General features: G+C 39.0%; 3 pseudogenes; 1 reads left to right on the top strand and 2 right to left on the bottom strand.

Annotated features, from left to right (window-relative positions):
- Window positions 1-19,365: 19,365 nt before the first annotated feature.
- On the bottom strand, window positions 19,366-20,299 carry LOC102401411 (annotated as a pseudogene).
- A 19,329-nt stretch (window positions 20,300-39,628) lies between these two features.
- LOC112587104 lies at window positions 39,629-40,284 on the bottom strand (annotated as a pseudogene).
- A 15,277-nt stretch (window positions 40,285-55,561) lies between these two features.
- LOC112587103 lies at window positions 55,562-57,396 on the top strand (annotated as a pseudogene).
- The last annotated feature ends 3,552 nt before the right edge of the window (window positions 57,397-60,948 follow it).

Genomic DNA, 60,948 nt, shown 5'->3' with positions numbered 1-60,948 from the left:
ACTGCGGGCAGGAATCCCTTAGAAAAAATGTAATAGCCATCATGGTGAACAAAAGAGTCCGAAATGCAGTACTTGGATGCAATCTCAAAAACGACAAAATGATCTCTGTTCGTTTCCAAGGCAAACCATTCAATATCACAGTAATCAAAGTCTATGCCCCAATCAGTAATGCTGAAGAAGCTGAAGTTGAACACTTCTGTGAAGACCTACAAGATCTTTTGAAACTAACAGCCAAAAAAGATGTCCTTTTCATTATAAGAGACTGGAATGCAAAAGTAGGAAGTCAAGAAACACCTGGAGTAACAGGCAAATTTAGCCTTGGAATACGGAATGAAGCAGGGCAAAGGCTAATAGAGTTTTGCCAAGAAAACGCACTGGTCATAGCAAACACCCTCTTCCAAAAACATAAGAGAAGACTCTACACATGGAAATCACCAGATGGTCAACACCAAAACCAGACTGATTATATTCTTTGCAGCCAAAGATGGAGAAGCTGTATACAGTCAGCAAAAACAAGACCAGGAGCTGACTGTGGCTCAGATCATGAACTCCTTATTGCCAAATTCAGACTTAAATTGAAGAAAGTAGAGAAAACCAGTAGACTATTCATGTATGACCTAAATCAAATCACTTACGATTATACAGTGGAAGTGAGAAATAGATTTAAGGGACTAGATCTGATAGATAGAGTGCCTGATGAACTGAGGTTTGTGACATTGTACAGGAGACAGGGATCAAGACCGTCCCCATGGAAAAGAAACACAAAAAAGAAAATGGCTGTCTGGGGAGGCCTTACAAATAGCTGTGAAAAGAAGAGAAACAAAAAGCAAAGGAGAAAAGGAAAGATATAAGCATCTGAATGCAGAGTTCCAAAGAATAGCAAGAGATAAGAAAGCCTTCCTCAGAGGTCAATGCAAAGACATAGAGGAAAACAACAGAATGGGAAAGACTAGAGATCTCTTCAAGAAAATTAGAGATACCAAGGGAACATTTCATGCAGAGATGGGCTTGATAAAGGAGAGAAATGGTATGGACCTAACAGAAGCAGAAGATATTAAGAAGAGGTGGCAAGAATACACAGAAGAACTTTACAAAGATCCTCACGACCAAGATAATCACGATGGTGTGATCACTGACCTAGAGCCAGACATCCTGGAATGTGAAGACAAGTAGGCCTTAGAAAGTATCACTATGAACAAAGCTAGAGCAGGTGATAGAATTCCAGTGGAGCTATTTCAAATCCTGAAAGATGATTCTGTGAATGTGCTGCACTCAATATGCCAACAAATTTGGAAAACTGAGCAGGGGCCACAGGACTGGAAAAGGTCAGTTTTCATTCCAATCCCAAAGAAAGGCAATGCCAAAGAATGCTCAAACCACCGCACAACTGCACTCATCTCACACGCTAGTAAAGTAATGCTCAAAATTCTCCAAGCCAGGCTTCAGCAGTACGTGAACCATGAACTTCCAGATGTTCAAGCTGGTTTTAGAAAAGACAGAGGAACCAGAGATCAAATTGCCAACATCCGCTGGATCATGGAAAAAGCAAGAGAGTTCCAGAAAAACATCTATTTCTGCTTTATTGACTATGCCAAAGCCTTTGACTGTGTGGATCACAATGAACTGTGGAAAATTCTGAAAGAGATGGGAATACCAGACCACCTGACCTGCCTCTTGAGAAACCTATATGCAGGTCAGGAAGCAACAATTAGAACTGGACATGGAACAACAGACTGGTTCCAAATAGGAAAAGGAGTTCATCAAGACTGTATATTGTCACCTTGCTTATTTAACTTATATGCAGAATACTTCATGAGAAACGCTGGGCTGGAAGAAACACAAGCTGGAATCAAGATTGCCGGGAGAAATATCAATAACCTGACATATGCAGATGACACCACCCTTATGGCAGAAAGTGAAGAACTAAAAATCCTCTTGATGAAAGTGAAAGTGGAGGGTGAAAATTTTGGCTTAAAGCTCCACATTCAGAAAACGAAGATCATGGCATCTGGTCCCATCACTTCATGGGAATAGATGAGCAAATGGTGGAAACCGTGTCAGACTTTATTTTTCTGGGCTCCAAAAATACTGCAGATGGTGATTGCAGCCATGAAGTTAAAAGACGCTTTCTTCTTGGAAGGGAAGCTATGACCAACCTAGATAGCATATTAAAAAGCAGAGACATTACTTTGCCAACAAAGGTTCATCTAGTCAAGGCTATGGTTTTTCCTGTGGTCATGCATGGATGTGAGAGTTGGACTGTGAAGAAGGCTGAGCGCCGAAGAATTGATGCTTTTGAACTGTGGTGTTGGAGAAGACTCTTGAGAGTCCCTTGGACTGCAAGGAGATCTAACCAGTCCATTCTGAAGGAGATCAGCCCTGGGATTTCTTTGGAAAGAATGATGCTGAAGCTGAAACTCCAGTACTTTGGCCACCTCATGCCAAGAGTTGACTCATTGGAAAGACTCTGTTGCTGGGAGGGATTGGGGACAGGAGGACAAGGGGACAACAGAGGATGAAATGGCTGGATGGCATCACTGACTCGAAGGACGTGAGTCTCAGTGAACTCCAGGTGTTCGTGATGGACAGGGAGGCCTGGCATGCTACAATTTATGGCCTCGTGAAGAGTGGGACATGACTGAGTGACTGAACTGCACTGAGCATGGCTCCACTCATCAGAGCAAGATCCAGATTTCCCTACAGCCAGTACCTCCAAGCAAGAAGCTTCCACAGATAGATATATACAAGATGACGTAGGAATAGGATGGGGAGACCTCTTTCTCCCCTACAAATTCATCAAAAGAACATTTGAATGCTGAGTACATTCCGCAAAACAACTTCTGAATGCCAGCAAAATACTCAGGCACACAGAAAAGCAACCCATTGTCTTTGAAAGGAGGGAGGAAAAAATATAAAAGACAAAAAGAGAATCAAAAGAGGTAGGGATTGAGCTCCATCCCGGGAAAGGAGTCTTAAGAAAGATCAGATCAGTCGCTAAGTCCTGTCCGACTCTTTGCGACTCCATGACTGCAGCACGCCAGGCCTCCCTGTCCATCAACAACTCCCGGAGTTCACTCAGACTCACGTCCAGCGAGTCAGTGATGCCATCCAGCCATCTCATCCTCTGTCGTCCCCTTCTCCTCTTGCCCCCAATCCCTCCCAGCATCAGAGTCTTTTGCAATGAGTCAACTCTTCGCATGAGGTGGCCAAAGTACTGCAGTTTCAGCTCCAGCATGATTCCTTCCAAAGAAATCCTAGGGCTGATCTCCTTCAGAATGGACTGGTTGGATCTCCTTGCAGTCCAAGGGACTCTCAAGGGTATTCTCCAACACCACAGTTCAAAAGCATCATTTCTTCCGTGCTGAGTCCTCTTCACAGTCCAACTCTCACATCCATACATGACCACAGGAAAAACCATAGCCTTGACTAGACGGACCTACGTTGGCAAAGTAATGACTCTGCTTTTGAATATGCTATCTAGGTTGTTTATAACTTTCCTTCCAAGGAGTAAGCGTCTTTTAATTTCAAGGCTGCAGTCACCATCTGTAGTGATTTTGGAGCCCAGAAAAATAAAGTGTGACACTCTTTCCCTATCTATTTACCATGAAGTGATGGGACCGGATGCCATGATCTTCGTTTTCTGAATGTTGAGCTTTAAGCCAACTTTTTCACTATCCACTTTCACTTTCATCAAGAGGCTCTTTAGTTCCTCTTCACTTTCTGCCATAAGGGTGGTGTCATTTGCATATCTGAGATTATTGATATTTCTCCCGGCAATCTTAATTCCAGCTTGTGTTTCTTCCAGTCCAGCATTTCTCATGATGTACTCTTCATATAAGTTAAATAAACAGGGTGACAATATACAGCCTTGACGAACTCCTTTTCCTATTTGGAACCAGTCTGTTGTTCCATGTCTAGTTCTAACTGTTGCTTCCTGACCTGCATATAGGTTTCTCAAGAGGCAGGTCAGTGGTCTGGTATTCCCATCTCTTGAAGAATTTTCCACAGTTTATTGTGGTCCACACAGTCAAAGGCTTTGGCATAGTCAATGAAGCAGAAATAGATGCTTTTCTGGAACTCTCTTGCTTTTTCCATGATCCAGAGGATGTTGGCAATTTGATCTCTGGTTCCTCTGCCTTTTCTAAAACCATCTTGAACATCAGGAAGTTCACGGTTCACATATTGCTGAAGCCTGGCTTGGAGAATTTTTAGCGTTACTTTACTAGCGTGTGAGATGAGTGCAATTGTGCAGTAGTTTGAGCATTCTTTGGCATTGCCTTTCTTTGGGGGCCAGAACATGAGCTGCCACAATTCAGGGAATTGATGCAAGGAAATGGGAACAAGTGCACCCAGGAACTGAAGATTCAGATCAGATCAGATCAGATCAGTCGCTCAGTCGTGTCCGACTCTTTTCGACCCCATAAATCGCAGCACACCAGGACTCCCTGTCCATCACCAACTCCCAGAGTTCATTCAGACTCACGTCCATCGAGTCAGTGATGCCATCCAGCCATCTCATCCTCTGTCGTCCCCTTCTCCTCCTGCCCCCAATCCCTCCCAGCATCAGAGTCTTTTCCAATGAGTCAACTCTTCTCATTAGCTGGCCAAAGTACTGGAGTTTCAGCTTTAGCATCATTCCTTCCAAAGAACACCCAGGGCTGATCTCCTTCAGAATAGACTGGTTGGATCTCCTTGCAGTCCAAGGGACTCTCAAGGGTATTCTCCAACACCACAGTTCAAAAGCATCAATTCTTCGGTGCTCAGCCTTCTTTCCAGTCCACTCTCACATCTATACATGACCACAGGAAAAACCATAGCCTTGACTACACAAACCTTTGCTGGCAAAGTAATGTCTCTGCTTTTGAATATGCTATCTAGGTTGGTCATAACTTTCCTTCCAAGGAGTAAGCTTCTTTTAATTTCATGGCTGCAGTCACCATCTGTAGTGATTTTGGAGCCTAGAAAAATAAAGTCTGACACTGTTTCCACTGTTTCCCCATCTATTTCCCATGAAGTGGTGGGACCAGATGCCATGATCTTCGTTTTCTGAATGTTGAGCTTTAAGCCAAATTTTTCACTCTCCACTTTCACTTTCATCATCTAAAACCAGCTTGAATATCAGGAAATTCACGGTTCACATATTGCTGAAGCCTGGCTTGGAGAATTTTTAGTGTTACTTTACTAGCGTGTGAGATGAGTGCAATTGTGCGGTAGTTTGAGCATTCTCTGGCATTGCCTTTCTTTGGGATTGGAATAAAAACTGACCTTTTCCAGTCCTGTGGCCACTGCTGAGTTTCCCAAATTTGCTGGCCTATTGAGTGCAGCGCTTTCACAGCATCATCTTTTGGATTTGGAATAGCTCAACTGGAATTCCATCACCTCCACTAGCTTTGTTCGTAGTGATGCTTTCTAAGGCCCACTTGACTTCACATTCCAGGATGTCTGGCTCTAGGTCAGTGATCACACCATCATGGTCATCTGGGTTGTGAAGATCTTTTTTGACAGTTCTCTGTGTATTCTTGCCATCTTTTCTTAATATCTTCTGCTTCTGTTAGGTCCATACCATTTCTGTCCTTTATTGAGCTCATCTTTGCATGAAAGAGAGGTTTCCAGACACCAGGAAACACTCTCACTGCTGAGTCTGTGGCAAGCCTTGGAACCACAGAGGGCAGCAAAACCAGAAGGAAAAATAAATAAGTAATTAAAACCCACAGATTACATGCCCAGTAGTAACTCCCCCAGCAGAGAAGCAGCACAGATGCCTGCATCTGCCACTAGTAAGAAGGGGCTGGGCAGGGAGGGGCAGGTTACATTGCTTAGAGTAAGGACCAGGCCTGAATGCCCCAAGGGCAATCTGAGGGAACTAATTTGGGCTGACAAACCAGACTGTGGGATAGCTACCACGTGAAAAGCCCTAACCTAAGACACTGCCAGGCCTGCTCACAGAACAAAGGACTGAGCAGAGCTAGCCAACTGCAGACCATCCTCCTCTGGTGACAGGCAGCCAGAGCCGGAAGGGGGCAATCACGGCCCCAGAGAGGCATTATCTACCAAACTGCAAGCAGGCTTCGTTGCTACTAAGACTTCTTGGAGTTCTGGATGGTCAACATCCGCCTGAGAAGGTGCGCTGGTTGTACACCCAGAAAACCAATCAGTAGGGACAGGGGAGGTGATAAGTCGCAGCGACCACACTCGCCAAACACCTGGTCACTTGGGCTGCTCGGACCTGGGAAGGGTCTAGTCTACGCCTCTGACGACTACCCAAATACCTGAACCTGAGCAGCTTAGACCTGAGAAGTGCATACAACCCAGAGCTGGCCTCAGACAGTTCCCCGCAGAACAACCTAGAGCCTAAGCAGTGTAGACAGGGAAAGCTCACCGCCGTGAGCAGGGGCAAATCCAGTGTGGCCAAAACACTATGAACACACGCCAGTGTTATTTGTTTGCAGTGTCCCTCCCTCCCCACAGCACGACTGAACAAGTGAGCCTAAAAAATTGTCCACCACCGCCCCCTTGTGTCAGAGCAGAAATTAGACACTGAAGAGACCAGCAAACAGAAGAAGCTAAAATGGAACCTACTTGGAAGTGACAGGTGTAATAGATTAAAACCCTATAGTTAGTACCGACTACATAGGAAGGGGCATATAGATCTTGAGAAATATAAGCTGTATCAAGGAACTATCTGAAAAAGAACTGACCCCACACTGCCCACAACAAAACCAGAGAAAGTCCTAGATATATTTTTAATATTTTTACTATCATTCTTTATTTTTTTAATTTTTCAGTCCTCTATTACTCCTTTCATTTTTATTTTTATAACCTACTATTACTTTGCAAAAAAAAAAGAGAGACCCTATTTTTTAAAACAAACTTCATATATATATATATATATATATATATATATATAATAATTTTTGTGACTTTCTTTTTTTTTTCTTAAATATTATATTTTTGAAAATCCAACCGCTACTCTAGATTTTTAATCTTTGCTTTTTGGTATTTGTTATCAATTTTGCACCTTTAAGAGCCCAATCGTCAGTACCCATTTTCACTTGGGAGAGAGATTACTGGCTTGACAGCTCTCTCCCCCTTTGGACTCCCCCTTTTCTCCACCAGGTCGCCTCTATCTCCTACCTCACCCTTCTCTTCTCTACCCAACTCTGTGAATCTCTTTGTGTGTTCCAGATGGTGGAGAACACTTAGGAAACTGATTACTGGATCTGTCTCTCTGCTTTTGATTCCCCCCTTTATCCTCCTGGTCACCTCTGTCTCCTTCCTCCCTCTTCTCTTCTGTTCTCTGTATAACTCCATGAATATCTCTGAGTGGTCCAGACTGTGGAGTGCACATAATGAAGTGATTACTGGCTAGCTTGCTCACTCCTCTTTTGATTCCTCCTCATCTCATTCAGATCACCTCTATCTCCCTCCTCCCTCTTCTCTTCTCCATGTAACTCTGTGAACCTCTCTGGGTGTCCCTCACTGTGGAGAAACTTTTCATCTTTAATCTAGATGTTTTATCAACAGTGCTGTATAGATGGAGAAGTCTTGAGGCTACTGTAAAAATAAGACTGAAAACCAGGAGCAGGAGGTGTAAGTTCAAATCCTGAGAACACAAGAGAACTCCTGATTCCAGGGAACATTAGCCGACAGGAGCTCATCAAATGCCTCCATACCTACACTGAAACCAAGCACCACCCAAGGGCCAACAAGTTCCAGAGCAAGACATACCACACAAATTCTCCAGCAACACAGGAACACAGCCCTGAGCTTCAATATACAGGCTGCCCAAAGTCACTCCAAACCCATTGGCATTTCATAACTCATTACTGGACGTGCCATTGCACTCCAGAGAGAAGAAATCCAGCCCCACCCACCAGAACACCTACACAAGCTTCCCTAACCAGGAAAACTTGACAAGCCACCCACACAACCCCACCCACAGCAAGGAAACACCACAATAAAGAGAACTCCACGAACTGCCAGAATAGAGAAAGGCCACCCCAAACACGGCAATATAAACAAGATGAAGAGACAGAGGAATACCCAGCAGGTAAAGGAACACGACAAATGCCCACCAAACCAAACAAAAGAGGAAGACAAAGGGAATCTACCTGATAAAGAATTCTGAATAATGATAGTGAAAATGATCCAAAATCTTGAAAACAAAATGGAATCACAGATAAATAGCCTGGAGACAAGGATTGAGAAGATGCAAGAAAGGTTTAACAAGGACCTAGAAGAAACAAACAAGGGTCAATATATAATGAATAATGCAATAAATGAGATCAAAACACTCTGGAGGGAACAAATAGTAGAATAACAGAGGCAGAAGATAGGATTAGTGAGGTGGAAGATAAAATGGTAGAAATAAATGAATCAGAGAGGGAAAAAGAAAAATGAATTAAAAGAAATGAGGACAATCTAAGAGACCTCTGGGACAATGTTAAATGCCCCAACATTGGAATCATAGGAGTACCAGAAGAAGAAGACAAAAAGAAAGAACATGAGAAAACGCTTGAGGAGATAATAGTTGAAAACTTCCCTAAAATGGGGAAGGAAATAATCACCCAAGTCCAAGAAACCCAGGAGAGTCCCAAAAAGGATAAACCCAAGGCAAAACACCCCAAGACACATATTAATCAAATTAACAAAAATCAAACACAAAGAACAAATATTAAGAGCAGCAAGGGAAAAACAACAAATAACACACAAGGGGATTCCCATAAGGATAACAGCTGATCTTTCAATAGAAACTCTTCAGGCCAGAAGGGAATGGCAGGACATACTTAAAGTGATTAAAGAAAATAACCTACAGCCCGGATTACCATACCCAGCAAGGATCTCATTCAAATATGAAGGAGAAATCAAAAGCTTTACAGACAAGCAAAAGCTGAGAGAATTCAGCACCACCAAACCAGCTCTCCAACAAATGCTAAAGGATATTCTCTAGACAGGAAACACAAAAAGGATGTATAAACTCGAACCCAAAACAATAAAGTAAATGACAACAGTATCATACTTATCAGTAATTACCTTAAACGTAAATGGGTTGAATGTCCCAACCAAAATACTAAGACTGGCTGAATGGATACAAAAACAAGACCCCTATATATGTTTCTACAAAAGACCACCTCAAAACAAGGGACACATATAGACTGAACATGAAGGGCTGGAAAAAGATATTCCACGCAAATAGAGACCAAAAGAAAGCAGGAGTAGCAATACTCATATCAGATGAAACAGACTTTAAAACAAAGGCTGTGAAAAGAGACAAAGAAGGACACTACATAATGATCAAAGGATCAATCCAAGAAGATATAACAATTATAAATATGCATGCCCAACATAGGAGCACCACAATATGTAAGACAAATGCTAACAAGTATGAAAGGGGAAATTAACAATAACACAATAATAGTGGGAGACTTTCATACCCCACTCACACCTATGGATAGAACAACTAAACAGAAAATTAACAAGGAAACACAAACTTTAAATGATACAATAGACCATTTAGACCTAATTGAGATCTATAGGACATTTCATCCCAAAACAGTGAATTTGACCTTTTTCTCAAGTGCACACAGAACCTTGTCCAGGATAGATCACATCCTGGGCCATATATCTAGCCTTGGTAAATTCAAAAAAAAAAAAAAAAATGAAATCATGCCAAGCATCTTCTCTGACTAGAATGCAGTAAGATTAGACCTCAATTAAAGGAGAAAAACTATTAAAAATTCCAACATATGGAGGCTGAACAGCACTCTGCTGAATAACCAAAAAATCACAGAAGAAATCAAAAAAGAAATCAAAATATGCATAGAAATGAATGAAAATGGAAACACAAGAACCCAAAACCTGCGGGACACTGTAAAAGCAATGCTAAGGGGAAGGTTCATATACAGGCATACCTCAAGAAACAAGAAAAAAGTCAAATAAATAACCTAACTCTACACCTAAAGCAATGCTAAGGGGAAGGTTCATATACAGGCATACCTCAAGAAACAAGAAAAAAGTCAAATAAATAACCTAACTCTACACCTAAAGCAACCAGAAAAGTAAAAAATGAAGAACCCCAGGGTTAGTAGAAGGAAATAAATCTTAAAAATTAGGGCAGAAATAAATGCATAAGAAACAAAAGAGACCATAGCAAAAATCAACAAAGCCAAAAGCTGGTTCTTTGAAAGGATAAATAAAATTGACAAACCATTAGCCAGACTCATCAAGAAACAAAGGGAGAAAAATCAAATCAATAAAATTAGAACTGAAAATGGAGAGATCACAACAGACAACACAGAAATGCAAAGGATCATAAGAGAATACTATCAGCAATTATATGCCAATAAAATGGACAACGTGGAAGAAATGGACAAATTCTTAGAAAAGTACAACTTTCCAAAACTGAACCAGGAAGAAATAGAAAATCTTAACAGACCCATCACAAGCATGGAAATTGAAACTGTAATCAGAAATCTTCCAGCAAACAAAAGCCCAGGTCCAGACGGCTTCACAGCTGAATTCTACCAAAAGTTTAGAGAAGAGCTAACACCTATCCTACTCAAACTCTTCCAGAAAATTGCAGAGGAAGGTAAACTTTCAAACTCATTATATGAGGCCACCATCACCCTAGTACAAAGATGACACATCACCCTGACAAAGATGGCACAAAAAAGAAAACTACAGGCCAATATCACTGATGAACATAGATGCAAAGTCCTTAACAAAATTCTAGCAATCAGAATCCAACAACACATTAAAAAGATCATACACCATGACCAAGTGGGCTTTATCCCAGGGATACAAGGATTCTTCAATACACCACATTAACAAATTGAAAAATAAAAACCATATGATTCTCTCAATAGATTCAGAGAAAGCCTTTGACAAAATTCAACATCTATTTATGATAAAAACTCTCCAGAAAGCAAGAATAGAAAGAACATACCTCAACATAATAAAAGCTATATATGACAAACCCAAAGCAAACATTATCCTCAATGCTGAAAAATGAAAGCATTTCCCCTAAAGTCAGGAACAAGACAAGGGTGCCCACTTTCACCACTACTATTCAACATAGTTTTGGAAGTTTTGGCCACAGCAATCAGAGCAGAAAAAGAAATAAAAGGAATCCAAATTGGAAAAGAAGAAGTAAAACTCGCACTATTTGCAGATGACATGATCCTCTACATAGAAAGCCCTAAAGACTCTACGAGGAAATTACTAGAGCTAATCAATGAATATAGTAAAGTTGCAGGATATAAAATCAACACAGAGAAATCCCCTGCATTCCTACACACTAATCATGAGAAAACAGAAAGAGAAATTAAGGAAACAATTCCATTCACCATTGCAATGAAAAGAATAAAATACTTAGGAATATATCTACCTAAAGAAACTAAAGACCTATATATAGAAAACTATAAAACACTGAGGACACTAGTGTCAAAGAGGACACTAATAGATGAAGAAATATACCGTGTTCATGGATCAGAAGAATCAATATGGTGAAAATGAGTATACTACCCAAAGCAATCAGTAGATTCAATGCAGTCCCTATCAAGCTACCAACGATATTTTTCAGAGAACTAGAACAAATAATTTCACAATTTGTATGGAAATACAAAAAACTCAAATAGCCGAAGCAATCTTGAGAAAGAAGAATGGAACTGGAGTAGTCAACCTGCCTGACTTCAGGCTCTACTACAAAGCCACAGTCATCAAGACAGTATGGTACTGGCACAAAGACAGAAATATAGATCAATGGAACAAAATAGAAAGCCCAAAGATAAATCCACGCACCTATGGACACCTTATCTTTGACAAAGGAGGCAAGAATATACAATGGAGAAAAGACAATCTCTTTAACAAGTGATGTTGGGAAAATTGGTCAACTACTTGTAAAAGAATGAAATTAGAACACTTTCTAACACCATACACAAGATTAAACTCAAAATGAATTAAAGATCTAAACGTAAGACCAGAAACTATAAAACTCCTAGAAGAGAACATAGGCAAAACACTCTCCTACATAAATTACATCAGGATCCTCTATAACCCACCTCCCAGAATATTGGAAATAAAAGCAAAAATAAACAAACAGGACTTAATTAAAATTAAAAGCTTCTGTACAACAAAAGAAGCTGTAAGCAAGGTGAAGAGACAGCCTTCAGAATGGGAGAAAATAATAGCAAATGAAGCAACTGACAAACAACTAATCTCAAAAATATACAAGCAACTCCTTCAGCTCAATTCCAGAAAAAATAAACTACCCAATCAAAAAATGGGCCAAAGAACTAAACAGATATTTCTCCAAAGAAGACATACAGATGGCTAACAAACACATGAAAAGATGCTTAACATCACTCATTATCAGAGAAATACAAATCAAAACCACAATGAGGTACCATTTCACATCAGTCAAAATGGCTGCTACCCAAAAGTCTATAAGCAATAAATGCTGGAGAGGGTGTGGAGAAAAGAGAACCCTCTTACATTGTTGGTGGGAATGCAAACTAGTACAGTCACTATGGAGAACAGTGTGGAGATTCCTTTAAAAACTGGAAATAGAACTGTCTTATGATCCAGCAATCCCACTGCTGGGCATACACACTGAGGAAACCAGAATTGAAAGAGACACGTGTACCCCAGTGTTCATCGCAGCACTGTTTATAATAGCCTGGACATGGAAGCAACCTAGATGTCCATCAGCAGATGAATGGATAAGAAAGCTGTGGTACATATACTCAATGGAGTATTACTCAGCCATTAAAAAGAATACATTTGAATCAGTTCTAATGAGGTGGATGAAACTGGAGCCTATAGTACAGAGTGAAGTAAGCCAGAAAGAAAAACACCAATACAGTATACTAATGCATATATATGGAATTTAGAAAGATGGTAACTATAACCCTGTATGCAAGACACAGATGTCTAGAACAGTCTTTTGGACTCTATGGGAGAGGGCAAGGGTGGGATGATTTGGGAGAATGGCATTGAAACATGTATAATATCATATGTGAAACGAATTGCCAGTCCAGGTTAGATGCATGATACAAGATGCTTGGGGCTGGTGCACTGGGATGACCCGGAGTGATGGTATGGAGAGGGAGGTGGGAGGGGTTCCAGGATGGGGAACACGTGTGCACCTGTAGTGGATTCATGTTGATGTATGGCAAAACCAATATAATATTGTAAAGTAATTAGCCTTCAGTTAAAATAAATAAATTATATTTTTTAAAAAAGGAGCTTCCACAAGCCTCTTACCCTTATCCATTAGAGGAAAGACATAATGAAAACCACAATCACAGAAAACTAACCAAACATCACATGGATCACAGCTTTTTTTCACTTAATGAAACTATAAGCCATGCCCTGTAGAGCCACCTAAAATGGACAGGTAATGGTGGAGAGTCCTGACAATGTGTGGTCCACTGGAGAAGGGAATGGAAACCACTTCATCATTCTTGCCTTGAGAACCCCATGAACACTATGGAAAGGAAAAAAGATATGACACTGAAAGATGAATTCCTCAGGTTGGTAGGTGCCCAATATGCTACTGAACAGTGAAGAAATAGCTCCAGAAGGAATGAAGAGGCTGAGCCAAAGTGGAAACAACACTCAGCTGTGGGTGTGTCTGGTGGTGAAAGTAAAGCCCAATGCTGTAAAGAACAATATTGCATAGGAACCTGGAATGTTAGGTCCATGAATTAACATAAATTAAAAGTGGTCAAACAGGAGATGGCAAGAGTGAACATTGACATTTTAGGTATCATGAACTAAAATGGATGGGAATGGGTAAATTTAATTCAGGTGATCATTATATCTATTACTGTGGGCAAGAATCCCTTAGAACAAAATGGAGTAGCCCTCATAGTCAACAAGAGTCTGAAATGCAGTACTTGGGTGCACTCTGAAAAATGACAGATCTCTGTTTGTTTCCAAGGCAAACCATTCAATATCACAGTAATCCAAGGCTATGGTCCAACCACTAATGCCAAAAATTTGAAATTGAATGGTTCTATTGTGAGAGTTTGACTGTGAAGAAAGCTGAGTGCCAAAGAATTGATGCTTTTGAACTGTGGTGTTGGAGAAGACTCTTGAGAGTCCCTTGGACTGCAGGGAGATCCAACCAGTCCATTCTGAAGGAGATCAGCCCTGGGATTTCTTTGGAGGGAATGATGCTAAAGCTGAAACTCCAGTACTTTGGCCACCTCATGCAAAGAGTTGACTCATTGGAAAAGACTCTGATGCTGGGAGGAATTGGGGGTAGGAGGAGAAGGGGACGACAGAGGATGAGATGACTGGATGGCATCACTGACTCGATAGAAGTGAGTTTGAGTGAACTCCAGGAGCTGGTAATGGACAGGGAGTCCTGGCGTGCTGCGATTCATGGGGTCACAAAGAGTCGGACACAACTGAGTGACTGAGCTGAACTGATTATGACCTCCAAGACTTTCTAGAACTAACACACCCAATATATGTCCTTTTCATCACAGGGGACTGGAATGCAAAAGTAGGAAGTCAAGAGATACCTGGAGTAACAGGTAAGTTTGGCCTTTGAGTACAAAATAAAGCAGGGCAAAGTCTAACAGAGTTTTGCCAAGAGAATGCAGTGGTCATAGCAAACACCCTCTTCCAACAACACACGAGATGACTCTACACATGGACATCACCAGATGGTCAATACCAAAGTCAGGTTTATTATATTCTTTGTAGCCAAAGATGAAGAAGCTCTATATAGGCATCAGAAACAAGATTGGGAGCTGACTGTGGCTCAAATCATGAACTGTTTATTGCAAAATTCAGACTTAAACTAAAGAAAGTAGAGGAAACCACGAGGCCATTCAGGTGTGACCTAAATCAAATCCTTTATGATTATACACTGGAATTGACAAATAAATTCAAGGGATTAGATATGATAGAGTGCCTGAAGAACTATAAATGGAGGTCTGTAATATTGTAAAGGAGGTGGTGATCAAAATCATCCCCATGAAAACTTCCATAAGACCCAGCAATCCTACTCCTGGGTATATACCCTGAGAAAACCATAATTCAAAGAGATATGCAGCACTAATTACAATAGCCAGGACATCGGAGCAACCTAGATGTACACTGACTGATGAATGGATAAATAAGTAGTGGTACATATATATAATGGAATATTGCTCAGTCATAGAAAGTAATGAATTTGTGTCAGTTCTAAATAGGTAGATGAATCTAGAGCTTGCTATATAGAGTGAAGGAAGTCAGAAAGAGAAAAACAAATATTGTATATTAATGCAAATAAAATGGACTCTAGAAAATTAGTACTGATGAATCTATTTCCAGGGCAGGAATAGAGAGGCAGACATGGAGAACAGACTTGTGAGCACAGCAGGGGAAAGAGAGGGTGGGGAAAGTTGAGAGAGTAGCACTGAATCTTTTACATTACCACGTGCAAAGGAGATCTAATGGGAAGTTGCTCTATAACACAGCTCAGCCCAGTACCCTATGACAACCTAGAGAGGTGGGATGGGGTGGAAAATGGGAGAGAGATTCAAGAGAAAGGGGACATATGTATCCTTAGGGTTGATCCACCTTGTTATGTGGCAGAAAACAATACAACATTGTAAATCAATTATCCTCCAATTAAAAAAATAAAAATAAAAAAGCACCAAAATCTACATTCCTGAGAAACATTTCCTGCCACAATACAGATTTTCACCAGATGAAAAGACACAGAAGAGGTACTATCTACTACCACCTACCATTGTGAAACATTAATATGTATGCAGATATATTCTCCTTTAGAATTTTATTTAAGCCTGTGAGATAAAACACATTTATTTACTTCACAGAGCACTTCTGGTGGGGTGGTGCTGGGAGCCGGCATATTGCATATTGAGTGAGGATCTGTAATAGCTCAACTGGAATTCTATCACTGCTGGGAGCCAGCGTGAGGAACTCCGCCCATGACAAAGGTCATGAGGAAGGAGGCTCGGCATACGCAAAGGCGGGATCGAGCCTCAGGAGTCCCCCTGGAAATTCTCGAGCATCTACCCCCAAAACCAGAGTCTGCCTACTTTCTGCTTTGTGCTTTCACCTACACCTCTGACTTTACGGGGGGCTGTCCCCCACTACCTCTCTCTGAAAAAAGAGTTAGCTCACAGCTCCAGTTAATAATTCCTGGGTGTGACAGTGTTTAACCTACAAACTCCTTTGGAAATCCTCTAGCCTGCCTGAATAGGTTTTTCTGGCCACATGTGATTGTTCAGAGCCTCCCAACTGTGAGAGGCAAGAGATGTTCTAAACTGCCTAAACACAGATTCCTTTGAGTAGTTAAAAGATTGATTAGAAAATGTATTGGTGAAGGGTTTTTCACTTGTTGGGCCAATGTTTGCTGCTAAGTCTCCATACTCCTTACCTACTGTGTCTTTGGCAGTGTATTGATTGATATAATGGGTGTATAGAAATGTAAAATGCAGCTTTGTTCAATGCTTTTTGGAAGGCTGGCGCCTGACTTTGGAATAATCACATTTAGAGAAAGATAAGTTTCTTAAAATGTTAACAGGCCTCCGGGCCAGAAGATGATGTCTATCACCTGAACTTTTGCATATGATAAGTTTACAGGAAAAAAGCCTGGCTTGCTGCATGACTCTACCCCTTCCCCCATTATCCTCTATGCATAACTTAAGGTATAAAAACTACTTTGGAAAATAAAGTGCGGGCCTTGTTCACTGAAACTTGGTCTCCCCATGTCACTCTCTCTCCCAAATTCCAGCTGAGTGTCCATCTGGAGCGTGGATGTCCTCTGCGACCATTTATTTGCCTGGGCTTCTAAGACCCACTCGAGAAGGTGTCTAAGGTGGGGCACCTTCCGCTATTCGAGAGGGCGCCTGCGGCCTCCGTGGTCAGAGCTAACCTGGTGTCACGGGTTATATTGATTTTCCGCGTAAACCAAGCCACTCAGCTTCTTTTCTCCACTGAATTTTCCTACTGAGCTATCCTTATTTCAGCCGCTTTTCTCCACTGAATTTCCTCACTGAGCTATCCTTATTCTATTATTCTTTAAATCTTTGATAAATATTTATAAATAAATAAGTCGCCGACGCCGTCCCCGCTTCGAATACCCTGGATCAGCCGGGGCTGGACCCCGGCAGGGTGGTATGACTAGTCTTATACTTTTAAATATACTTTTAAAATAGACATTGGAGTGTCAGGTTCCTTATGCTTTCCTGCTTTCCCATTCTTAGATATGACTTCTGTACCCTTCTAAAGATGAAAGATGGAGAAGGAAATGGCAACCCACTCCAGTATCCTTGCATGGAAAATCCTGTGGACAGAGGAGCCTGGTGGGCTGCGGTCCATGGGGTTGCAAAGAGTTGGGCACAACAGAGTGACTAACACTAAGGATGAAAGTAGTGGAAACAAAAGACTGAACACTTGTTGACACCTATCTTCATGTTATTAGCCAAAATTGAGTCATTGCTTCATACTCAGCTGGAATGGAGGCTGATAAATTGAATATTTAAAATCCTCATAGTACAGCTAAATTGGTTATGAGATTGAAGTTTTGAATTTATATATCCTGAGCAGGTCTACACCATTTCTTATATTATTTTCTGTGAACATCATTATTTTCTGTGTATTAGTTGTCTCTTGCAGTTTTAGTAAATTACCACAAACTGAGTGCCTTAAAATTTATTATCTTAGAGTTCTGTAGATGATATGTCAAAAGTGTTGGGAGGGCCACATTCTTTTTTTATGCTCTAGTGAGTATTCCATCTTTCTTGTTCAATTGAATTATTGGCAGAATTTGCTTCCTTGAGGTTGTCAGACAGAGGACTGATTATTTGCTGGCAGACTGCCAAATGCCATGCTCACTTTCTAGAGATCAGGACAGTCCTTGCTCTTTGTCCCAACAGACTTTGGAGCCAACAATGACAAAATGAGCCCTCCTTTTCTCTGCTCCATCTGTGATAACCTATTTTTTGAATACTGCTTTTCTTTCTCTTCTTGTTTCTAAGGCTTATGTGATCAGATTGGTTCTACCTGAATAATCTCCCCATCTCAATGATTTATATTAATCATATCTATAAAGTCCATTTTGTCAAGTAATGTAGTGTACTTATTTCCAGGGATTCTAGTTCATCTCACAATCTCCCAATGAAATAGCATGACTGGCTTATGTGGTCTTCATTTGATTGAACCATTAACTTCCATAAATTATTCTCTGATACACCATATGATAGTACATCCCAGGATAAAGACAGTTAGGTTATAATTAAAACTAAAACTAGAGAATGAAATAATTGTCAAAACAACTGTAGCAGAAGTTCTCAGGGATAGCTACAAGTCATCTCTTAATGTTGCTGATCTGAGGATGGAATTGGGAAGATGGGCATTAATAATCCTAATGACATACGTTCACTTTCCTTCATTATATCAGTCAATGATTTAAAATTTTCAACACTAAAGGAGGGGATAAAGACACAGGAGGTTAGTCCAGACACATTAATGTAATGCAATTGTACAGACTATGGGTAATTCTGAAAATAATTTCTAAAACTTTTCTTCACTTTTATATCCATATAGATTTTCTTTTAAAAATTCAAATTGACATAGATTTAGCTGTTAGAAAGCAGTTATATAACGGATAAAATAATGCAAAGCAAATTATTTTGGATCAAATTTGCTAAGTAGAACATGCAAATATGTGCAAAGTAAACCAGTTAAGATGAATAGGAAGGTACTCTTTTATCATGCATTTAGGAAGAGAACAAAGTCTGTAAATGCTATTCTTTTGGTTTTATGATTGGGGTAATTTCACATGAGTTTATAGTGGATAAGCAAATATGCTCCCAATATTACTGGTTCCCTGAAAAATCTAGATTTTTTTTGCTAGCAGTCTGATGTTGGTACTAGCAATATTCATTTACCCATTCACTCATTCAATCCCTCCTTCAAACATCCAATTTTCAACTGCTAGTAGTCATTTTCTGTGCTATAGAATCAAAGAATGCCAACAAATGCAAGTGTGGAGATAGAGATAATTATTTAGATAAATAAACATATATTTTCTAGTGAATTTAAGCCAAAAAACTTAACTGATTCAATTTTGTTTTAGCCTTTTTAATATGTAAATTACTATGTAATTCATGAGGCAGGATTATTCCTTAGGCATGGAGGATTGACAACTCATTTATCTTGGATATGTCCAAGACCAGTAAATTGTGGATTAGTTTTCTAAAGTATTCATAACTGCATGTGAGAATAGAAGTGGCTAACTCCTTAAAGAGGGAAGATAGAAGCTGAAAATGTTTCTCTGTTAATGGTTTAGCAAACAGTTAAAACATTTATAATTAAAATCATCACATTATTTTTAAATAATAATTTTCTCAGCACTGTAATCACATCCTTGTTCCAAAGGCTGTATATCATGGGATTGAACATCGGAGTCACTATGGTATAGATCAGAGAGAAGAGTTTGTCAGTTCCTGCAGAATGACTGGATTTTGGTGTTGAGTAGGTAATGGCAGCAGATCCAAAGAACAACACCATAACCAACAGGTGAGAAGAGCATGTGGAGAAGGCTTTACCCTGTCCTCTGGCTATTGGCAACCTCAGAATAGTGGGAATGATTTGGCTAGAGGAGGCAAGGATCAACAAAAAAGGGACGGCAGAAAATAACAGAGCTACTGCATAGACTGAGAGCTCATGTGCGAAAGTGTCTCTGCAGACCAGCTTCAGAATGGGGGGAATGTCACAGAAGTGGTTAATCTCGTTCAAATTATAGAAACGCAGAGAGAAGATCGGGCACACTTGCCCTATCTGCACTGGGATTCCACTGACCCAGGAGCCCACAGCCAGCTGGAGGCACACCTTTGGGGTCATGACCAGGGAATAATGCAGAGGGTCACAGATGGCCACACAGTGGTCACAGGCCATCACTGCCAGGAGGAGACACTCAGTGGCTCTGAGGATAAGGATAAAGCACATTTGGGCAGCACAGTCCAGCACAGAAATGCTTCTGTCCTGAGTCCAAAGGTTCACCAGAATCCTAAGGAGAGTGATGGACACATAACAGATTTCCAAGAAGGGAAAGTTTGCCAGGAAGAAGTACATGGGTTTGTGCAGGGTAGGCTCAAGAATATGTACTATTATTATAAGACTGTTTCCATTAAAGATAATGATGTAAATGATGGAGAACACCCCCAAATAATAGCCCTTGAAGGTTTGGAAGGTCAGAAAACCCTAGGAGTACAAATTGTATCACTGTGGACATGTTTTCTTCTGCTCCCATCTCTTCATATTTCATCTGTGGGAATGATTCAATCAAAGGTACTGTTATTTCGCTTTCTTTGGCTTTTGTTTCCTTATATATAAAAAAGATGGTACACCATTCATTTTTTCCAATTCCATTAGAAAACAAACATAATTGCTAGGTGTCTAACAGGTTATGAATTACATTTTTCATGATTATCATTAAATTAATTTGTAAGAAAAGTTATCCATTTAATCTTTATTTTCTGCTGTGAATTATCACTTTTTCTGAAGATATGTGATTATAATTTTGCTCTTCATCTGAATGCTCAAAAATGCAAACATTTGAGTTAAATTCATTTACATTAGTGATTTTGCTCTTACAGCCTGTGTTTTTCTCTTCTCCTCTCAATTCTGTGTTTAATTATTATCAATTGAAAGTTAATTTGATTGCATGGTGAAATATATTGTAAGTGACCTAAGATAGTTTTAGGGATGAATATAGTTAATTTTTAAAGTGTTGGTTTTCCTGTGGTATTTCCAAAGTCTTGTTTGGCATTGACATTCTACATATTTCATTTTTTTCTTATAAATAAAATTGATGAGCTGACTATATAATATTATGGGATGTTACTAGTTTTCAAACATGTGTATTTCAGTGTAAAGTCCATAAATCAGTAGTGATAAGTTCTATTCAGATTTCTCAGTTGAGAGAAAATGAATTTTAAGCTGTTCTTTTGGCCCAGGAACACTCGAGACGTAAGAGGCAAGTACATCCAGGTTTATGTTCACGAAAGCAGTTCTAGCTAGAACATTCACCTCTCACTCATTTACTGCATGAAAGAGACACCACCCACAACTCATCTGTGAGATCTTCCTAAATTACCCACATCCTCAATAATTGCTGTTTTATTGATGATCCCATTCAACTTATTCATTCTTTCTTTTTTGCATGTGTTTGTGTTAGTCATCCATGTGAATGTGATAGGTTGAGATTTCCCATCTTTTTTGCATTTTTCTTATTATTTGTACTGTATTACTAGCTTCTTTTGTTTTTTTCTATAGATCTTTTTGGGCAATGCTTAGTACATTTCTTTCACTAAATGTGATTCATTAACTTATAGAACACATTAAAGATGAATCAATTTGATTGCTTCTTTGGAATTTCCCCCAAGGTATAAGAACCCAGATAGCTCACTCAGTAGAGCATCAGACTTTTAGTCTTAGGGTCCAGGGTCCAAGTCCCTGTTCAGGTGGAGGTTATTTCAAGCTTCCCTCATAGCTCAGCTGGTAAAGAATCTGCCTGCCATGCAGGAGACCCTGGTTTGATCCCTGGGTTGGGAAGATCCGCTGGAGAACGTATAGGCCACCCACTCCACTATTCTTGGGCTTCCCTTGTGGCTCAGCTGGTAAAGAATCTGCCCACAATGCAGAAGACCTGGGTTTGATCCCTAGGTTGGGAAGATCCCCTGGAGAAGGGAAAGGCTACCCACTCCAGTATTCTGGCCTGGAGAATTCCATGGACTGTATAGTCCATGGGGTCACAAAGAGCCAGACACAACTGAGAGATTTTTCACTTCACTTCCAAAGTATAAACATGGATTCCCACTGAAAATGTAAATCTCAGAGATCAAGCATACTTTTGATGGGACGTGCATGTGTGTATATTTAGAAATTATACTCTTTTTACTCATTCTTGCAGAAGTAGTAAATTGCTTCATTATTTTCAACATGTTATACATGTATTTTCATATTATATGTTAACTTGTTTGAAAGCCAATAGAAAATAAGTCACTGAAAATAAGATATACAACTAACTACATATTCTAAGGGTATTAAATGAGGACAAAAGTCAAGATTTCTGCTGAAAAAAAATGTAGACAAACATGGAGTAGAACCAATAGTCCATGCAAAAGCAAGAATACTGGGGTGGGTTGCCATTCCCTTCTCCAGGGGATTTTCCCCACCCAGGGGTCAAATCCAGGTCTTCAGCATGGCAGACAGATTCTTAATCATCTGAGCCATCAAGGAAGTCATATACTATTTATATATGTACCATCTACAATATCTTAAACTACACATTACAGTACTAAAGATATTCAAACTTTTTCCATTATTATACAATTCTCTCAATAAAAATGTGGTTGTTAGAAATGCAAAAATTATATGAATGAGTCTTTTAAATGGTCAGAAGCTAGTGGCTGACAGATGCATTATATATGAGTCTATACAATCATGCCTCTTTTTTTCAATACTTTGTCCCAACACCTTTATCAAATTTTATTCATATACTTAAATCAATGTAAAGTGTAGTACTTTGATACTGATTAAAATTGCTTGTTAATGAATCATCAATCTTTTCAGCAAGCAGCATGCACCTACATTTGATGAGCCACCCATTTCCCGCAGAAACTGCCACCTGCTTTATTCTTTTTATTGTATCTGCTGTTTATGTATGTAAGGTTTTCTCTCATTATTTAATCCCCTTTGTAAATATTCCTTGCTGTTCAGGTAGGATAGTACATTTGAAAAGCATACTGAAACTAAGATGTCAAAGAAAAGCCCAAAAAAGTAAGAAAGCAAAACTTAATATAAAGAATGGAGTGTTCCACATTTATTAAAATATTTTTGTCTCAACTTTTTATTTGTCAAATGGAAACTTTTTATGAATAGTAAATGGAATTGTCATTATAAAACCATTTCTAAAGTAAGACATATTATAATTATTCAAATTCTATACAAACTGTACTTATATTCTAAACTCAATCTCAGGTTCAAAGATTTCTTCAAATCTTGTGACATATTTGTTAGTTTCTCTGACTTCTAAAAACTGTCAATGCTTCTCTTTATACAACTCAAATAGAAAATCACTATATAATTCATCTAAATAGAGCCACTTTTGTTTTTCCTCAAATAATTCATGTTTATTGTTCTGGTATTTCCACTGAAACAATTTTCTTTGATGTAGGGATTATGATATCATGTAAATCAGCTATATCACAATGCATTTAATACTGTATAGAGCAAGTTTATGAAATCAATTTGAAATAGGAAATGGAAACCTAAAATTGGTAAATACAGTTCAGAAGCCTGCTTCCTTTAGGATAAAAAGGAAAACATGCCAATATTACTTTAATAGTTTCTCATTCATTTGCCATAGAATTTAATTTTAACAAACAAATTATTCCCTTGGTATTGTGAAAACACATTTTAATAGCTCCTTTTACTATTATACAACTTAGTTAATTTTTAAAAAATTTTGTGCTATATCCTGATTTAATGCTACATGCAAACTACTTAAATGCATGCTTACTATGTAGTAATCACTTACTAAATCTTAATACTTAAGATGACTGATGATAATGATAATGAGGTTGTAATCTTTGATATATTGGCCAAATATATTACAAAACATTTCCTGGTGGCTCAGTGGTAAAGAATCTGCCTGGAATGTAAGAGATGAGAGACGTGGGTTCGATCCATGGGGCAGAAAGATCTCCTGGAGTGACAACCCACTCCAGTACTCTTGCCTGGAGAATGCGAAGGACAGAGGAGCCTGGTGGACTACAGTCCATAGGTTCCCAAAGAATCAGAAGACTGAAGCGACTGAGCGCATATGTGTATTACACAGTACTCTGTAATTTCTCACTTGATAATATAATGATGAGAATCAGAAAAGTAAAAAGATTATCTGAATCAGGGTTTTCTAAATTAATTAACAGTAAGGAGAAGGGATCTATTTTTAATTCTTTTGAAATGAATGCCTTTTTTGCTGATGCTAAATATACATAGATATTTGTAAAGCTAAATTTGCTATTGGAAAAAAATGATTCATGCTTACCTGTTTGAAGCTAAATGCAATGCTTGCCTTTATAGATAGAGTTAAAAGACAGAAAAAAGCGAGATCTTTTTTGTTTTGGCAATTAGGCAATTTACATTTATTTGGAACAGAGGCTAACCACAGTCTATAATATATTCCTTGTCATGAAAAATAGTGCTCTTTAAATAGAAAATATTCTTTACCCTTGAGATCAGCTTATTCCCCATGTCACTTCTTTTTTTTTAATTTTATTTTTTATCTTTACAATATTGTATTGGTTTTGCCATATATCAACATGAATCTGCCACAGGTATACACGTGTTCCCCATCCTGAACCCTCCTCCTTCCTCCCTCCCCATACCATCCCTCTGAGTCGTCCAGTGCACCAGCCCCAAGCAACCAGTATCGTTCATCAAACCTGGACTGGTGACTCATTTCATATATGATATTATTCATGTTTCAATGCCATTCTCCCAAATCATCCCACCCTCTCCCTCTCCCACAGAGTCCACAAGACTGTTCTATACATCAGTGTCTCTTTTGCTGTCTCATATACAGGGCTATTGTTACCATCTTTTTAAATTCCATATATATGCATTAGTATACTGTATTGGTGTTTTTCTTTCTGGCTTACTTCACTCTGTATAATAGGCTCCACTTTCATCCACCTCATTAGAACTGATTCAAATGTATTCTTTTTAATGGCTGAGTAATACTCCATTGTGTATATGTACCACAGCTTTTTTATCCATTCATCTGCTGATGGGCATCTAGGTTGCTTCCATGTCCTGGCTATTATAAACAGTGCTGCGATGTCACTTCTTAATTAAACTAAAACTTTCTGTCTGCCACTGGAGGAATTTGGTATGACAAGCAAAATCAAATCTGTCCATAGTATTCCTTAAAATTTTCTACCTCTCTTCCTGTATTTTGTGATTATTAAGAAATGGGAGCACTGTAAAATTAGAAATTTATGATTGCATATTACTGATGCTATAAAATAAAGATGTTCTAAAAAAGATGTAAATGAATAATGTCTTGAAGAGAATTGTCTTTGTCATTAAAAATTCAAAAGTAAGAAATCTAGAAGACTTGGGACAATTAGGTCAAGTTCAACATGAATTTTCCGTCTCCACATTCACACTAACCAGTTAGACCTCACCTTCTCCTAGACTACAGAAAGGGGAATGAGGGGAAGGGGAACACACACTTATTCCTTTTCAGGTTTATGAGCTGAAAGCAGGAGCCCAGTGGGCTACAGTCCAAAGTGTCACAGAGATGACTAAGCATGCACACATGTAAGCAGGAATAAACAGACTTGTATAAAGAATAATGGAAAGAGAGTTAGAACAATACATTTTAGAAATATTTTGTCCATGCATTGAAAGCTATCACTATTGAAGGGTTATATGTTGTGTAACTTTTCAAGTATCTGGAGGTCTTCCTCTTATTAATCTACATTTTTACTTAATATAAATGTAACATATCATAATCTATGAGATCGTATCACAATCTATGAGATGTAGCCAAAGCAGTACTAAAATAAAATATTATAGTACTGAACACTTAGAACATTAAAATAACATCTTAACTCAATAAATTAAATTTTCACCACAATAAATTCTAAAATTCATAGTAAAATAAATCCAAATCAAACAGGAGGAAGAAAAAACAAAAAGAGAAGTCAACAAAACTAAAAAAAAAAAAAAGAGAGAGAGAGAGAAAGAGAGAAAGACAATCAAGTAAAAAGCTGATACTTTGTAAATTTTATAAAGTAAATATGATTTTAAAAAGTAGACAATGAAAAAAGACATATCACATGTATTAAAAACAAAGAATGAGAGTTGGCACACTGAAATCCATAGATATTATAAAAGGGTTAATAAAGATGTTTTTAATAACTCTGTGTCTATAAAATTGCCAATAAGATGAAATGGACTGGTTCCTCAAAACTCACAAGCTATCAGGGGATCATTCTGACCCAGGGATTGAACCTGAATCTTTTAGGTCTCCTGTATTGGCAGACGGATTCTTTACCACTAGCCCCACCTTGGAAGCCGCAGGATATTTATATCTGTATCTGTACCTAGATATCTAATCTATGTCTGTATCTGTTTGGTTCAGTTCAGTCACTCAGTCGTGTCCGACTCTTTGCGACCCCATGAATCACAGCATGCCAGGACTCCCTGTCCATCACCAGCTCCTGGAGTTCACTCAGACTCATGTCCATCGAGTCAGTGATGCCATCCAGCCATCTCATCCTCTGTCGTCCCCTTCTCCTTCTGCCCCCAATCTCTCCCAGCATCAGAGTCTTTTCCAATAAGTCAACTCTTCACATGAGGCGGCCAAAGTACTGGAGTTTCAACTTCAGCATCATTCCTTCCAAAGAAATCCCAGGGCTAATCTCCTTCAGAATGGACTGGTTGGATCTCCTTGCAGTCCAAGGGACTCTCAAGAGTCTTCTCCAACACCACAGTTCAAAAGCATCAATTCTTTGGCACTCAGCCTTCTTCACAGTCCAACTCTCACATCCATACATGACCACAGGAAAAACCATAGCCTTGACTAGATGAACCTTTGTTGGCAAAGTAATGTCTCTGCTTTTTAATATGCTATCTAGGTTGGTCATAACTTTCCTTCCAAGGAGTAAGCATCTTTTAATTTTATGGCTGAAGCCACCATCTGCAGTGATTTTGGAGCCCCCCAAAATAAAATCTGACACTGTTTCCACTGTTTCCCCATCTATTTCCCATGAAGTGATGGGACCAGATGCCATGATCTTTTTCTGAATGTTGAGCTTTAAGCCAAATTTTTCACTCTCCACTTTCACTTTCATCAAGAGGCTTTTTAGTTGCTCTTCACTTTCTGCCATAAGGGTGGTGTCATCTGCATATCTGAGGTTATTGATATTTCTCCCAGCAATCTTGATTCCAGCTTGTGCTTCTTCCAGTCCAGCATTTCTCATGATGTACTCTACATATAAGTTAAATAAGCAGGGTGACAATATACAGCCTTGACATACTCCTTTTCCTATTTGGAACCAGTCTGTTGTTCCATGTCCACTTCTAACTGTTGCTTCCTGACCTACATACAAATTTCTCAAGAGGCAGATCAGGTGGTCTGGTATTCCCATCTCTTTCAGAATTTTCCACAGTTTATTGTGGTCCACACAGTCAAAGGCTTTGGCATAGTCAATAAAGCAGAAGTAGATGTTTTTCTGGAACTCTCTTGCTTTTTCTATGATCCAGCAGATGTTGGCAATTTGATCTCTGGTTCCTCTGCCTTTTCTAAAACCAGCTTGAACATCAGGAAGTTCACGGTTCACATATTGCTGAAGCCTGGCTTGGAGAATTTTGAGCATTACTTTACTAGCATGTGAGATGAGTGCAATTGTGCAGTGGTTTGAGCATTCTTTGGCATTGCCTTTCTTTGGGATTGGAATGAAAACTGACCTTTTCCAGTCCTGTGGCCACTGCTGAGTTTTCCAGATTTGCTGGCATATTGAGTGCAGCACTTTCACAGCATCATCTTTCAGGATTTGAAATAGCTCAAGTGGAATTCTATCGCCTCCACTAGCTTTGTTTGTAGTGATGCTTTCTAAGGCCCACTTGACTTCACATTCCAGGATGTCTGGCTCTAGGTCAGTGATCACATCATCATGATTATCTGGGTCCTGAAGATCTGTTTTGTACAATTCTTCTGTGTATTCTTGCTATCTCTTCTTAATATCTTCTGCTTCTGTTAGGTCCATACCATTTCTGTCCTTTATCGAGCCCATCTTTGCATGAAATATTCCTTTGGTATCTAATTTTCTTGAAGAGATCTCTAGTCTTTCCCATTCTGTTGTTTTCCTCTATTTCTTTGCATTGATTGCTGAAGAAGGCTTTCTTATCTCTTCTTGCTATTCTTTGGAACTCTGCTTTCAGATGCTTATATCTTTCCTTTTCTCCTTTGCTTTTCACTTCTCTTCTTTTCACAGCTATTTGTAAGGCCTCCCCAGACAGCCATTTTGCTTTTTTTTGCATTTCTTTTCCATGGGAATGGTCTTGATCCCTGTCTCCTGTACAATGTCACGAACCTCAGTCCATAGTTCATCAGGGTGAACTGTATCTGTTAATATATATTAATTTTTTAATATTCAATTGTTAAATTTAATGAGAAACTACAGCAAACCAATTGGGGCAGCCTGAGGATCACAAAGAATTAGACATGGCTGAAGCAACTGAGCACACACACATGCACACACAGCCCCCGGAATCATACATCCAGTTTCTGGAAACGCATCTCTCTGTGTTTGTGTCTGTATGTGTGCATGTTTGCAAAAGACTGAGGGCAAGAGTGAAAGGGAGCAATAGAGGATGAGATGGTTGGATGACATCGCCATGTCTCTCCCTCATTTGATCAATTTTGAGTTAATTTTTAAATAAGGTTTTATGGTTTATATAGAAATTCGGGGGGGGGGGTTGATGTTGTTGTTGTTTGTTTCTTTGGATTTGCATGTGCAATGCTTTAATAACTTTTTTAAGACAATGTATTTTTTCTTAAATATATTGCATGATTTTGAACCTTTGTCAAATATCACTTAGTATTATTTGTGTTGGGAAATTTTTAAAATGTCTTAGATTCCATTGCTCCATCAACATTAGATGTCCTAATTCCCCTAGGATATTTATGTGCTTGTGTACTAAGTAGCTTCAGCCATGTCCAACTCTTTGTGACCCGGTGGACTGTAGGCCACCAGATTCCTCTGTCCATGGGATTCTCCAGGCAAGAATCCTGGAGTCAGTTGCCTTGTTATTTAAAGCACTACAGAATAGAGTAAGACATCACTGAAAAGGAATGCTATGGCCAGGGGCATTTTTAGTTGCTTTCCAAAATATTTGAATGGCTAGTATAATGAGCTGGTTCGATTATACATTGATACAGGAGAGAACTAATTCCCAAAGCTGAAAGAAATCTATTTCTACTTAAAGAGCACTATTTGCTTCAGAGGGAAAAAATGATTTAGAAAGACATTTGCAACACCTAACATTCAAATTGTTTAAAACTGAATTTCAATAGAACAACATTTAAAATACTCCATATCAAAGAAAGAAATAACTTCATTCCAATCCATGAAGGTTAAGTGTGAACTCTTACATCAAAAGTGTTGTTTACATTTTAGATTGATTTTTCTTAGCTAATCACATCTTAAATATCAAAATTTATATCAAAGCCCAAATATTTACAGGCTATTAAGATAATATATTAAATTTGACAAGTTAGACTATATTTCAGGCAATATCTTCATTATTCTCTTAGATAATTAGTGAGATAAATGACTAAAATAATTTTGAAACATATTTTTAGTTATTAAAATAGTTGAGGCAGTTTTGAAGAAAATTTTAAATGTAGGAAAACTTACTGAAGAAGGCAGTAATTGGCTTCTTTTTAAATGTTTTAAAAGTGTTTGCATATTACCATCGATGAAATTCAGTATTATTTCTGAAGAAACACTATTTTGAAAAGTATTAGTTGCTCAGTTGTGTCCAACTCTTTGTTCTCATGTACTGTAGCCCGCCAGGCTCCTAAGAAAAGAAGCCAACCTAAAGGAAAAACAAACAAACAAACAGAAAGCCTCAATTAAAAGAATCAGGCCTGTTTATTGTTCACTTGGAAGGACTTCTGTGAAAGAAAAGTTTGAGTAGAATTAATTTTAGAATAGTGACGTGACACTGCCTTTATCTACAGTGAAGGGGTATAAGTATACAATCAAAACACAATACTAATCTCATCTCCAGGATTAGGCATAGACTGAAAACACTGGTGGCGGTTTAGTCACTGTCCTGTCTGACTCTTGTGATCCCCATGGACTGCAGCCCACCAGGCTCCTCCATCCAAGAGATTTCCCAGGCAAGAATACTGGAGTGGGTTGCCATTTCCTTCTCCAGGGAATCTTCCTGACCCAGAGATTGGGCCCATGTCTCCTGCATTACAGGTGGATTCTTTATTGCTGAGCCACCAGGGATTCACTAAGGTGAATATTTTGTTATGAAAATACTGAGAATAATTCATAGGTTGTGGCTTTCCCATCTCTCTCTCCCTCCCTTCTTTCTTTCCCTCCCTCTCCCCCTCCCTTTCTCTGCTCCTCTTCTTCCTTTTCTATCTTTATGTTTCTTGAATTTCATCCAGCTGACAATCATTTTATTGCTTAAGAATCATTTGAGAAAATAAAATGTGGAGAGCCTTATAGTAGATGTGGTGGATAATACCACCATCTCTGTATTGCATGTGTGAATGCATGCTCAATTGTGTCTGATTATTTGCAATCTCCTAGACTGTAGCCCATCAGGCTCCTCCGTCCATGGAATTTTCCAGGCAAGAATGCTGGAGAGGGTTGCTATCTCCTTCTCTAGGCAATCTTCCAGACCCAGGGATCGAACCTGCAACTCTTGCATCTCCTGCACTGGCAGGTAGATTATTTACCCCTAGTGCTGTGTTGGAAAACCCTCTGTATTGCAGAACACTGTAATTTCAATAAACTGTTTTGGAAAATAAACATAAAATCATTTAACACAAATAGAGACTGTTAATCAAAGTCTGAAATAAATAGTGGACTTAGAATGGAATTTGTAGTCACCAACTGTTTGGTTTGTACACTTCTTTTTTGTTCTCAGTGTTTTAGGTTATTAAAACAAATAATATGAGTCCAACACAATGTGTGATCAGTATATACGTCTTTCGCTGTCATAGATGAATACATAATATTTTCAGTATTATAATAAACCCATGCATGAATGGTATACCTGACACCACCTGGAAAACATTCAAAATTCATGGAGAAAGTCTTCAGTATTTTTATATAAAGGAAAGAATTTATGCCACTATAATATTTAAGGAGGGAATTAGAAATTGGATAGAAATTGCTTAATAACTTCTCTACATTTCAAAAGGTTTTATCATGCAATTTCTATTTAATATTCATAATATGCGTGGAAATTTCAAAAATTACTTATCATTGCATCTTATGAAGAACTTGTCTCAAATCTTACTCAAGCAAATTAGTACTCAGTTGTAGATTGCTAATTTCCAATTTGTTTTTGATTGTTATTTTTACTTTTCTCTGATTTGTTTTTCCAAAAATACTTTAAAAAATATGGAAGAAGGATATTGTTACAATATAGGAGAAGAATTAAGACAAGACTTCAATGTGCAGAGAGAGAGAGGTGAACACAAAACACAATAATGAGAATCAGACCAGATCAGATCAGTCGCTCAGTCTGATCTGCCTATTGAGAAATTTGTATACAGGTCAGGAAGCAACAGTTAGAACGGGACATGGAACAACACACTGGTTCCAAATAGGAAAAGGAGTTCGTCAAGGCTGTATATTGTCACCCTGTTTATTTAACTTATATGCAGAGTACATCAGGAGAAACGCTGGACTGGAAGAAACACAAGCTGGAATCAAGATTGCCGGGAGAAATATCAATAACCTCAGATATGCAGATGACACTACCCTTATGGCAGAAAGTGAAGAGGAACTCAAAAGCCTTTTGATGAAAGTGAAAGTGGAGAGTGAAAAAGTTGGCTTAAAGCTCAACATTCAGAAAACGAAGATCATGGCATCCGGTCCCATCACTTCATGGGAAATAGATGGGGAAACAGTGGAAACAGTATCAGACTTTATTTTTCTGGGCTCCAAAATCACTGCAGATGGTGAGTGCAGCCATGAAATTAAAAGACGCTTACTCCTTGGAAGGAAAGTTATGACCAACCTAGATAGCATATTCAAAAGCAGAGACATTACTTTGCCAACAAAGGTTCGTCTAGTGAAGGCTATGGTTTTTCCTGTGGTCATGTATGGATGTGAGAGTTGGACTGTGAAGAAGGCTGAGCACCGAAGGATTGATGCTTTTGAACTGTGGTGTTGGAGAAGACTCTTGAGAGTCCCTTGGACTGCAAGGAGATCCAACCAGTCCATTCTGAAGGAGATCAGCCCTGGGATTTCTTTGGAAGGAATGATGCTAAAGCTGAAACTCCAGTACTTTGGCCGCCTCATGTGAAGAGTTGACTCATTGGAAAAGACTCTGATGCTGGGAGGGATTGGGGGCAAGAGGAGAAGGGGACGACAGAGGATGAGATGGCTGGATGGCATCACCAACTCGATGGACGTGAGTCTCAGTGAAGTCCGGGAATTGGTGATGGACAGGGAGGCCTGGCGTGCTGCGATTCATGGGGTCGCAAAGAGTTGGACATGACTGAGCGATTGATCTGATCTGATCTGATCTGATCTTCTCTTAAAATACTGTGATGCCATAATGACACCTGGTTTCACCTGAAGTTAACTATTCTCAAACCTTGAGATAACTAATGAATTTTCTTATGGAAATGTGTCTTAAGCTATGCTAATGTACAATGCGTTTACCCCAAACTCTGTCTTCAAGTCAGTTCCACCTCTTGGCTCAGAACCTACTTGACAAACCAGCATGTTATACTCAGATATTGTTCCCCTAATCTATGTAAATGAAACTATTTGTATGGTGATCTGACCCTCTACAATATTCAAGTTAATCATTTTATGGCCCAGGATGAACCATTTGGTGCCAAGATTATCCCAAAATTCATCTTATGGGGGAGGGGCCTGGTGCCATTCTGAGTTTTAAGACATTCCTTTCTATTATTAACAGACTGCTAGCATTACTTTGCCAACAAAGGTCCATCTAGTCAAGGCTATGGTTTTTCCTGTGGTCATGTATGGATGTGAGAGTTGGACTGTGAAGAAGGCTGAGTGCTGAAGGATTGATGCTTTTGAACTGTGGTGTTGGAGAAGACTCTTGAGAGTCCCTTGGACTGCAAGGAGATCCAACCAGTCCATTCTGAAGATCAGCCCTGGGATTTCTTTGGAAGGAATGATACTAAAGCTGAAATTCCAGTACTTTGGCCACCTCATGCGAAGAGTTGACTCATTGGAAAAGACTCTGATGCTGGGAGGGATTGGGGGCAAGAGGAGAAGGGGACGACAGAGGATGAGATGGTTGGATGGCGTCACTGACTCAATGGACGTGATTCTCAGTGAAGTCCGAGAGTTGGTGATGGACAGGGAGGCCTGGTGTGCTGCAATTCATGGGGTCGCAAAGAGTTGGACATGACTGAGCGACTGATCTGATCTGATCTGATCTGACTGTGATATTGAATGGTTTGCCTTGTAAATGAACAGAGATAATTCCGTCGTTTTTGAGTTTGCATCCAAGTCTGCATTTCACTCTTTTGTTGACCATAATGGCTATTGCATTTCTTCTGAGGGATTCCTGCCCACAGTAGTAGATACAATGGTCATCTGAGTTAAATTCACCCATTCCAGTCCATTTTAGTTCGCTGATTCCTAGAATGTCGACGTTCACTCTTGCCATCTCTTGTTTGAACACTTCCAATTTGCCTTGATTCATGGACCTGACATCCAGGTTCCTATGCAATATCGTTCTTTACAGCATCGGACCTTGATTCTACCACCAGTCACATCCACATCTGTGTATTTTTTTTTTGCAGCTACCCCACGTCTGAAGTCAGGGGCAGAAGCCAGGAGGACCCCATGCCCAAGAGGAGGTGGCCAAGAGGAGCTACCCCACGTCCGAGGTCAGGGGAGGGCGGCCAGGAGGAGCCACCCAACGCCCGAGACCAGGGGCGGCAGCCAGGAGGACTTACCCCACGCCCGAGGCCAGGGGCAGCGGCTGGGAGAACCAACCCCACCTCCAAGGAACGGTGGCTGCACGGGCACAGGAGGGCCTAGAGGAGCTATTCCGAGTTCAAGGTCAGAAGGGGCAGCGGTGAGGAGGTACCCTTCGTCCAAGGTAAGGAGCAGTGGCTGCACTTTGCTGGAGCAGCTGTGAAGAGATACCCCACGTCCAAGGTAAGAGAAACCCAAGTAAGATGGTAGGTGTTGCAAGAGGGCATCAGAGGGCAAACACACTGAAACCATACTCACAGAAAACTAGTCAATCTAATCACACTAGGACCACAGCCTTGTCTAACTCAATGAAACTAAGCCATGCCCGTGGGGCCACCCAAGACGGGCGGATCATGGTGGAGAGATCTGACAGAATGCGTTCCACTGGAGAAGGGACTGGCAAGCCACTTCAATATTCTTGCCTTGAGAACCCCATGAACAGTATGAAAAGGCAAAATGATAGGATACGGACAGAGGAACTCCCCAGGTCAGTAGGTGCCCAGTATACTACTAGAGATCAGTGGGGAAATGACTCCAGAAAGAATGAAGGGATGGAGCCAAAGCAAAAACAATACCCAGCTGTAGATGTCACAGAATAATGATCCTCAAAGACACATTTTATAAGGAAGGCTGAATGCTGAAGAATTTATGCTTTTAAATTGTGGTGTTGGAGAAGACTCTTGAGAGTACCTTGGACTTCAAGAAGACCAAACCAGTCAATCCTAAAAGAAATCAGTCCTGAATATTCATTGGAGGGACTGATGCTGAAGCTAAAGCTCCAATACTTTGGCCACCTGATGCAAAGAGCCGACTCATTAGAAAAGACACTGATGCTGGGAAAGATTGAAGGCAGGAGGAGAAGGGGAAGACAGAGGATAAGATGGTTGGATGGCATCACCAGTTCTATGGACATGAGTTTGAACAACCTCCAAGAGATGGTGAAGGACAGGAAAGCCTGGCGTGCTTCAGTCCATGGGCTCACAAAGATTTGGACACAACTGAGCGACTGAATAGCAACAAAAATATATATATGTGACAACCTTGTGTGTGCATGCTAAGTCACTTCAGTTGTGTCTGATTGTGCCACCCTATGGACTGTAGCCAGCCAGGCTCCTCTATCCATGGGATTCTTCTGGCAAGAATACTAGAATGGGTTGCCATGCCCTTCTCCAAGGTGTCTTCCCAATCCAGGGATCAAACCCACATCTCCTGCAGCTCTTGCACTTCAGGCAGATTCTTTACCACTGAGCCACTGGGGAAGGTCATATATGACAAGCTTAATCATTCTAAATACAATTACTTCAATGAATCCACCTAGAAAAGTTCACATCTGTGTTATTGAATGCACGTACACAAACTCTTTTTATCTATGTATCTATCATCTATCTAAATGCTTTAAACACAAAATATAAATGTACATATATAAATATGTATATCTTTTGTGTGTGAAGCTTATTATGGCAAAGCTCAATCATCTTCCTTTTTGAAATTTCAACATCATCTCTAAAAGTTTGTTTCATAATTTATATTTTTTCCAGCTCTTCCCTTAGACCATATGTTCACCTTCTCTTTATCTCCCAATTCTATTATTCTATTTCCATATATGTTCTTTGTACTAATTATATGATAGTGAAATAAGCTTACATGCTTTCATGTCACACACAGCTAAAGAAATAGTTATCGATATAAAGGTTGCTCCTGCTGCTGCTGCTGCTAAGTCACTTCAGTCGTGTCGGACTCTGTGCCACCCCATAGATGGCAGCCCACCAGGCTCCCCGTCCCTGGGGTTCTCCAGGCAAGAACACTGGAGTGGGTTTCCATTTCCTTCTCCAATGCATGAAAGTGAAGAGTGAAAGTGAAGTTGCTCAGTCGTGTCTGACTCTTCGCAACCCCGTGGACTGCAGCCTACCAGGCTCCTCTGTCCATAGGATTTTCCAGGCAAGAGTACTGGAGTGGGGTGCCATTGCCTTCTCCGGATATGAAGGTTACATATAGCAAAATACTATTCCAAGAAACAATTATACATATGATACCTATATAAATATGCAGATACCTTTAAAAGAAGGAAAGAAAGAGAAGATGTCTACCATTATTCCCTGAATTATCTTTTCCAGCAAAGAATCCATACCTATTAATACAATCCAGATGCACAATGAAGACATATTCACTTTTCACTTTTCCTGATTCAGGCTATTGATCTTGGAAAGATTTTGCACATATTATTTGCCTTCCCATCCTTCATTGTCAGTTGACTTTATTCCACAAGAGCAATACTCTCCTAAAGCACACACACAGACACACACAAACAAGCATGTATACCTACATAAATGAATATCTGTTTTTGTGTTTCTAAATAATAAAATTGTGTGTGCTTAGTTTCTCAGAATTATAAGTGACTTGTTCTGGAAATAGTACAGTACAAAGTAGTAACAGAGGATTATCTTACTAATAAAGATATTTATAATGTACAAAGCAGTGGTAGTATTTGCACACATTCATTGTGTTTTTTTTTTTTTTTTTTTAGGTTTTTTTTTTTAATTTTATTTTATTTTTAAACTTTACATAACTGTATTAGTTTTGCCAAATATCAAAATGAATCCGCCACAGGTATACATGTGTTCCCCATCCTGAACACTCCTCCCTCCTCCCTCCCCATTCCATCCCTCTGGGTCGTCCCAGTGCACCAGCCCCAAGCATCCAGTATTGTGCATCGAACCTGGACTGGCAACTCATTTCATACATGATATTTTACATGTTTCAATGCCGTTCTCCCAAATCTTCCGAATCATAGGGGTCCCAGAAGAAGAAGACAAAAAGAAAGACCATGAGAAAATACTTGAGGAGATAATAGTTGAAAACTTCCCTAAAATGGGGAAGGAAATTATCACCCAAGTCCAAGAAACCCAGAGAGTCCCAAACAGGGTAAACCCAAGGCAAAACACCCCAAGACACATATTAATCAAATTAACAAAGATCAAACACAAAGAACAAATATTAAAAGCAGCAAGGGAAAAACAACAAATAACACACAAGGGAATACCCATAAGGATAATAGCTGATCTTTCAATAGAAACTCTTCAAGCCAGAAGGGAATGGCAAGACATACTTAAAATGATGAAAGAAAATAACCTACAGCCCAGATTATTGTACCCAGCAAGTATCTCATTCAAGTATGAAGGAGAAATCAAAAGCTTTTCAGACAAGCAAAAGCTGAGAGAATTCTGCACCACCAAACCAGCTCTCCAACAAATACTAAAGGATATTCTCTAGACAGGAAACACAAAAATGGTGTATAAATTCGAACCCAAAACAATAAAGTAAATGGCAATGGGGTCATACTTATCAGTAGTTACCTTAAACGTAAATGGGTTGAATGCCCCAACCAAAAGACAAAGACTGGCTGGATGGATACAGAAACAAGACCCCTACATATGTTGTCTACAAGAGACCCACCTCAAAACAGGGGACACATACAGACTGAAAGTGAAGGGCTGGAAAAAGATTTTCCATGCAAATAGGGACCAAAAGAAAGCATGAGTAGCAATACTCATATCAGATAAAATAGACTTTAAAACAAAGACTGTGAAAAGAGACAAAGATGGTCACTACATAATGATCAAAGGATTAATCCAAGAAGAAGATATAACAATTATAAATATATATGCACCTAACACGGGAGCACCGCAGTATGTAAGACAAATGCTAACAAGTATGAAAGAAGAAATTAACAATAACACAATAATAGTGGGAGACTTTAATACCCCACTCACACCTATGGATAGATCAACTAAGCAGAAAATTAACAAGGAAACACAAACTTTAAACGATACAATAGACCAGTTAGACCTAATTGATATCTATAGGACACTTCATCCCAAAACAATGAATTTCACCTTCTTCTCAAGCGCACATGGAACCTTCTCCAGGATAGATCACATCCTGGGCCATAAAGCTAGCCTTGGTAAATTCAAAAAAATAGAAATCATTCCAAGCATCTTTTCTGACCACAATGCAGCAAGATTAGATCTCAATTACAGGAGAAAAACTATTAAAAAATTCAACATATGGAGGCTGAACAACACGGTGCTGAATAACCAACAAATCACAGAAGAAATCAAAAAAGAAATCAAAATTTGCATAGAAATGAATGAAAATGAAAACACAACAACCCAAAACCTGTGGGACACAGTAAAAGCAGTCCTAAGGGGAAAGTTCATAGCAATACAGGCACACCTCAAGAAACAAGAAAAAAGTCAAATAAATAACCTAACTCTACACCTAAAGCAACTAGAAAAGGAAGAAATGAAGAACCCCAGGGTTAGTAGAAGAAAAGAATTCATTGTGTTTTAAAAACAAGTGATACAGATACACGATACTGGATGCTTGGGGCTGGTGCACTGGGACGACCCAGAGGGAGGGTATGGGGAGGGAGGAGGAAGGAGGGTTCAGGATGGGGAACACAGATATACCTGTGGCAGATTCATTTCGATATTTGGCAAAACTAATGCTATATTGTAAAGTTTAAAAATAAAATTAAATTAAAAAAAATAAAAACAAGTGATATAGACACATTTTTGGCAAGCTATTACCACTGAATGTGATAACTAGTTTAGATATGGTTTGTTAGTTGCCAAGCCAAAGAGAAAATAATTTCTGAAGCTGTCCACTGACATTTTTAGCTTGTGGAACTTCAGTATCTACCCAAAAAAGTCATAATGCTTTAAGATATCACTCTTATTTGCTCTTCTCTATAAAAGGAGAGAGATCCAGTCACATCTCTTCGATATATCAATATTTTTAAATGTTGCCCACCCCCCATTAGTGATCTCTTCTCTCTAAAAAAAGTTGTTTGTTTGTTTTTTTTTAATTAGACAGGAGGGAGAGAAAAAAAGAGAGGATTTCTTAATGTCTGTCTCAATCTTTTCAACATATAATAGTTTCAGGATTTATCCAACTTCTGCCTAGAAATTTTCCTGGAATTTTGTTGTTGCTGTTATTATAGTTCTCTTTCTTTTAACCTCCCCTGTATTCAATCATTTCCATTAGATTTTATTAGGTTATGATGACTGTGTTATCTGAGAATCTTGGTGATTTATTGTTTACTTGGTTCTCAATAAGAGTTGGTTTTTCCTTCTTCACTTTATTATCAGAATTGGTCACATGTCATCTGGTTGCTTTCTCCCAAGGGGAAAGTGGTACTGCACCTCCCTATCCATCTGGAAATAGCCAGCTCCAGATAAATGTGAACAAAACTGACATATATTTTTATGGGAATAAACTTTAAAAGCAATGGTTCAAGCTTCATCATATTTTTTAACTTTGAGTACTGGCTACAGGTCATATTTCTGCAATGATATGTTGCCTGACTATATGAAGGATTATTATCTAAACATGGAATTTTGAAAATTATATAACTACAGAAATAGCACACACAACTAATAATTGTGATTTTCCTTATCCAGAATGAATACAAATTTACTGTTTGTTATTTTGATTACTTGAATAACACAAGCCTATTGTAATAAACTGCACAATTTCAATAAAACAAAGGGAAAAATAGAATGATTTACTTTGTGAGTTCCATAATTAACAACAGTGATTATTTTTGTATTGACCGTTTCTAATAGGTGTATGTATGTAAGGTTTAAGGTGTACAATACTTGTGCTTTTATAGCAGATACTTACTTTTACAAAAGTTTAAATCCTTTGTCTTTTCCTCTAACTTTCCTATGCCCACTATCATCTCTAGGAAAATATATTTTAAAAAAAATGACTTGTGAATATTCCCATCACTTTTTCCAAGCTCATCTTATTATATGTAAAGATTTCTATAATATCTTTTGTTTTATCAACTCAACAAATCATGTTATGGATTTAATCTGATATACACATAAATGATGCCTAATAATTACTAGTATCAACAGAAATGGAACCAAAACAAACAGCACAGCAACTGTGAAGACCAACATTCCATTCAGAAAAGTGTCCCCACAGGCCAGCTTGAGTATGGGAGGGATGTCACAGAAGAAGTGGTTGATGAGGTTAGAACCACAAAAGGGCAGAGAGAAAATCTGGCCTGTCTGGCCTATGTGGATTGGGATTCCACTGATCCAGGCGCCAACCACTAGCTGGATGCACACCTTGTAGTTCATGACTAGAGGATAGTGCAGAGGGCTACAAATGGCCACATAGCGGTCATAGACCATCACGGCCAGAAGGAAGCACTCGGTGGCCCCAAGTATAAGAATGAAGCACATTTGTGTGGCACAAGCAACTAAAGAAACCGTTCTTCTTTGTGTCCAAAGACTCGTGAGAATTCTGGGGAGTGTAACAGACACATAGCAGATTTCTAAAAGGGAAAAATTGCCAAGGAGGTCTGGAGACCAGGGTCTAGTTTTGTTATCAGAAATATGATGCCATTGCCCATCAAGATAATTATATAGATGAATAAGAACAGTCCAGATAAAAACCTCTGGAGACGAGGAACATCAGCAAGGTCCAGGAGAACAAATTCCATCAATTTAGTGAGGTTAGCTTCTGGTGCTTTTTCTTGATGTTCCATCTGTGAAAAGGTGGAAATGTATTATCTGCTTTTTATTTTACCATCAGGGATCAGGGCCTGTTTTATAAATTGTATCAGGATATCCAGATTGATTTCCATGATCAATGCAATTGTTTCTAATTTAAGAATTTTATTATTTATGCATTTCTTCTTTCTCAGTTTATAATCCATGTTCTCACCATATACTATCCCTTGAAATATCTTTTAGGGCATTCTTTCCGAATACAGTCCATTGTCAAAAAAGTTAATGTGTTAGTCGTTCAGTCATGTCTGACTCTCTGATCCCATGGATTGTAGCCTGCCAGGCTTCTCTGTCCATGGGATTTCCTAGGCAAGAATACTGGAGTGGGTTGTCATTCCCTTCTCTAGGGGATCTTCCCCACCCAGGGATCAAACCCTGGTCTCCTGCATTGCATGTGGATTCTGTATCAGCTGAGCCAGGAGGGAATCCCTAAATGCCCTGATCAGAACAGGCATTGGACAAATTGATAATCATTGTAGATAGACCCTCAGTGTTGCTATGTGATCTCAGTTTTAAATACTTCCATTATTTTGTGGCCATGTCTCACGGCTTGCGAGATCTTAGTACTCCAACCAGAGACTGAACCTCAGGCTCATGGCAGTGAAAGTACAGAGTCCTAATCATTGGGCTGCTAGGGAATTCCCTTAAATATTTACAGTTTTTGGCAATTTTATTGTATTTCTCTACAACTTTTCTTTACATACTTCAGTAGAACTATTAATATAACAGAAATTATCTTCCTTATATATTTTCAGCTACATATTTCAACTCTTCATTTCCCTCCCATCACTTGATGATCTTGATCATACATATTCTTATATACAATTCACATTATTAGGCATTTTACAAAAAAAAATATTAAAATGAGAGAATATTTTATTTTATTGTACATAGGGAAATAAAATACATATATTTCAGTAAGATACTATGTGGGGGCTATAAGAGGGTTTTATTCTGGGAAAGTTGTGTGGGAATAGATACAGATAGAAGCAATTAAGAGGGTCACTCTGAGAAAAGAGGGGTCACCTGGAATGTGTTCACTAGCTGTGTAAGATACTTCCTGTCATGCTTTACCCTGTGTTCTGTGTGCATCTCTGATGTCTTTGTTGTTCCTCAAAGAATAATAATAATAATTCAGATAACAGTTTCTAAACTTACTTTTCTTGAGCCAGGATATTGAGACTTAGCAATGATGGATACATTGATCATTTGCCCATTGGTTCTGTGATTGCAAATCAGTGCCTATTTTTTAAATCATACTTAAGTTTGAACCCAAACTCCATTATTTATCATCTTATATTAAGTAATTGCTTAAATTTTGTTTGCTTTCTTATTTAAGATAATTAAATATGATATTACTGATAAAATTACCTATCACTTTTAATATGTTTATGTATAAGTTATGGTCGTATAATTATAATTATTAATATGGTATAATGTTCTTAAATCTTTAGTTGCCAGGGTTGTAACACACTCCCTAGAAAAATTGTTTTTGATAGAGTTATTGAGTTACTTGTTGATGATTACATTTTTGCTTTTTTTTCCTTTCATCAGAGGTAGGAGTAGAATACAGTCTTAGCTAAATAAAGAATGAGACTCCTCTAGTACAGAATCTCAGAGCATGCACCCCATTTCAGGGCTGACTCTGCATTGCACAATTGTTAAAGTGACTGCCTCCTTAAATATTACACTCCAGGCATCACTTGACTTAACATGACTCCCAACCCTGCTTCTCATTTCCCCATCCTATATGTTTCAAGATTTTCCATGCAAGCATAGTCTAAATATAGGGTCATGGACAAAAACTACAATCCTGACAAGATGGCCTGCAATCAAATCGTGGCTTCACTTGCCTGCTTTGTGACAATGCGAATTGCTTAACCTTCCTGTGCCATAGATCACTTGGCTGCAAAACTGACTAACAGTTGTACCAACAGTTAGGATTGCTATATGAATTAATTCATTTGATACATGTAAAGCAAATTAAAGATGTTTTGGCATTCATAGAAAGTCTATTTAAAAGCTAGCTATTATTTTTTTCATTAAAAACTAAATTTTATTCTTCTAAATTTCACTCTCTGTTTTACCACTATGAAAAACTGCTCTCTAATTTACCTTGGTTTGGTATCACATGGTTAATGAGGGAATGAAATAAGATATTAAAACATTCTTCACAGTGTTATAAAAATTCCAGACTCTTAGATGTGAATTCCCCAAGAATTTTCTGCCAATAATTTCAATAATATTATCACCTCCACTCTGTAGAACTAATAGGGAGAACACACACAACTTTGTAGCAAACAGTGTTGTAATTTGGCTCACTCCTTTCATTTACCTTTTATTTTCCCACTGATATTACATAATCTGGGATCAAAGGACTGAGACTATTTTCCTACTTGGGAACAATATAGAACCTAGAAAATGCTTGTTTACTTAAATGGTGTTCATTATTTGCTTCTGAAAATGAGAAAAAGAACAGACACTTTTAAAATTGTCAATCTGAAAAGGGAGAAAAGATTAATATACAAAACAATAGAATTTTAATCTTTATCATTTTATGAATAAAAACATTTAGTATGAGCAATTTCACCCATTACTTGAATAAAATTATTTCCAGCGCTATATAAAATACAGTTTCTAATTGGACAGATATGACATTTTGGTGACCAAATCTTGTATGACATGAAATAGGTAAGATTTGAGTTTGAACTTTTCAAGAGTACAACAAGGTGTATTTCAAGTATATTTGTATATCTGATAAGAATTAGCAATGTGATCCTTGAAAATAATTTAAAAACAATGTTGGACTTAGCTATCTTATTATTTTATACATCCTGAATTCTATAAGTTTCTTTTTTCAAAATAATTGTTCATTGAATTCCCCAATGGTTGTAACTTTATTTTATGTTATATCACTTTAAATCTCTTATTATACTATCAAACTGAATAAACATATATAACTTTTTTGTTACAATGTGTTGACTCAAATGAAGTTTTCCTTAATATCATCTATACCTAGACTTTTTTTAATATAAATTTATTTGCTTTAACTGGAAGCTAATTACTTTACAATATTGTATTGGTTTTGCCATACATCAACATGAATCCACCACGGGTGCACATGTGTTCCCCATCCTGAACCCCCCTCCCACCTCCTTCCCCATACCATCCCTCTGGGTCATCCAGTGAACCAGCCCCGAGCATCCTGTATCATGCATCGAACCTGGACTGGCAATTCGTTTCACATATGATATTATACATGTTTCAATGCCATTCTCCCAAATCATCCCACCGTTGCCCTCTCCCATAGAGTCCAAAAGACTGTTCTAGACATCTGTGTCTCTTTTGCTGTCTCGTATACAGGCTTATTGTTACCATCTTTCTAAATTCCATATATATGCCTTAGTATACAGTATTGGTGTTTTTCGTTCTGGCTTACTTCACTCTGTATAATATGCTCTAGTGTCATCCACCTCATTAGAACTGATTCAAATGTATTCTTTTTAATGGCTGAGTAATACTCCATTGAGTATATGTACCACAGCTTTCTTATCCATTCATCTGCGGATGGACATCTAGTTGCTTCCATGTCCTGGTTATCATAAACAGTGCTGCGATGAACATTGGGGTACACGTGTCTCTTTCAATTCTGGTTTCCTCAGTGTGTATGCCCAGCAGTGGGATTGCTGGGTCATATGGCAGTTCTATTTCCAGTTTTTTAAGGAATCTCCACACTGTTCTCCGAGAAGGCAATGGCAACCCACTCCGGCACTTTTGCCTGGAAAAATCCCATGGATGGAGGAACCTGGTAGGGTGCAGTCCATAGGGTTGCTAAGAGTCAGACACGACTGAGCTACTTCACTTTCACTTTTCACGTTCATGCATTGGAGGAGGAAATGGCAACCCACTCCAGTGTTCTTGCCTGGAGAACCCCAGGGACAGGGGAGCCTGGTGGGCTGCCGTCTATAGGGTCGCACAGAGTCGGACATGACTGAAGCGACTTAGCAGCAGCAGCAGCAGCAGCACACTGCTCTCCATAGTAGCTGTACTACTTTGCATTCCCACCAACAGTGTAAGAGGGTTCCCTTTTCTCCACACCCTCTCCAGCATTTATTGCTTGTAGGCTTTTGGATAGCCGCCGTTCTGACTGGCGTGAAATGGTACCTCATTGTGGTTTTGATTTGTATTTCTCTGATAATGAGTGATGTTGAGCATCTTTTCATGTGTTTGTTAGCCATCTGTATGTCTTCTTTGGAGAAATGTCTATTTAGTTCTTTGGCCCATTTTTTGATTGGGTCATTTATTTTTCTGGAGTTGAGCTGTAGGAGTTGCTTGTATACTTTTGAGATTAGTTGTTTGTCAGTTGCTTCATTTGCTATTATTTTCTCCCATTCTGACTTTTCACCTTGCTAATAGTTTCCTTTGTTGTGCCGAAGGTTTTAAGTTTAATTAAGTCCCATTTGTTTATTTTGCTTTTATTTCCAATATTCTGGGAGGTGGGTCATAGAGGATCCTGCTGTGATGTATGTCGGAGAGTGTTTTACCTATGTTCTCCTCTAGGAGTTTTATAGTTTCTGGTCTTACATTGAGATCTTTAATCCATTTTGAGTTTATTTTTGTGTATGGTGTTAGAAAGTGGTCTAGTTTCATTCTTTTACAAGTGGTTGACCAGTTTTCCCCGCACCACTTGTTAAAGAGATTGTCTTTAATCCATTGTATATTCTTGCCTCCTTTGTCAAAGATAAGGTGTCCATATGTGCGTGGATTTATCTCTGGGCTTTCTATTTTGTTCCATTGATCTATATTTCTGTCTTTGTGCCAGTACCATACTGTCTTGATAACTGTGGCTTTGTAATAGAGCCTGAAGTCAGGTAGGTTGATTCCTCCAGTTCCATTCTTCTTTCTCAAGACAGCTTTGGCTATTCGAGGTTTTTTGTATTTCCATACAAATTGTGAAATTACTTGTTCTAGCTCTGTGAAGAATACCATTTGTAGCTTGATAGGGATTGCATTGAATCTATAAATTGCTTTAGGTAGTATACTCATTTTCACTATATTGATTCTTCCAATCCATGAACATGGTATATTTCTCCATCTATTAGTGTCCTCTTTGATTTCTTTCACTGGTGTTTTATAGTTTTCTATATAGGTCTTTAGTTTCTTTAGGTAGATATATTCCTAAGTATTTTATTCTTTCCGTTGCAATGGTGAATGGAATTGTTTCCTTAATTTCTCTTTCTGTTTTCTCATTGTTAGTGTATAGGAATGCAAGGGATTTCTCTGTGTTGATTTTATATCCTGCAACTTTACTATAATCATTGATTAGCTCTAGTAATTTTCTGGTGGAGTCTTTAGGGTTTTCTATGTAGAGGATCATGTCACCTGCAAATAGTGAGAGTTTTACTTCTTCTTTTCCAATTTGGATTCCTTTTATTTCTTTTTCTGCTCTGATTGCTGTGGCCAAAACTTCCAAAACTATGTTGAATAGTAGTGGTGAAAGTGGGCACCCTTGTCTTGTTCCTGACTTTAGAGGAAATGCTTTCAATTTTTCACCATTGAGGATAATGTTTGCTGTGGGTTTGTCATATATAGCTTTTATTATGTTGAGATATGTTCCTTCTATTCCTGCTTTCTGGAGAGTTTTTATCATAAATGGATGTTGAATTTTGTCAAAGGCTTTCTCTGCATCTATTGAGATAATCATATGGTTTTTATTTTTCAATATGTTAATGTGGTGTATTACATTGATTGATTTGCGGATATTGAAGAATCCTTGCATCCCTGGGATAAAGCCCACTTGGTCATGGTGTATGATCTTTTTAATGTGTTGTTGGATTCTGATTGTTAGAATTTTGTTAAGGATTTTTGCATCTATGTTCATCAGTGATATTGGCCTGTAGTTTTCTTTTTTTGTGGGATCTTTGTCAGGTTTTGGTATTAGGGTGATGGTGGCCTCATAGAATGAGTTTGGAAGTTTACCTTCCTCTGCAATTTTCTGGAAGACTTTGAGCAGGATAGGTGTTAGCTCTTCTCTAAATTTTTGGTAGAATTCAGCCGTGAAGCCATCTGGACCTGGGCTTTTGTTTGCTGGAAGATTTTTTATTACAGTTTCAATTTCCGTGCTTGTGATATACCCATCATTTTAAATAGGCATTAATTTTCCAAATACATGGGCCTTTTAAAGAATCTTTGGTAATGAATTCTCATTTTGATATTAATTTCTCATTTAAATGCTTTCTTCTCTGCAATCACTCTCTGTGTTTTTTCAGTATTCCAACTTTATTCAGGCTTTCAATGACTAAGTCAAAGATTTTTCTTGGTAAATGTCACACTGGACTTGAAAATATGTGGGTTATTTTCAAATATCTTTTTTTCTTTTACTTTTTTTAAAATTAATTTTTTATTCGAGGATAATTGCTTGAAGAATTTTGTTTTCTGTAAAACTTCAACATCAATCAGAAATTGGTATACATATATCTGCTCCCTTTAGAACCTCCCTCCCATCTCTCTCCCCATTCCACCCCTTTAGGTTGATACAGAGCCCTTGTTTGAGTTTTCTGAGCCATACAGCAAACTCCCATTGGCTGTTTATTTTACATATGGTAATGTAAGTTTCCAAGTTACTCTTTCCATGCATCTCACCCTCTCCTCCCATTTCCCCATGTCCATAAGTCTATTGTCTATATCTGTTTCTCCATTATTACACTGTAAATAAATTTTCAGTAACATATTTCTAAATTCTGTATATATGCGTTAGAATATGATATTTATCTTTCTCTATCTGACTTCATTCACTGTATAATAGGTTCTAGGTTCATCCACCTCATTAAAACTGACTCAAATGCTCTTCTTTTTATGGCTGAGCAATATTCCATTGTGTGTATGTACCACTACTTATTTATGCATTCATCAGTCGATGGACATCTAGGTTGCTTCCACGTTCAAGCTATTGTAAATAGTGCTGCAATGAACAATGGGATGCATGTGGCTCTTTCAATTTTGGATTCCTCAGGGTATATGTCTAGGAGTGGAATTGCTGGGTCATATGCTGATTTTATTCCTGGTTTTTTAAGGGCTCTCCATACCGACTTCCATAGTAGCTGTATCAATTTACATTCCCACCAAGAGTGCAAGTTCAGTTCAGTTCAGTCACCCAGTCATGTCTGACTCTGCAACACCGTGGACTGAAGCATGCCGGGCCACCCTGTCCATCACCAGCTCCTGGAGTTTACTCAAGCTTATGTCCATTGAGTTGGTGGTGCCATCCAACCATCTCATCCTCTGTCATCCACTTCTCATCCTGCCTTCAATCTTTGCCAGCATCAGGGTCTTTTCCAATAAGTCAGTTCTTCACATCAGGTGACCAAAGTCTTGGAGTTTCAGCTTCAACATCAGTCCTTCCAATGAATATCCAGGACTGATTTCCTTTAGAATGGACTGGTTGGATCTCCTTGCAGTCCAAGGGACTCTCAAGAGTCTTCTCCAACAACACAGTTCAAAACCATTAATTCTTCGGTGCTCAGCTTTCTTTATAGTCCAACTCTCACATCCATACATGACTACTAGAAAAACCATAGCCTTGACTAGATGGACCTTTGTCAGCAAAGTAGTGTCTGTCCTTTTTAATATGTTAAGTTGGTCATAACTTTTCTTCCAAGGAGTAAGCGTCTTTTAATTTCATGGCTGCAGTCACCATCTGCAGTGATTTTGGAGCCCAGAAAAATAAAGTCTGCCATTGTTTCCCCATCTATTTGCCATGAAGTGGTGGGACCAGATGCCATGATCTTACCTTTAAGCCAAATTTTTCACTCTCCTCTTTCACTTTCGTCAAAAGGCTCTTTAGTTCTTCTTCACTTTCTTTCACTTTCACACTTTCACAATGGTGTGATCACTGACCTAGAGCCAGACATCCTGGAATGTGAAGTCAACTGGGCTTTAGAAAGCATCACTACAAACAAAGCTAGTGGAGGTGATAGAATTCCAGTTGAGCTATTCCAAATCCTGAAAGATGATGCTGTGAAAGTGCTGCACTCAATATGCCAGCAAATTTGGAAAACTCAGCAGTGGCCACAGGACTGGAAAAGGTCAGTTTTAATTCCAGTCCCAAAGAATGCTCAAACTACCACACAATTTCACTCATCTCACACGCTAGTAAAGTAATGCTCAAAATTCTCCCAGCCAGGCTTCAGCAATATGTGAACCGTGAATTTCCTGATGTTCAAGCTGGTTTTAGAAAAGGCAGAGAAACCAAAGATCAAATTGCAAACATCTGCTGGATCATAGAAAAAGCAAGAGAGTTCCAGAAAAACATTTATTTCTGCTTTATTGACTATGCCAAAGCCTTTGACTGTGTAGATCACAATAAACTGTGGAAAATTCTGAAAGAGATGGGAATACCAGACCATCTGATCTGCCTCTTGAGAAATCTGTATGCAGGTCAGGAAGCAACAGTTAGAAATGGACATGGAACAACAGACTGGTTCTAAATAGGAAAAGGAGTTCGTCAAGGCTGTATATTGTCACCCTGTTTATTTAACTTATATGCAGAGTACATCATGAGAAACACTGGACTGGAAGAAACACAAGCTGGAATCAAGATTGCTGGGAGACATATCAATAACATCTGATATGCAGATGACACCACCCTTATGGCAGAAACTGAAGAGCAACTAAAAAGCCTCTTGATGAAAGTGAAAGTGGAGAGTGAAAAAGTTGGCTTGAAGCTCAACATTCAGAAAACAAAGATCATGACATCCGGTCCCATCACTTCATGGCAAATAGATAGGCAAACAGTGGAAACAGTGTCAGACTTTATTTTTCTGGGCTCCAAAATCACTGCAGATGGTGACTGCAGCCATGAAATTAAAAGACGCTTACTCCTTGTAAGGAAAGTTATGACCAACCTAGATAGCATATTCAAAAGCAGAGACATTACTTTGCCAACAAAGGTTCGTCTAGTCAAGGCTATGGTTTTTCCAGTGGTCATGTATGGATGTGAGAGTTGGACTGTGAAGAAGGCTGAGCACCAAAGAATTGATGCTTTTGAACTGTGGTGTTGGAGAAGACTCTTGAGAGTCTCTAGGACTGCAAGGAGATCCAACCAGTGCATTCTGAAGGAGATCAGCCCCGGGATTTCTTTGGAAGGAATGATGCTAAAGCTGAAACTCCAGTACTTTGGCCATCTGATGGGAAGAGTTGACTCATTGGAAAAGACTCTGATGCTGGGAGGGATTGGGGGCAGGAGGAGAAGGGGACGACAGAGGATGAGATGGCTGGATGGCATCACTGACTCGAAGGACGTGAGTCTCAGTGAACTACGGGAGTTGGTGATGGACAGGGAGGCCTGGCGTGCTGAGATTCATGGGGTCGCAAAGAGTCGGACACGACTGAGCGACTGATCTGATCTGATCTGTTCACTTTCTTCCATAAAGAGTGCAAGAGTGTTCCCTTTTCTCCACACCCTCTCCAGCTTTTATTGTTTATAGACTTTTTATGATGACTATTCTGACTGGTGTGAGGTGATATCTCATTGTAGTTTTGATTTGCATTTCTCTAATAATGACCAATATTGAGCATCTTTTCATGTGTTTGTTACCCATCTGTATTTCTTCTTTGGAGAAATGTCTGTTTAGGTCTTTTTCCCACTTTTTGTTTGGTTTCTTTGTTTTTCTGGTATTGAGTTCTATGAGCTGCTTTTATATTTTGGAAATTAATCCTTGTTAGTTGTTTCATTTGCTATTATTTTCTCCCATTCTGAGGATTGTCTTTTCACCTTGTTTATAGTTTCCCTTGCTGTGCAAAAGTTTTAAAGTTTAGCCAGGTCCCACTTATTTACTTTTGTTTTTATTTCTGTTACTCTGAGTGGTGGGTCACAAAGGATCTTCTTATCCATTCATCTGCTGATGGGCATCTAGATTGCTTCCATGTCCTGGCTATTATAAACAGTGCTGCGATGAACATTGGGGTACACGTGTCTCTTTCCCTTCTGGTTTCCTCAGTCTGTATGCCCAGCAGTGTGATTGCTGGATCATAAGGCAGTTCTATTTCCAGTTTTTTAAGGAATCTCCACACTGTTCTCCATAGTGGCTGTACTAGTTTGCATTCACACCAACAGTGTAAGAGGGTTCCCTTTTCTCCACACCCTCTCCAGCATTTATTGCTTGTAGACTTTTGGATAGCAGCCATTCTGACTGGCGTGAAATGGTACCTCATAGTGGTTTTGATTTGCATTTCTCTGATAATGAGTGATATTGAGCATCTTTTCATGTGTTTGCTAGCCATCTGTATGTCTTCTTTGGAGAAATGTCTATTTAGCTCTTTGGCCCATTTTTTGATTGGGTCATTTATTTTTCTGGAATTGAGCTGTAGGAGTTGCTTGTATATTTTTGAGATTAGTTGTTTGTCAGTTGCTTCATTTGCTATTATTTTCTCCCATTCTGAAGGCTGACTTTTCACCTGCTTATAGTTTCCTTTGTTGTGCCAAAGGTTTTAAGTTTAATTAGGTCCCATTTGTTTATTTTTGCTTTTATTTCCAATATTCTGGGAGGCGGGTCATAGAGGATCCTGCTGTGATGTATGTCGGAGAGTGTTTTGCATATGTTCTCCTCTAGGAGTTTTATAGTTTCTGGTCTTACATTGAGATCTTTAATCCATTTTGAGTTTATTTTTGTGTATGGTGTTAGAAAGTGGTCTAGTTTCATTCTTTTACAAGTGGTTGACCAGTTTTCCCCGCACCACTTGTTAAAGAGATTGTCTTTAATCCATTGTATATTCTTGCCTCCTTTGTCAAAGATAAGGTTTCCATATGTGTGTGGATACAGAAAGGACACCCCAAACTCAGCAATTTAAACAAGATGAAGAGACAGAGGAATACCCAGCAGATAAAGGAACAGGATAAATGCCCACCAAACCAAACAAAAGAGGAAGAGATAGGGAATCTACCTGATAAAGAATTCCGAATAATGATAGTGAAATTGATCCAAAATCTTGAAATCAAAATGGAATCACAGATAAATAGCCTGGAGACAAGGATTGAGAAGATGCAAGAAAGGTTTAACAAGGACCTAGAAGAAATAAAAAAGAGTCAATATATAATGAATAATGCAATAAATGAAATCAAAAACACTCTGGAGGCAACAAATAGAATAACAGAGGCAGAAGATAGGATTAGTGAATTAGAAGATAGAATGGTAGAAATAAATGAATCAGAGAGGAAAAACAAAAAACGAAATAAAAGAAATGAGGACAATCTCAGAGACCTCCAGGACAATATTAAACGCTACAACATTCGAATCATAGGGGTCCCAGAAGAAGAAGACAAAAAGAAAGACCATGAGAAAATACTTGAGATAATAGTTGAAAACTTCCCTAAAATGGGGAAGGAAATAATCACTCAAGCCCAAGAAACCCGGAGAGTCCCAAACAGGATAAACCCAAGGAGAAACACCCCAAGACACATATTAATCAAATTAACAAAGATCAAACACAAAGAAAAAATATTACAAGCAGCAAGGGAAAAACAACAAATAACACACAAGGGAATTCCCATAAGGATAACAGCTGATCTTTCAATAGAAACTCTTCAAGCCAGGAGGGAATGGCAAGACATACTTAAAGTGATGAAAGAAAATAACCTACAGCCTAGATTATTGTACCCAGCAAGGATCTCATTCAAATATGAAGGAGAAACCAAAAGCTTTACAGACAAGCAAAAGATGAGAGAATTCAGCACCACCAAACCAGCTCTCTAACAAATACTAAAGGATATTCTCTAGACAGGAAACACAAAAATGGTGTATAAATTTGAACCCAAAACAATAAAGTAAATGGCAATGGGATCATATTTATCAATAATTATCTTAAACGTAAATGGGTTGAATGCCCCAACCAAAAGACAAAGACTGGCTGAATGGATACAATAACAAGACCCCTACATATGCTGTCTACAAGAGCCCCACCTCAAAACAGGGGACACATACAGACTGAAAGTGAAGGGCTGGAAAAAATTTTCCAAGCAAATACGGACCAAAAGAAAGCAGGAGTAGCAATACTCATATCAGATAAAATAGACTTTAAAACAAAGGCTGTGAAAAGAGACAAAGACGGTCACTACATAATGATCAAAGGATCAACCCAAGAAGATATAACAATTATAAATATATATGCACCCAACACAGGAGCACTGCAATATGTAAGACAAATGCTAACAAGTATGAAAGGAGAAATTAACAATAACACAATAATAGTGGGAGACTTTAATACCCCACTCACACCTTTGGATAGATCAACTAGACAGAAAATTAACAAGGAAACACAAACTTTAAACGATACAATAGACCAGTTAGACCTAATTGATATCTATATAGGTCCTATAAAAGTCCTATCTTATAGGACATTTCATCCCAAAACAATGAATTTCACCTTTTTCTCAAGCGCACATGGAACCTTCTCCAGGATAGATCACATCCTGGGCCATAAATCTAGCCTTGGTAAATTCAAAAAAAAAAAAATTGAAATCATTCCAAGCATCTTTTCTGACCACAATGCAGCAAGATTAGATCTCAATTACAGGAGAAAAACTATTAAAAATTCCAACATATGGAGGCTGAACAACACGCTGCTGAATAACCAACAAATTACAGAAGAAATCAAAAAAGAAATCAAAATTTGCATAGAAACGAATGAAAAATGAAAACACAACAACCCAAAACCTGTGGGACACAGTAAAAGCAGTCCTAAGGGGAAAGTTCATAGCAATACAGGCATACCTCAAGAAACAAGAAAAAAGTCAAATAAATAACCTAACTCTACACCTAAAGCAACTAGAAAAGGAAGAAACAAGCATCCTTTTTGAGACTCTACATTGTTCAGAAACATGCTGTGTGAATCTTGAAATCCGAGTCTCTTGACTAAAGCTGTATTATCTGACTTGGAATGCAAGATAGTTGTAGACTGAAAGCTAGTTGAAAAATACTTTGGTTTTATATGTATACTGTACTCAGTTCAACAATTTCTTTAGTCTAACCCTTGAGTTTTCTGAAAGAAACAGCTGCTTGGAATTCCATGTAAGGAAGTTATCTTAGAGTAGATTTAACCTGAGGTTAGTTAGAGGTATAGTATTAACTAGTCACAGAACTCTCTGCTCAAAGCAGAATTCACAAAGAAGGATCTAGTGTGTAATATTTGAGTCTCTACACAGTTCAGAAGCATGTTGTGAGTGAATTTTGAAACTCGATCCTCTTGGTTAAAGCTGTGTTTTCTGCCTCAGAAAAGTATTTAGTTGTAGGCTGAATTCTAGTGGAAAAACACTGGTTACTTTTGTTGTGTTCAGTTTAACAACTTCTTTAGTCTAACTGTTGAATTTTCTGAAAGAAACAGATTGCTTGGAAACTTTTGTTAGGATGTTATTGCAGCATAAGTTTTCACCTAACCAGGTCAGTTATAGGTATTGTACTAACTAATCACAGAACTCTCTGGTCACACAGTGTTCATGAAGAAGGTTCCAGTACATCCTGTTAGAGTCTCTACATTGTTCAGAAATATGCTGTGTATGAAACATGAAATCTGAGGCTCTTTGCTAAAGTTGTATTATCTACCTTGAAAAGCCAGTTAGTAGTAGACAGAAAGCCAGTTGAAAAACACTTTGGTTACTTTTTTGCATTCAGTTCAACATCCTTATTCTAATCCTTGAGTTTTCTGAAACAAACAGGCTGCTTGGAAATCCTTGTTTGAAGGTTATCGCCGAGGACATTTTCACCTAATGGCGAAATACATCTCTTGGATAAAGGTGTATTTTCTGCCTCAGAAAGCTAGTTAGTTGTAGACAGAAAGCTAGTTGCAAAGCACTTTAGTTACATTTGTTGTATTCAACTTAGCAACTTTCTTAAGCTAACCTGTGAGTTTTCTAAAAGAAACAAGCTGTTTCTAACTCGTTGGATTAGGAGGTCATCTCAGTACATTTTCACATAACCAGGTTAGTACTAACTATTCACAGAACTCTTTGCTCAAGGCAGTGTTCACAGATAAGGATCTAGTTGCCCTGTGTGAGTCTCTACATTCTTCAGAAACATGCTGTATTTGAATCTTGAAATTCTAGCCTCTGGCTAAAGCTCTATTATCTGCCTCAGAAAGCTAGTTAGTTGTAGACTGATAGCTAGTTTAAAAATACTTTGGGGACTTTTGTTGTATTCAGTTCTAAAATGTCCTTAGTCTAACAGTTGAATTTTCTGAAAGAAACAGGCTGTTTGGAACTCCTTATTAGCAGATCATCTCAACATTCATTTTCACCTAAACAAGTCAGTTATAGGTATAGTATCAACTAGTCACAAAAGCCCTCTATTTAAACCCATGAAGAAGAATCCAGTGCATCCAGTTTGAGTCCCTACACTGTTCAAAAACATGCTGTTGTGAATTTTAAAATCCCAACCTCTTGGCTAAAACTGTATTTTCTGACTTGGTAAAATATTTAGTTGTAGACTGAAAGCTAGTGGAAAATCACTTTGGTTACTTTTGTTGTATTCAATTCAGCAACTTCCTTAGTCTTAACTTGAGTTAAAAAAAAAAAAAAAAAAAAAAGACAGGCTGCTTGGAACTACTTGTTAGGAGTCCATCTCAGAGTACATTTCCCCTACCATGTTAGTTATCAGTTCAGTTCAGTTCAGTCGCTCAGTCGTGTCCGACTCTTTGCAATCCCATGAATTGCAGAACGCCAGGCCTCCCTGTCCACCATGAACTCCTGGAGTTCACCCAGACTCACGTCCATCGAGTCAGTGATGCCATCCAGCCATCTTATCCTCCGTCGTCCCCTTCTTCTCCTGCCCCCAATCCCTCCCAGCATCAGAGTCTTTTCCAATGAGTCAATGTGGGGAGCTGCCCGTGAGAATGGGGTCCTTTGTCCGAAGGACACAGCTCTGGGAGCTGCCTCAGTCCTTGAGGGTTTGCTTGCAAACATAGCTCTCTGTCCCACCACCCCAGAGATTAGGCACTTATTTACTGCAGGCACCTGGAGTCCTGTGCAAACTTCTCACACACAGAGAAATGTTATCTGGTGTAAGAAATAATAACAGGGTGCCATTCCCATGCTCTCAAGATTTCTTGTGACTGTTTGTAAGATGTGTAGATCAAACAAAGAGAATGTTAACTGTCTTGTCTTTCTCACGCTCTTCTGTATAAATATGAGATGCTGAATAAAGTTGGTGTCAGACTGCGTCCCTTCGTGGAGACGTGTCTGAACCTCTCTACCCCATCTTTGTTGTAGATTTCTCTTGCTTTAGTTTCTTTTCTCAGCCCCGCTGTGCACGTTCTCGGGACCTGATCGACTTTGCCGGCTGGCACCAGCAGGTGGCACCCGAAACAGGGACTCAGGAATCAGAGCGCGACGAAGGCCACTGCCCACCAAGATTGAGGTAAGAAACAAGGAATTTCTAATTAATTAAAGTAAAGGGCAGGGAGTCTTATTGTCGAGAGTAATAAATCATGGGACAAGGCAATAGCCGCCAGTTATTTGTACATATGTTGAAAACTATGTTAAAAGGTAGGGGAATTCATGTAAATAAGTTACAGCTAGAGAAGTTTTTACTTTTTATAGAAGAGGTTTGTCCCTGGTTTCCAGAGGAAGGAACAGTTAGTCTGGAAACTTGGAAAAAAGTAGGAAAACAATTGCAGACATATTATTCCTTACATGGTCCCAATCGTGTTCCTGTGGATGCTTTTTCTTTGTGGACTCTCATAAGAGACTGTCTGGATCCTGAACATGAGGGACATAAAATTCAAACGGCTCTCAGGGATTCCACAGGACCCGAAGTTGCAGAGCCTTCCACCCCTCCGCCTGAGCCACTTTATGCTGTGCCTGAGGGAACAGCTTGTAAGGCTGGAGGGAGTGATGATGTGTTAAGCTCTGATGAACAGGAAGAGTTAAATGAACAAGCGGCTAAGTACCATAGAGAGGATATGCCTTGGGAAATGATGGTTAACATGTAATCCCCCTCAGGAAAAGGGGAATTAAAGCATTCAGGGCTTTCTGAAGAACAGCTGGAGAATTTAATTCAGAAGATTGTTATAGCAGTAAAGAAGGATGCACAGGGAGACTCCCACTCCAGTCAGCCTGTGCCTCCAGCATGTCCTCCCTCGGTTCTTGCTGGACTGATCCACCTCCGCCTTTTGTAGAACCGCGAGAGCTTATATCTATCCCTGCTTCTTTGCCCAGTGAAAACATAAAAATTAGAAGTGAGATATTATTATCTCCTCTTCAACAAGCGATTAAGCGAGCTAATGAAGAAGGAGAACATATTCCCGGGTTTTCAGGAATCTATCCAGTGTTTGAAAATGCTCAACAGCAGAGGTATTATCAACTGCTGCCCTTTAAGCAACTAAAAGAGTTAAAAATGGCTTGTGCACAATACGGCCCAACTGCGCCGTTTACTCAGGCTATTATAGAGGCTTTAGGAAATCAAAATCTGCCACCTAATGATTGGAAACAGGTTGCTCGGGCTTGTTTATCTGGAGGAGATTATTTACTATGGAAATCTGAATTTGCTGAGCAGTGTGGGATCACAGCTGATATCAATCGGTGACAGGGACTGAACACCACTTATGAAATGATGGTGGGAGAGGGAGATTATCGAGACACTAATAGTCAACTTAATTATTTGCCTGGAGCCTACCCTCAGATTAGTGCTGCGGCTTTATGAGCATGGAAAAAGCTTCCAAATTCTGATAAAAAGACTGAAGATTTATCTAAAATTCTCCAGGGGCCAGATGAACCATATCAGGATTTTGTCGCCCGCCTGCTTGAGGTAATTGGTAAAGTGATAGGGGATGAGCAGGCAGGAATGGTGTTGGCTAAACAGCTTGCTTATGAAAATGCCAATTCAGCTTGTCAAGCTGCCTTGAGACCTTACAGAAAAAAGGGAGGCTTATCCAATTATGTACAGATTTGTGCCGATATCAGCCCTTCGTACGTTCAAGGCATAACTTTGGCCACAGCATTACAAAGAAAGACAGTCAAAGAAGTACTATATCAGCAACAAAAGCGAGATAAGGGATAAAATTTTACAATTTGCTCACTATCACCAATTTCTCTTCCCAAAAATCGTTGTTTCTCAGCCCCTTGCTGACACCCTAACTGTATTTACTGATGGCTCTTCTAATGGAATAGCTAGTTTGATTATACTGGACAATACTGCCGCCTGGTGTACTAATTATAAGTCTGCTCAAGAAGTAGAACTATTTGCTGTTTTTCAGGCTCTATTACATATTTCTGCTCCATTTAATTTATATTCAGACAGTCAATATATCATAAAAGCCTTAAACACTATTGAGACTGTTCCATTTATTGGTACTCTGAATTCTACTATCCAAACTCTTTTTCGTGATATACAACATTTAATTTGTTCCAGAGTTAATAAATGCTATTTTGGTCATATTCGTGCTCACTCTGGACTTCCTGGACCTTTAGCACGAGGCAATGCTTTGGCTGACGAAGCTACACGTATGATATTTCCTTCATTGGAACAAATGGAAAAACCTTCTCACAGCTTACACCATCAAAACAGCAATAGCTTGAGACTTCAATTTGGCATTACTCGAGAAGCTGCCAGACAGATTGTTAAGCAATGTCAAACATGTCCTCAATTTTTTAGCGTCCCCCTTTATGGAGTTAATCCCCAAAAATTGTTGCCAAATGACATATGGTAAATGGATGTTACCCATATTCCTGAATTTGGTAAACAAAAATTTGTTCACTTTACTATTGACACCTTCTCTGGCTTTTTACATGCCTCTCTACAATCCGGAGAAGCTAGCAAACATTGTATAGCTCATTGCATTAAATGTTTTGCTGTTATGGGAACCCCTAAGACCATAAAAACAGACAATGGTCCAGGATACACTGGAAAAAATTTTCAACTATTTTGTTCACAATTGTCTATCTCACATAAAACAGGTATCCCTTATAATCCTCAAGGTCAAGGAATTATTGAACGGGCACATCAAACTCTCAAACATCAGTTGCAAAAACTAAAGAAGGGGGGATTGTATCCCAATAGCCCCTCCAACTCTCTAAACCACGCTTTATTTGCTCTAAATTTTTTACAATTGGATATAAGTGGCCGTTCAGCAGCACAGCGATTTTGGAACTTTGATGCACAAACAATAAGACCTAAAGTCCTTTGGAAAGACCCACTTGTGGGAAAATGGTATGGACCAGATCCTGTACTAATCTGGGGACAAGGGCATGTTTGTGTTTTCCCACAGGATGCCGAAGCACCGCGCTGGCTGCCGGAAAGGTTGGTACGCACAGCGGAGACGATCTCTAGTAAACTAGATGAGGAGATTGATGATTCAAGAGCATGATGAATTACCATCTCGGCAACAACTTCAGGCATTGATGCAAGAGGCACATAATCATGTTGCTGTACAGGGTGATCCAATATCGCCTTTAAGCTTCCTGATAACCTTATTAATTATCTTAAATCAGATTAATACTGCACATTCTAAAAAATATTCAAATGCTTACTGGGCTTATTTTCCCGATCCTCCCCTTCTCCATACGGTGGGCTGGGAGGATCAGTCCATCCCCATTATAACTGTTTTATTTCTTGCACCTTGTTTAATTAAAAAACTGATTGATGATCTATGGATGATAAAGGCTTCCATCTATGGAAATGGTCTGCAGTTAAAAGAACATAAGCGTGCGCCTATATAAAAAGAAAGGGGGAGATGCGGGGAGCTGCCCATGAGAACGGGGTCCTTTGTCCAAAGGACACAGCTCTGGGAGCTGCCTCAGTCCTTGAGGGTTTGCTTCAAACATAGCTCTCTGTCCCGCCACCCCAGAGATTAGGCGCTTATTTACTGCAGGCACCTGGAGTCCTGTGCAAACTTCTCACACACAGAGAAATGTTATCTGGTGTAAGAAGTAATAACAGGGTGCCATTCCCATGCTCTCAAGATTTCTTGTGACTTTGTAAGATGTGTAGATCAAACAAAGAAAATGTTAACTGTCTTGTCTTTCTCACGCTCTTCTGTATAAATATGAGATGCTGAATAAAGTTGGTGTCAGACTGCGTTCCTTCGTGGAGACGTGTCTGAACCTCTCAACCCCATCTTTGTTGTAGATTTCTCTTGCTTTATTTTCTTTTCTCAGCCCCGCTGTGCACGTTCTCGGGACCTGATTGACTTTGCCGGCTGGCACCGGCAAGTCAACTCTTCGCATGAGGTGGCCAAAGTACTGGAGTTTCAGCTTTAGCATCATTCCTTCCAAAGAAATCCCAGGGCTGATCTCCTTCAGAATGGACTGGTTGGATCTCCTTGCAGTCGAAGGGACTCTCAAGAGTCTTCTCCAACACCACAGTTCAAAAGCATCAATTCTTCCGTGCTCGGCCTTCTTCACAGTCCAACTCTCACATCCATACATGACCACTGGAAAAACCATAGCCTTGACTACACGAACCTTTGTTTGCAAAGTAATGTCTCTGCTTTTGAATATGCTATCTAGGTTGGTCATAACTTTCCTTACAAGGAGTAAGCGTCTTTTAATTTCATGGCTGCAGTCACCATCTGCAGTGATTTTGGATCCCAAAAAAATAAAATCTGACACTGTTCCCACTATTTCCCCATCTATTTCCCATGAAGTGATGGGACCAGATGCCATGATCTTCGTTTTCTGAATGTTGAGCTTTAAGCCAACTTTTTCACTTTCCACTTTCACTTTCATCAAGAGGCTTTTTAGTTGCTCTTCACTTTCTGCCATAAGGGTGGTGTCATCTGCATATCTGAGGTTATTGATATTTCTCCTGGCAATCTTGATTTCAGCTTGTGCTTCTTCCAGTCCAGCGTTTCTCAGGATGTACTCTGCATATAAGTTAAATAAGCAGGGTGACAATATACAGCCTTGACGTACTCCTTTTCCTATTTGGAACCAGTCTGTTGTTCCATGTCCAGTTCTAACTGTTGCTTCCTGACCTGCATACAAATTTCTCAAGAGGCAGATCAGATGGTCTGGTATTCCTATCTCTTTCAGAATTTTCCACAGTTTCTTGTGATCCACACAGTCAAAGGCTTTGGCATAGTCAATAAAGCAGAAATAGATGTTTTTCTGGAACTCTCTTCCTTTTTCCATGATTCAGCTGATGTTGGCAATTTGATCTCTGGTTCCTCTGCCTTTTCTAAAACCAGCTTGAACATCAGGAAATTCACGGTTCACATATTGCTGAAGCCTGGCTTGGAGAATTTTGAGCTTTACTAGCGTGTGAGATGAGTGCAATTGTGCGGTAGTTTGAGCATTCTTTGGCATTGCCTTTCTTTGGGATTGGAATGAAAACTGACCTTTTCCAGTCCTGTGGCCACTGCTGAGTTTTCCAAATTTGCTGGCATATTGAGTGCAGCACTTTCACAGCATCTTTCAGGATTTGAAATAGCTCAACTGGAATTCTATCACCTCCACTAGCTTTGTTCGTAGTGATGGTTTCTAAGGCCCACTTGACTTCACATTCCAGGATGTCTGGCTCTAGGTCAGTGATCATACCATCGTGATTATCTGGGTCGTGAAGATCTTTTTTGTACAGTTCTTCTGTGGAATCTTGCCATCTCTTCTTAATATC

Source organism: Bubalus bubalis, chromosome 9, assembly GCF_019923935.1.
Source record: "Bubalus bubalis isolate 160015118507 breed Murrah chromosome 9, NDDB_SH_1, whole genome shotgun sequence".
Lineage (NCBI taxonomy): Eukaryota > Metazoa > Chordata > Mammalia > Artiodactyla > Bovidae > Bubalus > Bubalus bubalis.
Note: the sequence above shows the minus strand (reverse complement) of the source record. Positions and strands in the feature narration are given on the sequence as shown.